General features: G+C 44.3%; 1 protein-coding gene across 1 annotated transcript; it reads left to right on the forward strand.

The window, feature by feature from the left end:
- The first annotated feature begins 19085 nt into the window (after positions 1-19085).
- On the forward strand, positions 19086-59084 carry LOC146190303 (guanylate cyclase soluble subunit beta-1-like). Its single transcript, XM_084599784.1, has 11 exons — positions 19086-19108; positions 19925-20028; positions 22411-22650; positions 24499-24664; positions 31273-31528; positions 36460-36864; positions 45778-45966; positions 51287-51433; positions 54383-54537; positions 56719-56938; positions 58014-59084. Exons 1-11 carry the CDS (start codon positions 19101-19103, stop codon positions 58719-58721), a joined length of 2598 nt encoding a protein of 865 aa, XP_084455910.1. The 5' UTR covers positions 19086-19100; the 3' UTR covers positions 58722-59084.
- The last annotated feature ends 13005 nt before the right edge of the window (positions 59085-72089 follow it).

Raw genomic sequence — 72089 nt, forward strand, 5'->3', positions numbered from 1 at the left:
AAGCCTCGAAGAGGGGTTTAGCCTGCACCCCAGCATTTTGTATGTGATGCTGACATGAAGTTCTCACTATGAATATGGCAGACGGTTTTTGTGTGTCGCATTGTAACAAAAAGGACGCAAATGGTCGCACACCGCATAAAGCATGCTATCTCCATTGTTAACTCTATGTGTGCTGTCTTCAGTTTCTTCTGAATCAGACGCATCTTGAAACGGTTGCAGCATCTTATCCGACTTTAGGCTCCGCACTCTTGCTAACCAATGCGTGATCAGGTATCATCCGGGCACTTAAATTGGCCATGCCGAAAAAATAAAAGATAGAAGTGAAATTTGTGTCATATTCATTGCATTCCATCAAACGCAGTACACATTTATACATGTTGGGTTTTCAGTACCTTAGTGAACCATCTGCTAAAAGAGACGATGGTGTTTTCCGTGCCGTATTCGATGTGAGTATACTACACTCGGCATCAATGGCGCCACTTGTTCTTCGTAGCTGGAGGCAAGTGGCGTTTGCCATGCTCCCTTCTAGAGATGGAGGTGAAGCCTTCGTAATCGCGCTTTATACGTTGCCGTGGAGATGGCAGGAACACTACACAAGTTGATCTAAGGTATATTTGTCACAAGCCCGGCGTGGCGTAGTCGGTTAACGCGCTCGGCTGGTGATCGGAGGGGTAGGAGTTCGATTGACGTTGGTGGATGATTTTTTATTGAAGGTTAGAAGAACCCTGCGGACTCCTGCGGACATATCCTGCGTACAGAACTCACCCACACGAGATATTCATCATGAGTGAAGTGAGGCTTTCTCCTTAAGATACTGCTTTGATATGAGCTAGCGGCACCGACAGTGAGACATTGTAAGCGGTTGGTTACAATGCCGCAAAGGTGGAGGTATTAACGTGTGTGTTCTTTTTTGTTCACTGAGCTGAGAGTAGCCTATTTCGTTAGGCTATATAAAGGCGCTTTAAAATCTCCCCTTTAACACCATATAGAAACGGGCTAACATAAATGAAGAGGTTGTTATCAGCTCAAGCACTTGAAGCCTAAAGCAATACTAAGGTAGGAAATGGTGCAGGCGCAGTAAGAGCAGAAATTCTGTCCAGTCGTATTATAGTAACTTTCCCGTGGTCGCTCAATGATAAAGGCGATCAACTGGTAAGCCGGTAGAGACCTGTGCTACCACAGCAGCCGCATTTCGAAGAAGGCGGAAGGACATGTGCCCGCGTGCTATGCGATGAGATTCTACCTTGAAGTACCCGATCTGATCGAAATTATCCGCACCGTTCCGCTAAGGCGTCGCTCAAAGCCTGAGTCGATTTGAAAAGTTCGACCTCATAACCCATTAGAACTGCTGATATCTGATAGACGTCGACATTGGAGTCGCAAATCTGGCGTTTTCACTTCTACGACTTTGACTAGTAAGATGTGCTAGTAATTAGCGATGGTGGTTCGTCCTCATAGATATATGTCATCGTTTTGGGTTTTATTTCCATAAAGTTTCGTTGTGGAGAAAGTCATATTTCAGAACTATGAAGCACGTTTGCCCATGCACTGCCTAGATCAAATAAAACATGCTTTATTGCATCACTCAAGCGGTTCGCATTAAAGCAATCAAGTCATAAACACTTTCCTTACTTCGGAACAATGTAAGGGAGCCAAGGCTCCAGATTTCTGTCGTTGAGAACACATACCGCCGGATAAACAAAATCTGTTAGCGTAAAGGAGCGAAAAAAAACAACAACAATACTTCAGTGTTATATCCACCAAATGATGACGAATACAAGAGCGTATTACCCCCGGTGGTATTATGTATACGGCTGTTTAAGCTATGCTGAGTACATGTGTAGTAATATCAAGATAATTTATACCAGAGAAAGTAATTGTGTGAGTGCTTCCTAATTCAAGATTGCACGCGCAGTGCTCTGATCTAACGCAGGAGTTTTATTTCCCACTTTTCAATAAAATCAATAGTTCAATAAACGAGCTTCACCTAGAGACCCTGCACAGTTGGCTAAGAAACTGCTTCAAAGTGAGCGCTAATTCATGCATCTTATTACGACACCCTGAGCAGCCGCACCACTTGATGCATGTTCATGCAATGAGGCAGGCCCTTATCTTGCTATAAAGCTTGATGGAGTCAGAAAGGTTGCATGCTCACCTCTGTCAATGAACTGCATTAAAATGGAGATGCAGGATGTTATACGACGTGCGCTTCATTCCTGCCTTCTCTACGCATAAATGCACTGCCGCTTAAATCGTTTCGAGGCTATAATGATATTGATAATGAAGCATTTAGGGATGTTGAGAGACCTCATCGGCTGCATTCATTTTATTCGCCTTAGATTGTCAATTTTGATCAACAGATATGCATCAGGTTATGTGAAAAGCGGGCTTTCCGACACTATTAGCAATCTCTTAATAGCTCACCTAAGGTTAGTCCGTCCCACAAGGCACAACAAGGTCACTAGGTCCCGGAATACTCGGCAAGTGGAAATCGTCAATACAGTGAAGCGCTCAAAATCACAAAGGACGAGGAGGGAACAGGACAATAGCGCACTTTCAACAAATGTTGAAAGTGCGCTATTGTCCTGTTCCCTCCTCGTCCTTTGTGATTTTGAGCGCTTCACTGAATTGACGATGAACCAACACGCCCAAACATTTTTCCTTCTGAAGTAGAAATCGACCGGAAGCTGAGGCTGATAAAACGTTATTCACTATAAGTGTGGAGGAATAAGGGGAAGTCAGCTAGCATGCCACAGGCCATGGAGACCTTTGGCGACGCTGGCCCATTCGACGGCCTTGAACTAAATGTCAGGGTCATCGCTGGACCTTAGCTACCGATCAGTGCGACAGAGGAAAAACTAAAGTTAAATGTCTTATGAAGTTATCTTGAGAGAACATATATGAGCCTAGAGTTTACGAAAGCGGCCGTTTCTCAATTTCCCGTGTGGTGTGCGATGTCAGTGCACGTTAAAGAATCCCAGGTGGTCGAAATTTCCGGAGTCCTTCACTACGGCGTCTCTCATAGCCTGAGTTGCTTTGGGACGTTAAACCCCACAAACCAAACCAAACCCTTTCTCAATTTCGTGATATAAATAACCTAGCTCTAAGGGATCACTTATTATGTGCACTCACTCTCGAAATGTGGTATAACCACATGCGAACAACGCAGTATAATACATTTCACTTCTTGATTCCAGTTTTTCGCGCAATACAAGAGACTCGAGACGGCGAGATAAAATCGGTGTTCCACCACTGCTTGGCAAGCCTCGGCGCCCATAATTTTCGCAGCAGCAAAAGATGCACAAAAAAGTGCGTAAGCAATATCTGAGGTACTAGCATTCAAGAGTAGAAATTAAACCAACACTGGGCAGTACATAACTCGATATGACCGAAATATAGAAATGAATGAAACAAATGTTGTTGATACCCTTTTTTGCGGTAAATAGAGAAAAAAAGATTGGAGAGTGCATTCTTGTAGTGTGATAAACAGCATTTAGAGCAGAGTGCTTTTCGTCAAAAACATTATTTGAACTAATAGTGCAGTTAGACATGCAGGTTGCGAATTGAAAACAGTGCGATAGGACTAAGTTCATTAGACAAAGAAGTGTTTTTATACCCAGGCAAGATAGACCTGCGCATATTGAGCCAATAGTTGGTCCTGGTTAGTGGGGTTGCATGCAAGTGACAGCTTGTAATGTCATAAGAACATTGGTGAGGTGTAATTGTAGGAATATTAGAAAAGTAGCTGTCATCTTTGTGCAGTGATGTTTATAAAAGCGTGCTAACTATTGCAAGACAAGTGTTTTACGGACACAATTTTATTTTGGCAGAGAATTCGCGTCATCGGTGGATTATATGAAGTCTTCTTGTGGCATCGTAGCAACAGCAACATCATTTAACTTTTTTCATATTATTGCTGGAATCTGAGACCAAGTAGGCCTCTCCTCCAGGGCCACAGAGCCAACAGTCACCAGTAGCAAGGGATAGCCTCCGCTTTCTCTTTGTTATTGTGTGACAAAGGCCGTCCGCGTAAAGGAGTGAAAAGTTCCTGCGAGCTTGTTTGTGTGGGCTTTTGTGAGCTGATTTGGATTCCCAAACAGACGAACTTGTATATTGTAGTAGAACATTGTAATTGTAGTATCACCACTTTATCTCACGTGAGCAGACGAAAGGACTTGAGCGCGAGCCGAAAAGGATGCTTGGCGTCTCGCTCGCACGGCCACCATCACCTCACGCTCCGGACTTGACACTCTGATTGCGGCTATGCTCGGGCTGACTCTACAGCGAATTTTCTCCTCTGATTTTCTCATATTTGTTCGCAACACTCTCAAATACTGTGTTACATTGCTTCCGTGTGAGTTAATGAGATGGCTACATGATATTCTTGACTTTGATTTGACTTGCAAAACACAAGCTTTCAGAGACCAAAGCGCATAACACGGATGTTTGCACGTATATAAATCAATATTTTGTAACGCCTATTCAAAGCAGGACGTATATATTTGCCTTTCTGAAGTAATACTTCGTTAAATACAACCATAATAGGAGAAAAAAGGAAGTAAATGCAAGACTTGTGAGGTACACTGCAATAGTGTCGTATTACGAGGAAAAACCAGCGGCTTCTTTTCGTAAGGCCCTTTAGAAGGTAAATAAAACCGGTACGGTGCAGTTAAAAGCAACGTTTTGATTGTAAACGACGCGTAGCAAGGATCGCTACAAAAGTTTTTCCAGCATCTTAGCACCGAACCATGATAGTGAAAAAATACCTCTTATATTTTCTTTTATGTAGACAGACAACCTTGTATTTATATGCTGTAGCACATTTATTATTATAACCACACCATCAACGGAGCTTCATGGGCGTAGGTGGTGCAATTCATAGATGCATTAATAAAGCTGCTTCCAAGGAAAAGAAAAGATTTCGAAAAACAAACTATCGAAGCGTGGCCGCTTCCCAGAAAACATATCGTCCTTTCCCACCGTCACTAACTCCTTTTTTGTCTGCACACTGTTCTAAGCTTCACTACGCAGTGTGTCTTAGATTGCAAGGTTCGAAATAAACCCCAGCGACCTAACTCAGCGCTCGCCCGCCCCCTCCTGCGTCCGGCTCAGCAGTAACCGTAATTCATCTGCAGCATCGATTTGCGAGCTCTTAACACCTCGGCGCGCGAGCTCTCTGGTTCAGATCACTGATCGTTCCCTTAGCACGCCTAATGACTTCTAACGCTGATGGCGGTGCTGTACTGCCACCGCTCTTTAACGGCTTCCCGTTCGTTAGTTGGCGAACCGTCGTTACAGGCTATAGCACCACGACATTCCCTCTCCGCGCCGCAGTCAACAATAATGAGGCCTGTTCACAGCAAAAGTAACAGTTGTACATTGTGATGGAATCATTTTCAAAAATCTCCACGGGACAAAATATGAATGTGCGTGCACTATACTTTTGCTATAATTATCACCAATGACAGTGACATTATGAAGGTGGAAATGAATCACGGCATCTACATTTTGCACCACGCTGGAGTTAATAACAAGATGTTTGCCGTCCTGTGTAGCACGAGCAGTAGGCAGCGGAGAACAATTTTGTGAAATGAAGTAGCCACGAAATTTTTTTCAAGGGAGGATTTTGGCTGCTTAAACCAGTTTTCACGTTAGCTTAATTTTTCAGGCTTGTGAAACCTTGAAAACCTGACAGAATGTAGTGTAGGTGGCATTCTCAGGCCGAAACTTCATTGTTTGATCACAGTTGGCTTGTGAAATGCTTCATTAGCCGTTCACGTTTGGCACCTTGTTACTGTGAGGACAGATGATATGGCGGCCATGTTTGTGCAGTATCCTTAGAACGTCCTAATATCAAGGCCTGATAGCTTGATATTAAAACTTTTCAACCTTTTTCCACTTTTTGGCACAATGTACAATTATTACTTCACTCATAAATCCCGTCGTTCTTCAATAGGGACCGTGTGACACCCTCTGCCGATGGATACTTCTGCGCCTTAAAACATGATTCTTTCATTACGTGAAACTCCACTCAAATGTGGGTTGAGAAAAACAAACGTGAGTGCAGATTAGCCACCGAGAAGCCGCGCAAACATACTAACAAAAGAATGGCTCAGATTCAAGGGAGTCACAGAGCACCCGGGCAGACAAGTTCCTTGCCGTACGATCAAACGGTTAACAATCTCTTATCGCGGTTTCCGCGCTGGAGGGCCAAATCAACCGGCCATCCATCTCCACCCATCAGAGAGGCTGTCGTCAAATGGCGCCGGCCTAAAACAGGATGAGACCCCTCTACGCTTCCCCATGCACTTACGGGTCACAAAGTCATCACCACGGCTTCAAAAACAGCCTCAGAGTGTGAGCTCAACCTCTTTGCCATCCTCTGTGTACATGTCGGCACATTTTATAGTTTTTTTTAGACTTTCGCTCCACTGCATGGCCTACAGTGTTTTGGCAACGTCTAGAGCGGCGCAAAGCTTTTCTTGCTAAGTTACTTGTCCTTGTAATGGTGACGTGAGCTTGCAACCTCGTATATCCGGGGACACTTGGGATCGGAAACGAAATAAGCGCTACCCGGCTGCCAACTTTGTCTTTGAGTGGAAGTATTCTCAGAAGAAAGCAAAGGAAATAAAAATGAATCACTACCATGAAGCCATTCGCAAGATTGCTTTCGTGATTGCGATATGCATCCTTCACCAGCGCCGCGACCGCTGTCACTTCCCACATTCGCCTCTCTTGGTCAATGGCACGTGCGGCTGTAGTAGTAGAAGAGATCGCCTGAGGAAACGGTAGGCCACATTTTTTTTGCTTTCAGTTTTTTTTATACACGAGCTCGGGAGTTCCTAGAAATCTATAAGAACCATCGTGTTAAAACGCTACTACAGATTAGTACTTTTCTGTGAAAGGTTTAAACTAAATATTTAAACGCTCAGCACGGAATGCACCAAGCTTTTCTTTGCGAACATTTTAGACATTATTCAGCCTTATATTCCATCCTGATTGCTTTAGAGCAATCTTCCTTAAAATGAGGTCACGCTGCTGACATTCTGAGGAGACGCTTCAGATATCACTCTTTATGGGCTTTTACTGCAAAGCAGTCATAAAAAAAAAACTGCATTGAGCGTAAATAGTTATAGGAGCCGCAACTATTAGTGGGTCATTTCATATCATACAAAATTTTGCCGTGTATTTCTTAAATGTATTTTCCGCACGAAAACAGAACTTCATTGAAACTGCTTGCGTTTATTGAATGCTATTGCTTGAAATTCATTTTAACACGTACAAGCCGTTTTGGATCTGGAATTCTCGATTTTTTTTTTCTGTATTCATCTCACATTTCTTCTAATTTTTTTTTAATTTTGAAGTTTAAAATGACGGAAGTGATTATTTCTCTTCAAGCCTAAGGTAAAACACACTTCTTTACATCCTGCCTATGTTGGAGTAAGGAATTGGAGAGTGGAAATATTTTTGAATATTGTTACGCCCGTAACGTAACCACGAAGACCTTCTGAAGAGTTTGTCAAGCGAGGTTCACACAGCCAGCAGACAGTGACCCAGGCACACCTCAAACTCGTCTTCTTCCTTCCTTTTTACGGCTTTTCTGTACACTTCTTCTTCTCCCTAACACTTCCTCCGTCGCAGACAAAGCCCCCGGGCGAGTCACTCGTCAGGACGACAACGGCATGATTTGAGTCTCGCGACGTCAGTGACCTCAGTGCGTGCCGAGCTGACGGCCACATTTGTTGAGGTGCGCAATCCGATAAGTACGGTCACTACTTTTATCCAAGATTACGTAGGGACCGGCATAGTGCGCGAGTATTTTCTGGCTTAAACCACGCTTCCGTGTTGGGCGTCAAAGCCAGACAAACTCGCCAGGGAGATAGGCAACGTGGCGACGATGACGGTCTTAGAGAGATTTCGAACGCTGTTGCGAGGCGAGCGTTCTCAGGCGGGCTATCCGGCGAGCTTCGTCAGCCCGGCAGAGTATCTCGGCAACCCCAGCATCGGCGTTTGTGAAGAATGGAAGGATGTTGTCGAGGGTGTGTCGAGGAGACCGGGAATGCAGAAGAAAAAAACGGACTGTAACGTGTTGTTACCTATTGCGTATATTGTATGCGTATGTTATGAATGGTATTACAGAGTCCGAATTAATGTGGGGGTCACGCGGCGATGTACTTTGAAAGCATGTTGATGATTGTCCGACTGGTTTTTTTCGGTCAGTCCATTTATTTGAGGATGATAAAGTTTAGAGAGAGAGGGCAAGAGAGAACCTTTATTTAAAAACAAAGATTTTATCCGGCGTTTAAATTTCGCTGACATGCTACTCTATGTAGGAAGGGGAATCGGGGAGGGAAACATTAAAAAAGAATGGTGCGGGATGAAATGAAATGAAGGGGGAGATAAAATGCGGCCATTAAATGCTTTGTAAGTTGCATCGTGGAGTAATGGTACAAAATGAAATTATGAAATGCATGGTTCGATAAATGGCTTATAGAGTTCAGAGCGCATAAAATGTCTGAGGGTAACATTCAAGGTAAACTTATTGTTTGTCTAAAAATCCAGTTTCTTAATATACGTAAATAAAAAGATAATTGCGAGTCTCCGTTGCCTAGGGCAGGTTAAGGGACCTAAAACAATGTTCATTGTTAAAGGCACTAGGGAGTGTGTCGAAAATGCGTTGTGCACAAGCGAAGGAGTTTTTCCACAGGAGGAGGTGGAAGGTGAGGAGGAAAGGCAGGGAGGTTAACCCGTAAAAGCAACCGGTATTCCATCTGCGGTGAACTGGGGACCTCGGTCACTGATCAACCCTCGTGGTGGCCAATGCCGAACTATAACGAAATGGAAAAGAAAGAGAGAGACCTGATGTTGTGTAGCCGACAGAACAGCTACCGTTTCACAATAACGCGTATGATAATCAGTTCAGATAACGATAGAGCGGTTACAGTTATGAGATTTGGGAAAGGCCCCCGTAGGTTTACACCGACCTGCTGAAAAGGAGATCTTGGCGGCTTCGCAGGGTGTAGGAGACCACGGAGAGTACCAGTAGGACGTCTGTGACTGGCATACCGATCACAGCTCGCTACATATTTCTCAGTGATTTCCCGCACCCGTGACCAATAGAAACTTTCTTAGATGCAATGGAGCGTCCTCGCGAATTCCAGATGTCCCGAAGTGGGATTATCATGCATGGCTCGCAAAACAGAGGATCGTAGGCTGCGAGGTACCACCAGGAGGTAGCGGACGCCGGTGCCACAATAGTCCTCCTTGTACAAAAGGCCACCCCGTAGAAAAAAAAAAAAAAAAAAGGACGGGAAGCGGTCGAGTCCTGTGCAGCGGTAACGAATGGCTTCTATTTCTCGTCTGCCTCTGCTCACTGCGGAACATGTGAGCGTCAGGGAACAAAGATAATACCGCGGCAATGTAGTCGTCAAAATTGTCGGCGTCACATTCTGTCGTCGCAACCGGCAAATGTGAGAGGCAGTTCGCGTCAGCGTGCCGGTGCCCGCTCTTGTATGACACCGTATAATCAAATTCTTGCAAACGGGTTGCCCACTGCGCACGGCGGCCAGACGGGTCGCGGAAGTTGATCAGCCAACCCAGGGAATGATGGTCAGTGACCACTGTGAATGGGCGTTCCTACAAATAGCACCGAAACCGGTGAACTGCGAAAACTAGGGCGAGACACTTGCTCAGTAATTGTGTAATTGCGCTCAAGTTTACTTAAGGAGCGACTGGCATAAGCTCCAACATGTCGCAAATAACGCTGGATCAGCACAGCACCGATTCGAACACCACTGGCGACAGAATGCACTTTCGTGGGAGCGGAAGTGTTAAAATGCCGAAGAAATGGATGTGATGTTAGTAGAAAATTTAGTTTGCGAAACGAGGAGGTACAATCGGGTGTTCACTCATAAGGGACGCCTTTGCGGATAAGGCACGTGAGCGGGTGAGCAATGTCAACAAAATGGGGAACGAAGAGGCGAAAATATGAGCAAAGTCTAAGAAAACTTCGAAGTTCTTTTACATTGTGAGGTGTTGGAAATGTCGCAACTGCCGCGGCCTTCTGTGGGTCAGGTCGCAAGCCCTCACGATCAACAAAGTGGCCAAGAACCAAAGTCTGCCCTTCACCGAAACGACACTTCTTCGCATTCAGTACGAGACCAGCGTTTTTCAGGCAGTCCAGTACAAGCTCAAGACGTTCATTATGCTCATAGAATGTCCGGCCAAAAATGACATCATCGAGGTAGCACATACACATATGCCATTTTAAGCCACGTTGGATGGCATCCATAAATCTCTCGAAAGTTGCAGGAGCATTGCACAGCCCGAACGGCATTACATTAAATTCAAACAGGCTGTCGAGCGTGATAAAAGTGGTCTTCTAATTGTCGTAAGGATGCGTAGGTATCTTCCAGTTATCCTACCACAGATCAACAGATGAAAAGTGTGACGCGGAGTATAGGCAATCTAGCGCTTCATCGATCCCGGGAAGAGGATAAACGACTTTCTTGGTCCCAGCAATCAGACGGCGATAGTCGACGCAAAATCGCCATGTACCATTTTTTTTTCTCTACCAGAATGACAGGAGCAGCCCAAGGACTGCATGACTCTTGAATAATAACTTTGTCCAGCATATCCCGAACCTGATCACTGATCACCTGGCGTTCTTTCGGCGACACTTTATACGGCTTTTGTCTAACTGGGTGTGAGTAACCTGTATCAAAGCGATGTCGGGTACGTGTCAGGAGAATGCAACGTGACCCACGTGGCTTCGAAAATCAAAGATGGACGAATACTTGAAAAGTAAAGTTTCCAGTGTATCACGCTGTTCCCTGGTCAGAGATTTGCTGATCATTCGGCACAGTTCTGACTCAAGCGCTGGAGCAGAAGTAACTCTTCGAGACGCGTCTTTTATCAAAACTACTGACGGAGCAGCATCATCGCTACATGTGGCAATCTTCATATTCACGAGCAAAACCACTGGTTGCAAAGAGAAATTGATGGCCCGAAGGGGTGAGCCACCCTTGTCCACCACGCAGCACGCAGTGAGGAAGAACAAAGAGTTTCTTGGCACAGTTGTAATGAAGCGCTCCGCCATAGCATCGAAGGTGTCGGAAGCACGACTGGGGCACAAAACTGGGATGCACACTATAAAAGGGCTGGGGAATTGGTATCCTCAGGCACATAAAACAGAACCTCCTGCTCAGGGGAGTCCTCTAACAGTCCAGACGGAAGGGAACTGTTAATGCAGAGCTCTCTGGAGCGACAGTCCACCGCAGCGCCACACATTCGCAAAAGATCAAAACCGAGAATCACGTCATGCGTACATCACCAAAGCACTGCAAACACCGCTGTGAATATCGCTCCGCCAATGCACACCGTAGCACTGCACATTCCTAATGGGTACAACGACTCACCACCTGCGCCGCCATGAAATTTGAAATTTCTGTCTCATATAAGTATAATTTTGCGGCCTAAGCACTTCTTAAACTGTAAAATAATAACAGAATAGATGCACCGGTATCCATAAAGACATTGTCGCCACGCCGTCGATAAGCACAAAAACAGTGTCCTTTAACATTATAACTGATGGAGAAATTTCTATAGGCAGAGCAGTCTCCAGCGGCCGCGCTGACTAGTTTTCCAGCACATGTGGTATAGACCGCCGTCTTCGCCGTGGTGACGAAAGCGGCGCGCAGAAGACGCAGGCGGTGTTGAGAAGCTGCGGTCGGAAACAGAAGAGTGACTGCATGGTCCATCCGTCTGCGGAAAGTCGTATGGAGGTGTAGGCCATTGTCAAGAACCGTAGAAACGGTTACGTGGCTGCGCTTGGTTGACGGGGCGATCGTAGCGGTTTAGTGGATGACTGCGGCAGTAACGAGCGATGCGCCCCTCAATGCCACAACGGTGGCAGACGGGGGCTGTGCGGCGAAAACCTTGTTCTCTGGAAGGCTCCAAGGAGGCAGGAGTCATTTGTTAATCGAACATATCCGCAGGTCTTCGGGTTGGACGCCGGGAATAGCGGGCAGGTGGTGGTGACGCACGGAACTCAAAACGCGGTTCGTAGTACTGGGAGTAGTGAGGCGTACGAGAGTCGTAGCGAGACGGATGATTATAGCTATGGACCCTAGCCGTTAGGCTCTAGACGTGACCGTGTGCCACAATGACGGAGTTCATCCCGGGCATCAATGGAGCCTCTGGAAGAGCGGTAAGATCAACCGGCACTAATGGTGTATGTACACCGTGTAGACGGCTCGAACCGCTTCAGTTCCTCACGAACTATTTGCGGGATTGTCGATGACAAGTCCGTGAAGCTATTTTCAATACTAGCCACAGTTGGAACTTTGGCTAGTCCCCCAAACCTTGGGGTTATGCAACGAGTCTTCAATGTCTCAAAAGTGCGGAAGTGACAAATGAGATTAGAAACGGCGTCCAGTTCATCTTTTGCTATCAAGAAATTGTAAACATCGTCAGCGATGCCTTTCAGCAAATCTCCTACATTATCTTCCTCAATAATTTGAACATTCGTTGCGTTACATAGCTTCGAGACTTCCTCTACATGCGTCATCCAGGTTTCTCCCGGTAGCTGAGCCCTGTGTGCGTGCAGCTGTACAGAGCATTTTTTCTTTTTTTTCACGTAAGGCAATAGCCAAAGCACAGACGCTTTTCGGTGACAGAATGCCCCCAGGTTGTCAGAGTCCTCATGGTTTTAGAACCAGACTAACACGGTATTTGTCAGGAAGAAAACCACGTTGGTTAGCTTAGCGGCGGCATCGCATCGGTTGTAGCGGCTCACCCGTTGGTAGTAGGTCAGCCACTCGCCATCGTCCTGGCTCGCCTCTCCTGCGAAAGTCCGAGACTCCCGATAGTGTGGCGCGGAACCAGCTCCAGCGCTGGTAGGCTGGTCTCCAACCCGGATTGTAGCGTCACCTTGAGTTGCTGGCGGATCATCGGCAGGTTGCATGGCGGTAGTCATTGGTTCAAGGTCCACAAGCTGGCGACTTCTACGATGCTTCAGTCCTAACTGTGTTGAATTTAGCGCCTGGATGATTAACCCACAGCTCCACCACAACGTCACGCCCGCAACGTAACCACGAAGACCTTCTGAAGAGTTTGTCAAGGGAGGTTCACACAACCAGCGGGCAGTGACGCAGGCAACACAAGCCAAGGTAGTTGTTGTTGTTGACTAAATAACATATGCTACATAGCCACAGAGGGGAATCGGCAAAGAATTGGATACCACAAATATTTTTGAAGTATACTTTCATGTAATAAAAAAAAAGATCCAACGGAGGGCGCACACCTCGAACTCGTCTTCTTCCTTTTTCTGGCGTTTCCGAACACTTCCCGTTTTCGTTGGGCCTTGTGCCTTCAGGAGTACAATTTTTCAGTAGTTATAAGTCTGGCCAGTTGCATCGAGACGCCGATTGCCTGTCCCGTCATCCAGTCGACCCGCCAAGCCAACCTGAATGTGACAATGACGCTTGCGTGCTCTCTATTTCAGATTTCTCCAACATTCGTCATGAGCAACGCCAGGACCCTCAGCTTCGCGAAATTATCAATCGCCTCACCGCCGATCGCCATGACCCTTCCCTTCGTTTGTTTGTGCTCCACGACGGCACCTTATACCGCCACAATATGCGACCTGATGGCCCCGACCTTCTACTAGTAGTCCCTCAGCACCTACGCTCAGCCGTCGTTCAACAGCTTCACGACGTTCCTAGAGCGGGTCATTTAGGCGTCTCTCGCACATACGACAGTGTGCGTCGTCAGTTCTTTTGGCCAGGTCTATAACGCGCAGTCCGCCGTTACGTAGCTGCATGGGACCGCTGTCAACGCCGGAAAAAGCCATCAGTTTTACCAGCTGGATTTCTGCAGCCAATCGACATCCCCATAGACCTATTTTCTCGAGTGGGTCTGGATCTTGTAGGGCCTTTTCCACTGTCCGCATCGGGGAACAAATGGATTGCGGTGGCCACTAATTACACCACACGCTACGCGGTCACACGAGCAATACCAACCAGTTGTGCAACTGATGTCGCTGCTTTCCTCTTTAACGACGTTATACTCGTCAATGGAGCTCCCCGCCAACTGCTCACCGACCGTGGTTGTTGCTTTCTGGCTCTTATAGTCGACGAGATCCTACGGCTGTGCAACGTTCGTCATTCTTTCACGACTGCCCACCATCCACAGACGAACGGGCTTACCGAGCGCCTTAACCGGACACTGACTGACATGTTGTCTATGTACGTTTCTGATGACCACCACGACTGGGACAAAACGCTGCCATTTGTGACATTCGCTTACAATTCGTCGCGTCACGACACTACCTACTACTCCCCCTTCTATCTTCTATACGGCCGTGAACCTCTGCTTCCTTTTGACAGCCCGCTCCTGCCCGCGCCACTGCCCGCTTCTTCTTCCTTGTCGTCCGTAACAATATTATCAATTCCAAGAATCAGGCTCAACTAACTCAATAGCTTGCGCATGCCAACAGAATTCTCTGTGAGCTAACTTCGATAGCCCTTTTTCCGCTGCAAAAATTAGTAATGCTTTATTGGCGACCTGAGGAAAACGTTCTGCCACCTACGTGTCTAACACGTATCTTGATCTAATGCGCGTTGGGATTGCAACGTAAACACTCAGGTCGCACGCGCACACTTCCTGGTGCTGTATGTTGCACCCTCTATTTCAACCTTTATCATTTTTTTAGCCCAAACGTTACAAAGCCAAGCACTGTGTCCTTGCCGCCCCACCAGAATGTCTCCCGTTATCGCAACCAATTTTAATTCTTTCTGCGCAAGTATACTCAATGAAGTTTATTGTGAACATATCGACTATTGCTATCAATTTTAGAGGTTTTTACAATGCCGTTCATATTGTTACGTGGTGGCATGATAAGCGATGAAACACAGCGACACAACAGAAACAGAACGACGTGATGACATTTCGATGAAATATGCTTTAATGGCCAGCGGGCCTGGCGCGAGCGCTCCGCCCCGCGCCACTGCCTGCTTCTTCATCTTCGTAGCACTATCCGGGGCCACCGAGCGATCGTCCCGATCGATTGCTAGAAATCAATTGCATGAAGTGATGATGAACACAGACTGTATTAGGACATGAAACGCTGGACATCACAGTGAATGTGAAGATGGGATGAGTGCTTGCCCCGTAGCATCAGGTCCAATCTTCACCGTTCGCCGAAGGCCAAGGCTCATGGACACGCCGAACGGCTTGGGCGGGGGTGCTGTCTTCGCTCGAGTGGTCGTGAGGTCGCTTCGTCGTAGGGTCGGTCGGGTCGGCTTTGAGCTCTTCCTGGTCGTCATGTGTTGTGGTCAGGGCTGGGGACGGGGCTGGGGAGAGCGGCTGGTCGGGTCTGAGCACGAAGGGCTGGGGTAAAGCTGGGCGGCGATCTCCACGGGCTCTCGGCCGATGGACCCGGCGTACGGTTGGCTTCAACAGGGAAGGCGAGGATGGGGATGAACCGCACCTCCAACCAAATGTTACGTGGTGGCATGATAAGCGATGGAACACGGCGACACAACAGAAACAGAACGACGTGATGACATGACGATGAAATAGCTTTAATGGCCAGCAGGCCTGGCGCGAGCACTCCGCCCCGCGCCACTGCCTGCTTCTTCATCTTCGTAGCAATATATTAAATGCTGATTTTCTAAAATGAGGTGAACTTTTCAAAACTGTGCTGTACTGTGAAAATAGTTTTTTTAAAAAAGCAGGTGCGTTGATAAGGTCCTTTTCATTAACTGCGTGAGCCGATGTGTCCTCGCTGGAGTGGTCACAAATACAGGGTTACTTGACATCAGGCAACTTTAGCAGAGTATATTTTTGCCCGTTCATTAGAAACCTTAGGATGACAGTAGAAGCCATGTGCACCTAAACAGATGCTTAGACTTGCACTTTGGTCAATATGCATAATAATCACATACTGCGTGTCAAGTGTGGTCTACGAAGGAGCGGAAGAAAACACACGAGGGGAGCACAAAAAAAAAGGACGGAAGACTTATAAAACCTTACAAATAGCATGATATTAACCAGCATAAACGTAACGCGAACTCGCGAAGGTATGCGATACTCAGTTTGATGGTGTTGTGCGAAAGAACGCAAAAAGAAACTACAGCACGCATCACCAGTTACAGGGACGAACTAGGGGTTGAAATGACCGACTGGGGCAAGGGGAGAGGATCATACAGCAATGCTTTTCAGGTTATAGTCGTGGTATGAAACTACTGATGCAATAGACATTCATTGCGCGTAATATTGTTGAAATGTATAGAAAATGTATGCCTAATTGTATAGATAAGCGTTTATTACTACAATATTGGGGAAGTCGGACTATTTTTATCAGGGAAAGCAAATAAATGAGAACGCTCAATTATATTCCTCCCCCCCCCCCTCATCAAAAATATTTTCAAGATGTGCGTAAGTCTCGTTAGGTACAGTAATGCGAAAGCAGGGGGCGGCAGAAAGTTAGGTGGGCGGATGAGGTTCAGAAATTTGCAGGGGTCAAGTAGATGCAGCTAGCATAGGGGCAATGTATTTAGATAAATATTTGGGAGAGGCCTTCGCCCTACAATGGGTATAGTCCGTCTGGTGATGAATGCGAAAACATTGCGAGATCTGTGATGCCGCATGGTGGACTCACCTGATTATACACGAGCGAATCACGGCCGCACTCGACCATATGAATTATGTGTATGGTGTATTCACCCAGGATAAACGAAGAAGCAGCGCAAGTAGAACTTCGTGAAAACGACGATTCTTGCTGCGCAGCACGAAATTTATTTGCAGTTTTACACGAGCCGTGATTGACTGCGGCAATAGAGCAAAAATGTGGCTTGATGGACCCCAGCATTCAAATTTGATGTGCACATTGCGCATACAATACTCTAATCATGCTCTTGCTCTCCGGGTCAGGTTTCTTTGTTTTGTGTCGATCTCGAAAAAGGAATCGACCGTGTTCGCCACTTGTTACTTTTTGATCTAATAGAGTGGTCGAACTTTGATTGTATTGCTCAAAATGGGAGCAGTATTGCTGCAGAAAGTGTTCGACCCGCTTTATTGTAAATCGGTGCCACTGACGCCCTGTAGAAATCCACTTTTCTCTGAAGCAAGGCTGTAAGATGTCTCCAGTGCTCTTTGCCCTTCACCTCGGACCACTTTCTTGAGTGTTCTACTTAACAGTAATATCCACGGCTTCTCTGTTCTTGGCAATCAAGTCAAAGTGCTTGCATATGGTGATGATCTTGCTTCCCAGCACCGAAAATGTTGTATCCGCTATATAACAATTTGGCATCGTCTCTGGCCTTCAAATGAATTGCTCCAGAAATTTTGGCCTTTTATTTATATTTGTGGAGATCAACGCCGCCCCTACATGCAGGATAGGAATGGCCAGGCGTGCCGCAAAAATATCTGGCCGTTCCATTGCATGCATTTAAGTAAAGTGCACTTTACTGGTGAAGGGAGGGTCTGGCTGTTCGGCGTTATACTGTTGTCCCCCATCGGCTTTCAATATTTGGTCAGGCCTTCGCCTTCAACGTGATTTTGTCGACAAAAGTTTATTATCTGCTTCAAGTTCTCCACTGCGAAATACATTATATCCAGCGCATTCACGAAATATCGGCAATCTTTATTTGGTTATTTGGTCCTCAAATCATGATCCGATCCGACGTGGTAACCTTTTCAGGCCTGTATGTGAGGCGAGTTCCCCATTTCTCCTTTCGCGATTTTTCCCGCCCCTTAATCACATTTTTAGAGCACTCATGCAAGTTTCTTTACTAGCATTTATGCAGGAAATTCATGCGTCGGTGCGGTTCTTCACTGTCCGGTTTTCGAATGAGTTTTAATAACGTGTTTCGCACTAGACTTTATAGAAAAAATTTATAACAATTTCCTTTCCACCCCCAACGTATCGTTCTCTGTACCTTGGCCTTAAGGGCCTTGATGTCGTGAATCGAGTGCTCATATCTCAATTTTTCGGTGCAGGAAAATGTTTTGCTTTAAATTCCACGCCGAAGCTCTCCCTGTGAACACATGGCTCCAGAGGAAAATCAAGTTTTGTATCCTTTATTAGTATGCCATCTGCGTGATTTGCCTGAAACAATTGAACACATTAATTGCAAAGAGGCAATTTTCGGGGGGAGGATAGGGGGGAGGGGGGGGGGGCGCTACAAAGAACACTCAAGAAAGATTTTGTTCTAAATTAGCACGATCTGCGATACCTTATATATACTCAACCTGAATATAAATCATATGACATCATCATCATCAGCAGCAGCAACAGCAGCAGCAGCAGCAGCAGCAGCAGCAGCAGCAGCAGCAGCAGCAGCCTGATTATACCCACTGCGGGCGAAGGCCTCTCCCATATTTCTCCACTTAACCCGGTTCTGTGCTAGCTGCATCCACTTGACATCTGCGCAATCATATGACATAATTCTCCTTATTGGCATCCGTATTTTGTAGGAGGCGCGTGTTTGATCGCAATGCTGAATCTGTTGCTCCTTAGCCAGGTTATGCTCCAACGTAAGGACAGTTATGAGAATAGTCAGTTTCAACCAGACTAGCTCCTGCTATTGAGATTAGATAATGCAGCTCACCAATAGCTGAGCGTTTTATGCACAGTCTGTATGTTTAAGTTTTTTGTACATAAACAAATATTATAAACACCGTGCATGAAAAGACACGGCGATAGTGCACTGCTCTTGCTCCTTGGCCAGAGAATATCTGCTCGTTCTGGCATGGGTCAAGACCCGGTGTCGGGAGTAATTTTCTCTTCATCGAAAGTTTCTGTGCGCACGCGCCGTGCACAATTCATACCCACAGATATTATCAGGAAATTCTGTCCTTGCCACTCAAGAACCAAGAAATGATGTCGCATTCAAGCGAAATTCTGGGTTTAATGTCCTACATTTGTCCGTAAATACAGTCATCTTAGTCATTTTTGTAGATTTCAAAAAGAAAACAAAAGCATTGACATAATCTGTAATACAAATACTATCTTTTCCGTTTCATTGCAGTACGGATTTATCCACTGTGCTCTGGAGGACCTCGTGACAAAAAAGTTCGGCGCGGACACATGGAAGATGCTTCTGTAAGCGTTTCTCACATAAATAGTATTGTATGTTCGCCTTTGCAGATCACTTATCCGTCTTATTTTCTTTCAATACAAGGAATATATATGAGTATTGATTTCTTCTATAATTAGTCACTGACAAGGCCAAAAGCTTAAGAGTTTCCTACATGTGCGGTCCAGCTGCAGTAAATTGGCTTGGCTTCTCGCTTTACTTTGTTCTCTAAAGACATTGCAATGACGAATTCTCGTTTCTTATTTTCGTATTTTGATTCCTTACTTTAACCTGAAAATGACATAACACTAACCCTAGGGTACTTTCTATTCCTTGAAACAGCATAAGTAAGGACAGTTCTTGTTTTGCGTGTGTGTGTGGGAGAAAAAGCTGCAGGATGATTTTTTACCACCAAAAGAGTAACTGGCATATGCGTCCTTCCTCCAACAGGGGGCGGTACGCAGGATATAAGCTTAAAAAAAAGAAAAGGTTTTTACAAAAATACCATTTTCATTTCTTTGAATGTGGTGAAAGGTACATTACGTTAAGCCCCTTTCAGAAGCAAATACCATTTTATTTTTATTTCTGGATGATTCAACTGGTACATATTTTTCTGAGACTCCGTAGTACACTTTTAGGCAGAACGGAAACAAATTAAATGGTACACTTGTCGTTGTTCTGATGCTTATTTTTGCAGCTTTCACTTCACTGTACACAAGCAGCTCGACGATGAAAACAAAGAACATGCGGATTTTCTTGTTGCCATGATTTATGCTGACAGCCATTAATATAGCCTCAACTTCACGTACATAAGGTGCCTCTCTACGTTCAATCGGCTGCAGGGAAAAGTCCGGCATCACGATGCACGGGGCCTCCTTTCTAATGCACAAGGTGTACACGGATGATATGACGCTGAAGCTGGTGGCCGCTGCCTGTGAAGTGCTCGGTGAGTAGCGGTTTTTTTACCTATATAAACGAAATCGCTCGTCAAAGTTCTTCTTTTGAAAAGGAAAGCTTTAACCAGAAATTATTACCAGAACAAATGAAGTGTCATTATAGGCAGGGCCACACCGCTGATAAAATTAGTAGCAGCGATTTCTAACGGTGTACTCCGGCAAATTATCGGAAAAAACGCAAAGAGAAGTGAAAGCCTTCTCGTGCTCATATATTTCGCGCTACCATGGAGGTGTCGAAGACAAAAAAAACATGAATAGTACGGTGAACCAGCCGATGTTAGAGATATGCTGACAGTACAGTAGCGAGTGAAAGACGGACAGAATAATATCTGTAACAGCTTGATAAAAGCAGCTCTTATCTCTGCGGTGTTTTCTCAACTAAACAACTCAGGACTCGAATTTAACATCGACGGCACACTGACGCCGTCAGAGTGCAGAAATGTCCAAAGATTTCGTCATGGAATGGTGTTTTCACTAAACTAAACAGAACGCCTTCCAAAGACTGCATTTTGTCGCATTTTGTCATCCGTATACATAGAGGTGTTCAACGACGTTCAAATGTTGGGTGGTTGAAGTACTACAAGAAATATTATCGGCCCACCGTCCGCCGACCGAACCACTTCATCTGGCACTGGTTTATAGCTTCGCTTCATTTTCGTTCTTCATGCACTGAATGACCACCCCTATGCATACATAGCATTCGAAATCTGACACTTACGGTCAAACAACTATTACAAAATCATCACAACTTATTAAAAGAGGCTGAGTGTAGTTGCGAGTAACTCAAATGAGTCTGTGGAGTACTCTAAGCTTATTACTCACCACAAATGTAATGCCTTCATTCACTCTAAATAGTTCTGTTGTGTAGTTTAAAGAACGAAGAGGTAAATTAAGCCTATTTGAGATCGCAACAAGCGAATATTATAAAGAGGGAGCGCGGTTGCTCTTTAAAATAATTGGACGACGGTCGATCGTACTTAAAGACGTCCGAGAGCCACTGTCGATGGCATCAAATGTAAACACAGCCGGAAATTTTGTCCACATTTAGGAACCGGTTTCTCGTGGTTTTTAACATTTTGTGTATTGCAACATAACAACCAACATACTCGCGATGGTCCATCGGTAGGCTTGTAGTTGCTAGCTGTTTTCAAAACCGAACCCTCTGATTTTCTGTAAGGCGAGTCGTTTTTTATAGTGCTCATTTTCAGCAGTTTTAGAAATAAAGTGCTCCGACGCTTCGAAAGCCTACACAAATCTAAGAAAATTATTTTACAATATACCACAGCAGTCTAACTTATTTTAAAATTTCAGTTCATTGGCCTATTCCGAGCTAGCGCAGGAAAAATATAAACGCATATTTTCGCTCGGCAAAGAAACTAATACCGCTGACATCAAGACTTGAATAACACAGTTTCAACCTATGCCTCATTGTAGAAGGTGTACCAGGAGGCCGGAATGAAAGCAGCCCTGGTTTCTTTCTTGTACGCTTTCGCCAAATATGTGCTTGCAGAATGTTTTTGCAAATCAGTATGGGTTTTCTTTGCAAGGTAAATTTAGAGTAAATTTGCTCCTGCTATAAATTTAAAGGCATACTTTTTACACACTGAGTGCTGTTTGCATTTTAAGGCAAACGAAAAATAACTAGTGGCCAATTCTATTTAAATACAAGAAGTCATGCTTTCATATTTTTGTCCTCATTGCAGTATCTCAGGAAGAATTAGTACTTAGTAGGTAGATGGTCATGTTGAATATTTTAGCGTCGTTTTCGCATATTCTATTGAATAATAGCCAACCACCTGTGAACAAACCAATGATAGGAAAGTAGCAGCGGAAACAAAACTCGGCACCGACATGTATGAAAACTGGAGCACTTATGTCAGCTCCGCTGTCGCTGCACCGAAGTGCCGACAGTACCCACTATTTGTCGCTGCGATGAGGGGGGCGTAGTAACGTTGCAGCTGGCGCGAGGACTTGCATTTCGTCTTCACTGCTATATTTTCATCATCAAGCACCTAGCATTGCCCAAGAAACAAGTTCGAACACTTTTGTCGAAACGTCTCGTTTCGACTGGCTCTTCGTCATCCCCATATCAGTAGGTATTACTTGTGTTCAAGTGCTTGGCAGCGGCAGTGCAGTTTTGATCGGTTAAAATGGTAGCGGCGAGAATTCACACCATGTAAGTTCTATCATACGTCCTTATTATTTTGACCATGCGCATATTGGTCTCGCAGATCTCTGAATCACGAGAAATTAAAATTCATTATTCACGTGAATGCACAATGCGTGAGGTCGTAACAAGCTTTAGTATAGAGCCACCAGATTACAACCGTTTTTACGGGGAATAAATTTGTTGTGGATTGCCCCATGCTCAGGTCTGGACCTCGACACGTGCCTGGAGGCTTTCGGCGAGCATTTCCTGTACTTCTGCCAGCAACATGGCTACGACCATATCCTGCGCGTGCTGGGCTCCAACATGGCCGACTTCCTGACCAACTTGGACAACCTACACGACCACCTGGCCTCCACCTACCCCGGAATGCGGGCACCCTCTTTCCGCGTGACTCCTGGACCGAGTGGGCAGATCATGCTGCACTACTACAGTGACAGGAAAGGTAACGCCCGCCTTTTAACGTTGTGGTGTGTTTCTATTTGAATCTAGGAGCGAATAACAGCGCAGCAATACACACGCTGTATTTAAAAAAACTGCATGATCTTGGTTGATACAAAATTCTGACTCACTAGCCACCTAAAGCTTGTTTAAACTGACCAAGAAATTTGTTTTGGCCATCGCCTTGAGAAAGCTTGCTGGGTGCTATTTTCGCACTGTGAGGACAACGCAGAGGGCTATGGAAAGGAAAATGGAAGGGGTAACATTAAGAGATAGGAAGCGTGCAGAGTGGGTCAGAGAAATAACTCAACTTACTGACATTCTAGTAGAAATAAAGAAGAAGAAATGGGCATGGACAGGACATGTAGTGCGAAGAGAGGATAACCGATGGTCAGATTACAAACTGGATTCCAAGTGAAAGAAAGCGTCTCAGGAGGCGGCACAAAATTAGGTGGGCGGATAAGGTTAAGAAGTTCGCAGAGGTCAAGTGGATGCAGCTAGTACAGAACTGGGTTAATTTGAGAAATATGGGAGAGGCCTTCGGCCTGCAATAGGTATACTCAGGCTGTTGATGATGCTCACATGCGGAAAGGCTGGTTCAGCACATTTTATTGTATTTGTTTCCTGGCAAGCTTAATGTTACCTGGAACGTAAGAAATATCAGCCGCATGTTAAAAAATCCGCTTCGTTATTAAACAAAATAGTATAGTTTTTATTAGTTCTTCGATGGTTCGTAGAAGACGTTTCACACAGTAAACGTTCTTACCGCGCATTCTATAGAAGATGTGCGGCTTGGATTTACACAGTAACATCTAACGGATATAGGGAAGGGCGGTTCAGTGCACCCAGAGGAAATTATCTTGTTGCCATATCTGGCAATATGTGACGAGATGACCAAGCCACTTTTTTCGAAGTGAAGTCGTGGGACCAGGAAGACTACGTTGTGCGAACAAATCTGAAGACACTTCCAACATTGGGATGACAAGCATTGAATAAACTAAGAAATATTCAGGTCTAGGTTTTCTCCCTTAACTAACTACGTTGCAGTCTAGACCTGCATTCTGAAGTCCTAACAGTTACGTTACCAAATAAGATTTCATTCGTCCAGTCAATAAATACCTGATTAGGACTACATATATAATTAAAGCCTTCTTGAATATTGCTTGGAATTTTGAGGTAAATTCGGAACATTAAACAATATAAAACAGTTTTCAAGGATATCGTGGGGAAGTGTTTACCTCCTCATTACGACTAAAAATAGTGCTTCTAAAGTTTAACTCTCGCATTATCTTGTTAAGACTGGAGTAAATACCCAGTGGTGGTACGTTTAGAGCATAATAACAGAAAACTACAAGCGTATTGAGAAGGACATGCAAATATGTAGATTTTTAATCCACGGTGAATAAAAACTCTAGAAATGAAGGGCATAAAAAATTGCATGGGGACAAAAATGCATTCTCTTCAATTTTCTGATTTGACTTCAGGGCTGTGTTTTGAAGCAGCTGATGGAGTTTCAATGAAACTGAATTGGTTGCGCTTAATTCATCAGGTCAAAATAACTTGAGAGCAGGTTCTGCTTCATTCGAGATATAATGTGCAAATGTAGTCCTAATATACGTACGTTGGACTGACAATGTTTGCTATGCGTCCGTCTCTCAAGGGAGTAAAGACTTTAAATTTCTGTTTGCAGCCGAACATTGTTTTGGCTCGAGGGGCACATGTGTTGCCGGGTTGACTTTTCAGTTTTTAGTAATTAGTTACAGGGACTTACGAAAGACACTAATGACCGGAGCGTCAATGTAGATTGAACGAACAATTTTTATATCCTGTTCTCCGCTTGCCATTTACGCAGGACTGCATCCAATCGTGTTAGGCATCGTCAAGGTGGTCGGCAAGGAGTTCTTCAACACTGAGGTCCGCGCTGACATTTCCGTTGTGTCAGAGTTTGGAGACAGGGCCCACGTTACCCTTGAGGTGACAGAGCATAACAAGGAAGGAAAAAGCTGCCTGCTGCCCAGGTAAGAAACGTATACATAAATAGGAGCGCACCTGCTTCCACGCATGTATTTTTGAAGTGGTGTATGATTGCAAAGGTTCAGATCACGCACACTAGCGGTAACTGGAATAGGCACTTTAGCACACAAGAATGAGGTTACCCAGAACGTATCAGCTACGTTCTTACTCATACCAATGATTCTGCCACACATTAGCTTCACGCGCGCTCATCAGCCAGACCTCTCTAATCTAGCTCACGTTTGGTTAATGCATTCTAGTCCCTGCAACGAGCTCAAGCAGATAGCACTTGGTACACCTTTCTTTCCCTTTTCAGACGGGTGGGTATTAAGCTAACGTTCCCTTCTCGATTAAAGTTGCGTTTGTTTTGCTTTTTAGGCTTAAACCTCAAAAAGGGATGTTAAATCGACCATTTACTTTGTTATGCTTTTCATGACTGAGGTGCTTGTGTATCTTTTCCTCTACTGATGCGATGACAGGTTTTGAAAGAGTACCGTCATGTGCCTGAATTGGCAACTACGACAATAGCGGAGCGCCTTATTTTGTTACCTATATCATACGCTCACATGTTCATTGCTCTTGATTTTGCGCATCTTTCTTAGTGGCCAGCACAGCCCAAAACGCGCGCGCGCACGCGAGCGCGTGTGTGCGTGTGTGCGTGTGTGTGCCTATGTGTGTGCGTGTGTACGTGTGTGTGCCTGTGTGTGTTCGTGCGTGAGTGCGTGTGCGTGTGTGAGTGTGAGTGTGTGTGTGCGTGTGTGTGTGCGTGTATGTGTGTGCGCGCGTGTGTGTGTGTGTGCGTGTGCGTGTGCGTGTGTTCGTGTGTGCGTGTGTGCGTGTGTGTGTGCGTGTGTGCGTGTGTGCGTGCGTGCGTGTGTGTGTGTGTGTGTGTGTGTGTGTGTGTGTGTGTGTGTGTGTGTGTGTGTGTGTGTGTGTGTGTGTGTGTGTGTGTGTGTGTGTGTGTGTGTGTGTGTGTGTGTGTGTGTGTGTGTGTGTGTGTGTGTGTGTGTGTGTGTGTGTGTGTGTGTGTGTGTGTGTGTGTGTGTGTGTGTGTGTGTGTGTGTGTGTGTGTGTGTGTGTGTGTGTGTGTGCGCGCGTGCTCCAGGTTCTTCGTTCTGTTGCTCTAAATTCGCTGCTACTATCATCAGCGGGCAATACAAATAATTTCAGCGCATGTCCTTGGCCTGAGCAACTACTTGCTTTGAATTCAGTCGGACTATATATAAGCATAAGAAAGCATTAACATGAGCACAAAAAAACGCACATTTAGCATCTGCCATCTCAATGTGTTGAAGAATGCTACCAATTTGTGGTATAAGCGGCAGAATTTAATATTGAGCATAAATTAACTTTGCCCTTTTTTATTGGGCGGTATCTCTACCTTGCTAGGGGTATTGCGGGTAGAATGCTACACTTTTTACTTCTTTAAACTAATTTTTCTAGTAAAGTTGGAGTCTTCTACGGAACGAGTGCACTTTGCGAAGGAGGCCAGCACATGTAGATATCCGATTAAATGAACCGGGGATAATTTTGAAATGGCCGCTGGTACGATACTTGCGCTAAATTTATATTGCAACTAATCAATAGGAGATGTCTTTGCGAAAATTCGAGCCAAATTTGAAAGTGTTGCAAGAGCCGATAATTGACAAATAATATTTAAAGGGTACTATTGGCAACCACCGCACGCAACCGATTTGGGCGACGCATCCCCTCGCAAACGTTCCGTAAGACGTCAGAGGGGCTTGATGCTTCCATCCGGTCTTTGGACACCCCCGTGCTATGCGGGCAGGATGAGGCGTGGCCGCGTGCTTCGGGAATTATTCTCTTTCGTTTTTCTTCAGGGCCGGCATGGGCTGCGTAGAGGGCGGAGGTAAAAAGCATTACATTTCATCACTCATATGTTCAATGCTAAAGAACCTAGCTTTAAATTTTTTGCCTTCCGGAAAGGATTGGAGGGAGACCTGGTGCTTGCACGCGTTCTCTAATTCCGGTGAATGGTTTTTGATGGACCATTTACGATCATATGAACGCGCAAGAAGTTTCCAGAACTCTTCAGCAGGTTACAGAGGCAGCCCATTGCTCCTTGACGTATTTTGTACACAATACACAAGCACCATGCCACGCGCAATTTGAATAAGAGCAGCACAAGAATTCTTGAAATTTCACCCATTCAAAAGGTTACAGACAGCGCTGATTTCAGGACGTCATTCTAAACGATGACCCGCGTAAATCTATTGTGTTGCTGTTGTTCACATAGCTCTCCTCCATAAAGGTCAAACGCCACGGAATATATGCTTCCAGAAGAATTCTACGCGCACAATTCACTTCATCGACTGGATTTCTCCATTTTGGGCCCTCGTTTTTCCGACCCGTTTTTCGGCGATGGATGAAGCTGAATCAGCGCTGCAGCTATTCGCCTAGCAATTTCTTTCCTTGATACTCGAAATCCACTAAAGCAACCGCGACAATTTCCTTGATTGAAATGTGGCGTGCTGCTATTACCCTGACTCTTATGCCCAAAAGCAAAAAATGCTCCTGTATGCAGCCATCGCAGATGAAACAAATAAAAGCTCTACCCTCCACAGGTCCGCAACGTTGTGAGCATACGTGCCCGTAGGCTTCGCTGCACCGGTGCGTAATTGCTAATTTTCATTTTTTTCTCACAAATTGCTGTTGAGTAAGCTCGCTCCACGTCTGACATTATGTTCCGTCCTAGGTAGCCAAGTATACATTAGGGCGCACGTAACGGAACCGCAGCATTTACACTAACCTTACCTCTTTAAATATTAATGAGCCCTCCCACCACATCCATGCTGGCTAATTTGGTTAATCTGCAGCAGCATCGTCTCGCACGTGCAAAAGAACTATTTGCTGCGGTCTATGTAGCACGTTCCCATATAGCTGGGAATGTTAGGTGAGCTGAAGAATATTCTTGGATAAAGTTGTGCTCTTTGATGCCTTTCATTCCCAGAACTAAGGTACTTTCGGCCTTTGCGAATATTCTTCGCAATTTATTTGCCTGTTAGCCAGTGTTTTGAAAAACCGATACACCACCTCATATCACGTCTTTAAAAGCAAGACAGATTTTTTTATATACGAACGAAAACCTGATTATGATGTCTGCGTCTTGAATTGTATGTAGGTTCTTTCCTTCGCGCTAAGTAAAGAGAATTCACAATTGCTCACTGATCTTGGCTACGGTACCATGAAATACATACAGATTAAATTCATTTCTTCAGTTCATTCTTTGCTGGCTAAATTTATTCTTTCAGGCAAACGTAATAGCAACACGCATGAGGCATGTCGCATTTCGAATGATAAAAAACATCGCCCAACTGCAATACCTCGCACCTACACTGTTGTTCAGACGGCTTGTCTTCACTCCGACGACCTCCGGCGCTATATGGTTATACACAAACACAATACGCACACAAGGAAATTAAACCAAGACGTTAACACAGATGATGCGCTCACACCAACTGCCTGTTTTTGTGGTATGAAGAAAACGAATACATCACAAAAAACGTTGGGTTACAATATGAAGAAGTAAATAGAAGATTGAGAAAAAATGCGAAGAAATTCAGAATGAAAAAATAAATGAAAATAAAGCGAAAATAATGACAAATTAGGTCCAACTTCTTGTCACATTGTCCAAACGTCTTGTCACATTGTCCAAACGGAGAAGTATCACCTCCTTGCTGTTGAGCACCAGCGACGGAACGCTCACGCATTCCCCTTCTTCCCCCGAAATCATCTTGAATGCTTCAATAATCTCTCTTTTAAAGCGGTCTTTTCCGCCTGCCAGCACCTTGGTTTCGGTGAACCTCGGTACGCAATGGGTGCCCCTCAAGTTCTGGTTTTTGTCATCCGTTTTACAACGAGAGCAACGGGTCGCCAGGTTTCCTGGAGCAGACATTGCGGCACACGAATTTCTGTGTTCCCTTAGCCTTTCATTGATGCATCGGCCTGTTTGCCCCACATAGGCCTTCCCACATGTCAGGGGGATGTAACCCCACGTTTTTTTGTGATGCATTATTTTTCTCCATACCACAAAAACCGGCAGTTGGTAGCGAGCGCATCATCTGTGTTAACGTCTTTGTTTAATTATGTTTGTGTATAACAATACAGCGCCGGAGGTCGTAGGAGTCGTATAGCCAACTATAGCTCGCTCGCAAGTACTGCTGTGCTTTTCTTCAGTATGCGGCAGCTAAACATTTTACAATGTTCCGAATGTTTCGCGTCCTCAACAAGAAATATAGCTGCATACATGGTCACATTTTATATGTTCTTTTTTTTCATGTTTTATCGTGAGAGGAATACTACGCTATGTAGAACTTTTTAAGCGTGGCCCGTGCTCCGTGCTCCTACGCGGCGCGCGCCGCCCAGCCACAGATATCGCGCCGTCGCCATGGCAACGCCGTTGCAGAAGTGGTTGCGTAGATTTTTTTACTCTCACACGCAGGCTCCTAGAGTGCTCATACTCTCGACACTAAGCGCCATCTGAAGGGTGTGCGCGGCCAATGACTGCGGGTCGCGTGGGCGCTCCACTTTGAATGCTTGTTGTGAGCGAACGTTCTTCAATTATGCCTTTAACGCCCTCTACCACCTACGCATGTAGGTGTGTGATGTGCATCGCTACATAGATGTTTCCCTGTTCCACGGAATGCTACAGCAATTTGAAGCGTGCTGTCTCCTCGGTCGCGTAATATACCAGGGTAGTCTGCCATGCAGGTTACGAACTGTAAATCGCCGTTAATGCTCTGCAGTGGCGTGCTTTTTTTTTTTTGCGCACGATGATGTAAACCTGACTCCATGGTGTCAGATTTAACTAGATCGACAAGCTTCGCGCTGAAGTTTGTGTATACGAAACGTGTGTTTTTGGCCAACAGTGGTTCGTCTTTGGCTTCCGTTTTTCCTTTCGGAGAATTTGACCAGGACTACCAATTATTGTTTCTTTATTTCACAGAGAGGTCGGTGTGCAAAACGGTTGAGCACGGTAGCTTTTCGCTGTTGGTATCTACCTCGGACTCAATCCGATTTTATTACGTGTTATGACCTGGCCCAAATGGCTAAGCAGCGGTTTAACACGCGCCGATAGCTTCTAAATAAATATACTCGTCTTGTTGCTGCAAACCTCGAGGGAGCTGGCTGTTCAAAGTTTAATCCAAATAACGAAACGGGGTTGTGCCCTCCAGCGATGGCTCCGTGGTTTGCGCTTTTGACTGCTGAGCCCGAAGACAGGTTCGATCACAAAATCGACGGCCGCGCTTCGATGAAGACGAAGTTGAAGCGTCTGTGTAGTGTGCGAGGTCAGCGCACGTTAAAGAACCCCAGGCAGTCGATAAATTTCCGGAGAATTCCACTACGGCGTATCTCATAGGCAATGCCACTTTTGAATGCTATAGCTCACATACTATAAGAAAACTGTTTTATAGCTCCAGCATGCATTTCTTTGCTGCTCTTTCTTTGGCATGTATGAAAATGTGTAGGTGAGGGCATAAGTAAACGGAGCACGCTTTTCCGTTCAAATTAAAATCACGATTTCTGCACTGGAGATAAGAAAACAATATTGTCCAAGTGAAAGGGCACTGGCGTCTGCTACCGGATGGCATATACTAAGACTGCCAGTTTTAGTTATGCAACGCGCGAAAAATGAGCGAAGAAAAAAAAACGTGCTTCGATTACTTTTGTCCGCACCGGTACGTGCAGGATATAAAAAGATATATTATTCTTGACATCTAGGTGCAACAGTTTGATAGGCGCTATAAATTTCCAGGGATAAAAGGAAATCATAATGCGGCGGTGTTCATAAATAAAGCACAACAAAATTTTCCTGCCGTTAGCTAGCTTGTCAAGTCAGATGAACACAAATCGATAATTTGTTGATGTGACTGGCGCACAGGATGGCGAAAAACAACACAGCCTAACTGCTGAGGTTCGAAATGTCTGGCAGGAAGGAAGATGAGCGCATTTGAAGGGGGAGGGGGAGGAATTCTATGCGAGTCATACGCAAGAGTAATGTTTTAAATTGTTCAAAAACGTTTTATTGTCAGTAAGGGATCAAAACCGTATTATTACCGCAGCAGTGTGGTGAGCACCGGCACATTTAACGTGAACGTAAAATAAATCCCGTAATAGCAAGTCAATCATAAATCTATGGCAATAAAAATAAACTTGCTCCGACACAACCGTCCGCTGAAAATGTTTTTGGCGATATTTTCTAGCGCCCGAAGGCTAGTTAAACGCGGCTGCCTTGCAGGCGCGGCGCGACGATATCGCGGCCTCGCAGTACCCAAGGAAGCCCCTGAGCGGCAGCGTGCCAGTCGGCAGAAATTGGCCGCGGCCGGGACCGACTAAATAATCTGGTCTATATGTAGCGATGCACTAGGTGAACGCTGCTCTGTCACACAATGGACCTTACCAATAATGAATCTATGCCAAGTGATTCTGAAGTTAGTTGCTGGAGTTCAAGTTTCATTTAAATAAATAAAATAACTACATAAGATACACCATGGCTCTGTCTACGTCGATGAACCAAGCTAAATTGAAAATTGCTTTCGATCTTTAGCCTAACTACAGATAACCACAGCCATTTTTTTCTTTTGATTTACAGCAATGCGTCCGAGACACTCAGCAACCGCCCTGAAGACCTTCCCATTGGTGTGCGGACCATGTGTGCAGCGTTTCCGTTCCACGTAGTGTTCGGCCGTGACTTCGGCATTGTGCAGGCGGGCAAAGGCCTGCTGCGTCTCACAGGGCACCGCTGGAAGGAGAATCTGGGACAGCGTCTAAAGTTCGACGACCTCTTCGAGATCACCCGACCTGTCATCGAGTGCACCTTCGAGTCTATTCGCAGCTATTGCAACCAGGTCTGTGTTTCTGACAAAACCCTTTAATCGCCTCTCCATACCTCCCCCAATTAGGGCTTTATTTAGAACTATCTAGTAACCCAATCTGTCCAGTATTTGGTGCAAGAGGGAACGTGCAACTTTCAATGTACCAGTTCTGTCATTTAGTGTTACCGTGCGCAAGTCATAAAACTAATTTGAAAGTATATCAGGGCTGCTATCATACAAAGTATTGTGCGGATACCTCTACGCAACGTGTCCTCACTGTTCCTTTAAAGAGCGAATTGTGTCACTGAAAACCCCACGGAAGGATGCGTATGCGTGGGAAATTCATTTTGCGAAGTATGGCGTAAACTGTATCATCATTATAATGGCCTTCCATTTTGGTTGGTGATAACGTCTATAAAGTAAGTACTTATTTATAATAATATATTGATTACACTGGGCTTATATTTCGCACTAAGTACATGTTGAATGACAAATAATTTAAAAGAAGCGCAAAGCGTCAAGGGAAGAGTGCAAGGAAAACAGCGTGGCCTATTTCTGCGATACTTTTGTTGTTGTTGTTTTTTTTCACAAACATCTTGGGCATACTCTCGACATTCTGTACTAAATTTCGAGTACACTCTGCCTCCAGTTTTTTATAATTTTGATATAATAGCTTTACTACAATCACCTTCAGTATTTAGTAGTGTATAGTACGTTATTTTGCACTTGCTGTCTTTGAAATTGTGAATTCGAGGATGAAGTTCACATTATTGCTTACGTTATCTGATGTTATTCTAGTGATAACTGAAGCGTATTACTGGTTTTCTATTAGCTTAAAGCGAGTACAGAGAGCATTCGCGTCACAATTTTCTTGGCCGTTGTGTACAACTGTTCATCTTCAAACCTGTGCGAATAAGGCAGGACAACATAGACACACGCAAAGCAGAGTGTCTCTGTTATCTTGTCTTATTCGCACAGGCTCGAAGGTGAATGAATTTTACTAACTAGCCTGCCAGAAGACTCTGCTAAATGTACAACTGATCACAAATGTCTTAGTTTGCACTTCATAAGAAATTATACAAAAGGAAAACGCCAGCAGTTAGTGCATATACCACTAATGCGCATAGTATCATACAACAAGATGCAAAAATATCGGAAAAGAGCGTGATCACAAATCTAGGAATATTTGGCACAATAGTTTCAAGGAAAGCCCGCAGTATGGCAAAGCACACGCACATGAAATGCGCATGCTAGCAACGGCAGGACATACGCTGCGTCTCTTGGGATGGAACCACTGCATGCAAAATGGTCTTCTCGCTTCCCTATAGCGCCTTCAGTACCCATTCCCCACATCAGGCCTAAACTAGCGCAGCCGCCGTACATTTTCTGGTATTTTTTTTGTTGCTAACACCATTGTGAGCTTAAGGGCGCCAACCTGAGCCGGACTAGACCCCTCGGAAGGAATCAATACTTCCTCCGAGAACTTTTTTGCTAGCTTCCTTCTTTGCCCTTTTTTTTCTTTGTTATCCTATTTTCTTTCGCCATCACCCCCGACTAATTGCCTTCTGCAGTGGGCTATCTTACACTGCGTGCCCCATTCAGTCATGCATTTCATGGGAAACACATCGTCCTCAAATACTTTTGTCCGCATCTCTATTTCTGCCAGTTAGTGGCGTGAATGAGTGTTTATAGTCCAGCTAAATTAACACAAATGGCGACTAGGCGGCATGGTCTTCGCACAACTGCGGAAGCTGCTTTCTTGCTGTACTATTCCGGATCGCCGGGGTTACTGTAGGGATACAATTCTGGAACCTAGGTTATCACCCAGCAGTTTATGTATGGAAAGCTTACTGCTTTGCACTTAATATTCAAGAAAATCTTCTTAGCTCTGTAACGAACCAAGGACAATGACATGTTTCTAAGAAAAGTTATACATTCCTTCTGCGTTCTTAATACAGCCCCATTCCATTCTCGGGCTTTTTGTTGAGACATTCTTCCTGCGTTGAATTTGAGTGCTAAGTCACTTTGATGGCACGCAAGCAAATACGAAGCCCCAAGAGCTGAAGACAAAGATGTGCTCGTACGTAGCGCTCCAATAGCCCACCGACTACAAACATCATTTCCCCTCTACTATTTTTGTATTTATAACGAACCTTGAAGTATGTTTTTCTGCTCTGCGCTATAAATAAATATCAGTGCTTATGAAATTCAACAAAGAAGGAAGAATGCCACTTTCGTAGACAATGTGTACCTTATAAAGTCCGGGAAAAAAAATCGCAAGAAATTTTAGTCCTTCTTAGAGTGAGAGCTGAAAGAAGGTGTAATATGAGTGTAATTTTATTTTGTTTAGTGAGCACATCTTGATGGTAGAAAGCAAGAATAAAGCGCCAAAAGGAATACGTCACAATAAATCTTAAATATTAACTGCAGAAGGAATTGTACACAGCAGTGTGACGACAAAACAAAAAAGGGCCAGACAGATGCTTAATATAGCTCTCCAAGGCAGTGAATGTCAACCTGGATCCTCTGCTTTGTCCGGCTCATATGGCAACAGTTATACATAAATCACACATCGGGACGAATGCGATTCAGAACAGAGCCAGTATTCTGCCCAAACATTTTGAGTACTGTTTTCATTTTTAGAATGGTGCACCTTAACATAACGAAGCACATGACCTATATATATAGCACCGCTTAAACGCAACCCTAAGAATATGCCTTTGTTGCCTACTTGTCGCCACTCTTACTCGATACCCAAGTGTTACGAGTTAAAGTTTCGGAACAATATCTTATATTTTGCAGTTTAAGCCATAAAAGTAATACATTAACATGTGGCAATGACATTTTAGGTACGTTGCGTCCATCAAAATACTTGTTTTCCGTGCTTCATTGACGTTTATAATTCAACTTTGTGCGTGCGACGTTAACTCCTTTCCAGCCCGAACGTCTCACTCCACACTCCAACAACAACCCCGACAACGCCATTTTTTCCGCAATATTACTGTTGTCGCGTTAACATGGCGGGTTGAACTCGAAGAACTCTTTGATCATGTATTATCGCAGCCAGGAGACACAATCCAGAGACTTGTTGTATGATATTGCAAAATGTCTTGAAGTTTTGTGCAATCTTCTCAAATTAGAAATTTTTGTTTGCATTTTGTGAACCAAACTAGTTCGGACAAATATAAAATTTTTATGCCAATAAGAAGCAGCGATAAACTGAACTAATGATGTCTTAATTAAAGAACCTTTTATCCAACAGGCTATTACTATATCCTAAAAACATTAAAGTGTCCGGTGAACGCAACACTCTTTTAATAGTATGTCTCTGAATTGTGAAATAACAGCCCTCTATGTATGCCTTCGAAATGTGCAAATTTACACAAGCAAACAAAAATAGTGTCAATATTTCTCAGAGAAGTGAAATCGAAAAGGATTCAAGCATCATTTGATTTGTTTGAGAGGCACATGTATTGGGCAGCGGATAGAAAACAGAGCGCAACTCGCACGACCAAGCGACATGCCATCCGTATGCCACTTAAAGAACGCTACCGTCTGAAAATACGAGGAAGCGTAGCGCTTCCTTGCATATTGAAAACCATTGCTTCTTAAAACCTAGAAAAATAATAGCTGCAGCTCACCTCTAAAGTTTTCACGAACGTCCCATATAGAAATTCAACACAACTGTAAAACGCCTCACTTATTACGCATATATTAGATCAAAACTTGAATATCAAGATATTAATAAGCTTGAAAGAGTTCGATGAAATTCTGCCCGGCTTATTTACACAAAAGTAAAATTTCAGGCTCGTTTATGGAACTCATGGCGACCAACAATATTCAAGCACTTGAAGTACGAATAAGGAAATGCTTCCTTGAATTCCCTGTATTCCCTATTTACCTGTAAGCCTGCTTTTGACCATTCCCTATTTTTTTTACTCCGCTCACCACCAGACTTGCCCGACATGATAACAAGCCTTGAATGACACCGTATTTTGCGAAAGGTCACTGTTACATGTTTCCTTTGCTTTCGCGCACTTTATCAGATTGGAGCAACCTTACGGGGTTTTTTCAGGGCCTGAGTAAAACATTTTTTTTTTACTGTTTTGTGGCACCGGTGCATATATACATTTTTGTATTGTTGCTTTTAATATTGATTCAGCTTTGCCGATCCATCTTGCACCCTAACGAGGTCTGTGTTATGCGCTAGATAGGTAAATTTAACAGTGAACGTGGAGGGATTTTTAGTTTGAACTATATTGGTTGATTTATTTCCGAAGTACATGATCGGTTATCGTTGAGGCACTAGTGACGCTATGCATGCTAGTATAAAGGGGTCTTAATACACGGGCTCTTTACTTTAGAGCTAAATCGCTGTTTAACAACTGGTATGGTTTATGAGAATTTACGTGATAGATTTACTGAAGGTATGAAGGAAGCAGTATTGGAGGGCTGTGCGTAAATTACACCGTGCATCTTGTGTGGTTTATATGCACTGACAATGCACTGTACACTGACGTGTCGTGCTTCGCCTGTATAAATCTGGCCTCTGCTGCAGACATCGAGTCGTGAGTCTCCCACCTCAGTAGTCGAGCACCCTAACAATCAGTCAGCGCAGCAGGACCTATCGAAGACAGCAACCTCTTCTCACTGCAGCTTGAGCGGTTTAATAAAAAAATATTGGAGGGGTCCAACGCTGCTGAACCGGATGTGGAGCGAAAGCGTTCGGTGCGGGAAACTCGCTGTTGCAGTTCGTCTCTACTAAGGTGGCAAATAGCAAATTTTTGTTATCAACGGCGGTTTCTTCTTATTCTTCTTGTTCTTCTCTTAGCTGCCTCTTCACGGCGTAGCTGCGGCTACCCAAGGTCTCGCTTTGGCTGTCGTAGTGTTGCTTTTGCCATAAAAATACTTTAGTGTCAGCCGGCGACTATAGGAACGGTCAACATAACCAAACTACCGTGCAGGTTTTCGTAGTGCAGACAAAGGAAGGCGTGCTAAAGTCCAGAGCAGAAGCAGCTCCCATCCTTGAGAGTGCTGAAGAGGACAACAATCCTGCAGCTTCTTCTCCGCCGATTCTACGTCTCAAAGGCCAAATGGTGTCCGTTGAGGAGACGAACAGCATCCTGTTCCTATGTTCGCCTCGCGTCAAAGATATCGACAACATGCAGCGCATGGGGCTGTTCTTCAGCGATCTCGCCATCCACGACCCGGCGAGGGAGCTCATTCTGCGTTCTCACCACCACCGTGGCGAGCGAGAACTCATTGAGAAACTGGATGAGGCCACTAATCGATTGCGCATGCTCCAGTCCAAGTTGGATGAAGACAAGAAGCGCACAGAGGAGCTTCTGCACGCCATCCTTCCCGCTAAGGTGAGCTGATGCAATTTTCGTTTTATTGAGCTCGCGCTTTTCTACCGAGAAAGACTTCGATTCCTTCAAATCTTTACCCGTAAAAGAGGGTAGCAGCTCGCCTGACCTATATTCAGTTACTAAAGGTCGAGTGGAAGGAAATCTTCTTGTCAGTGTACCTAAGTCACAAAGAACTGTAAGCTAAATTGTGCTTTATTACATTGCGTATTACTACTACCTGTCATTTTGAATGTGTGCACACAAACTGCTTTCATGGGAGAGTAATTTCGCTCTACATTTGCCCTAGTATGGCTAGGCATATCGCGAAAATGTAAGCTGAACCGTTACCATTATGTATACGCAGTCTAGGCACACCAAAGTTTGCTTTTTAGCTTTATATTTATAGGCTGCGCCACAGTCAGAGCTCAAACTGATTTTGTCTCTTTCTAGTAAAATGTAAAAAACGACTACCCCTTAGCTCGGCTAAGCCCAGTTATGCAAGCGAAGAGTTTTTTTGCTCGATTATTCTGTATTGGTAACCGAGGTTAGACTCACATAGGCCGGCACCAAGTTTATAAAGTGGAAGCTCCTTTAAGCATGGTCCGACACGGTTTGCTATAGATTAAAACTTCCATGGCTGTCTGGGAACGTAAAGATCATACAGACGAAACACGACTTTTTCAGACACCTCAAGGGCACCACAGGTTGGTCTAGATGAAACAAAGGTGTCGAGAGCATTTTCAAGGGGTGGGTCCCACGAGGCGAGCGAGATAGGCATTGGTGGCGGTGGAGGGAAACGGTAGTCAGGCGACTCGATTGCTGCGTGGCATTGTGTGAGGCAATGCTGCATATTTCCGGAAAAATGTACAGGTAGGAATGAAGTTTGTCAGCTGTGTGAAGAGAAAGAAGCAGCAGGTGTGCGAAGTAGAATTGAGCGCCGCCGGCCACGCACGCCACACGTCAGAAGGAGTAGCAGGCGATACCGGCTCCTCGCGCCTCACCTGAGATTACGTTGCCGGAGCGAGGACCTTGGCTTGGGAAGGTTACTAAAGCTTCAGATTTGGGGAGGAGGAGGAAAGAACTTTTATTGTCCAACAGTAATGGCACGTTCCTTTCCCCCCTCTCTCTTGGGTACTACGCCGGAGAGGTAAGAGGCACCGCTTTAGATACTGGCCACTTTTTGCACTGAACGAGGAGGAGCTGGAGCGCAGGGTCCGAACTACACAGCGGGGTCTCCCAAGATTCTGTAGAAATTTTATTTAGCTCCCTACTAAGAGAATTGGAGCATTCCCAAATTGTATGCTCAAAGAATTCTCTTAAACCGCCGTGCATACACTTATTATGGTATTCTGCACCGAGCAGACAGAAATGCCAATACCCATGCTCTACATCTTTCATTTAGCAGCCGGTGAACAGCCTAGGGAAAAGGCCTCGAATTTGATGGGTGTTAGAGCCAAAACTGCAAAAAATAGAACAGTTGCATCAGTTTTGCTTTTGATTTCTATTCCACACTTACATTTGATTGTATGCCCAGGAAAGGTCATACGATAAAATATACTGTCAACGAAAAAATCATGCAATGCAAACCAAAAGTGATGTGCATTCGAACTCATGTCACTGTTGAAAATCCAAAAGGAAAATAAAATCAGTTGTCGCAAAGATTGTCGTCAAGAGAATGGAAATAGCAGGCTGTCCGTTATATATATATATATATATATATAAGATGAGGTAGGGGCCCACAAACGAAAACAAAGGTCCGGCCGAAACGTCGGAAATAAACCTTTGTTTTCGTTCGTGCGCCCCTACCTCATCTTATACATATTTCTGGATCCTGGAAGACTTTTATGAAACATATATATATATATATATATATATATATATATACGCGATATCCGGAGGTCGTGGGTTCGACTCCCACCATCGGCGCGATAGTTTTCCTTCTGCTTTTCATTTTAATATTCTTTAACCCGATAATCACCATAAGACTAATTCTTATCAAATAGCAACAACCAAACTTGGAGGAAAAAAATCCCCAACATTTGCGTTAGACTTGTAGACTGTCAGCTCCTTTAAAAACTCTGTAATAACAAGCCCCTCATTTCCGTTTCAATTATCTGCATATGTATAATTTGTAGGGTACCTGTCGCCACTACAAGGCTATTTTTAAAATCTTCCTGAATCATAGATCTGCTGAACTAGCATATAGAACGGTGTTAGACACGCGAAAAAAAAAAAATTGGTAAATTTCGTTCATAAACAGGGTGACACAAACTTCACACGAAGAACATACGAAATGAAAGAAATCAGAGTGCCGGCTTTGATAAAGCTTTAGAGCCCAAGCAGTCTGCTTTTAAGACAATAACATTCGTAGACGTGCTGTTCTTCGCAGTAGGAAGGACCAAAAATCCTATAACTTCCTGAACGTTCGGAACGCTGCCGCGCTAGGTACTAGCCAAGGAGCATGGTTGTGAAGCAAACTCCCTTGCCTCAAAATGTTTTACACAAGCTATACCTTTCGGACACAACGCATTTTTTCCGGCCTGCTTGATTATCTCGAGTTAGGTGGGATTAAGCTGTTAATACCGTTCTTGAAAGTACATATTTGACGCATTGTACTTAAAAATAGGAAATTTCCTCATGGTTTCGTCGTTTTTGGTGCGCAGTGTAAATCCGTGCTACATTTTTTGAGCACAAAAAAAAAGCAAAAAAAATAACACGACTTTATATGCTAAATAGAAAGTGACAAGAAACGCCCTCCTCAAAGTTCCTGTAGTCATTTTTTCAATGTGAAAACGGCGCACATACAAACGATGATGACACCCTAGAGAAAACGACGCGGACAGGTGCGCCAGCTCCTGTCCCTGTAGCTCTCTTCTGTGTGTTTTCGTTTTTATGTGCGCCATTTTAACATAGATCATTACCAACTGGCCTAACGTTTTATTTTTCAGTCGATTTTTTTTACTTCCAGATTAATGGTACACAGTGAGTAAAGAAGGACGTTTTTGAATTCTAACTAATAATAGTTTTTTGGGAACTGGTAAAGTTCATGGTTATGGTAGGAGACCTTACGTAGATGATTGGTTAGTTATCGTTCTCTATTTTGAGAGAGACGGGAAACGCGGAGAGATGTAATCGGTGAAGAGGACGAAAAAACGGTGGGCAGGAAAAGACGAGCGGACGGATTTAACACTTGCTGTTGGCGAACCTGGATGGGTGGAAATTGTACCTTATGCCCGCTTCTCTCTAGATCATGTTGTAGGAACTCTGAGGGCATCAGCACACATCGAACGAATGCGTGAGAGCGACCTTTCAACGGTATGAAGGTTTTTGCACAGAAACGTCGCCTAAGGGAAACACGGTTTAATTTTCGATGTCCACAAGCTATCCTTCTGATGCGTCTCTAGCGTCAGTTTGAGTAAACACATATGTGACATACAAAACATAGCGAATAGAATCAAGAAAAACTTGAAACTTGGAGCTGCAACTTAATTTACTGTTTAATAAATAATTACGTTGTAGTCTTACTGCGCGCTTCGGCTGAAGAAAGATATACTTCTCGATATCTTGGAAGTTAATTGCTCGAAGTGTTGCAATGAATTACAGCGCGACGTAACTACGTCTGTCGCGTACAATGTCAGTAATCAACTGTAATATGCGCACTCAGTTAAAGACATATATAACTGCATGGCAATTCTTCGTATGCAGCAATGCTGAACTCTGTCAACTTTGTGACTATAATTCAACAAATTGTTAATAAAGTGATTAAAACCATTCTCTCAAGCTACATGCTTTTTCACAAATAAAACTGTTTCAGACAGCCCTTAGCAGACGTTTGCGTAGGTAATTGCAATTTAAAAACGGTTTCTTTTCCAGGCTGAATAATGTGTAAAATCAGCCTAAAAAAATATAAGTGGAATGAACGAAGAAACAAGTTATTAGTATTGTTGCATCAAAAGAGAAATGCAGTAGAGGAGAAAGAGATGAGTACGTTGTCTAATTTTAGGAGTAGAAATAATTTTGAACTGTCGCTTGTCTGCCCATCGCACCTCGCTGGCAATATGTGGGACTGATCAGCTCACTAATAAAGCATCTAAGAGGGATGCCATTATACGTTCCCCTGAAACTGCTAATGCACCTTCACTGCGTGCGTTTTGTATTCGCCGTGAAAACGCACTGCCAGAAATCGGTAACTGGCTACTGCTGAAATTTCTCCACTGACCACGAACCATGTCAGAAAGCTTGCTGACTCTGAGTCAGCGACTGCTTATCAAATTAGCAGTGCTGTAACGAGTTTTATATTACTTATACGAAACGTAGGGGCAACACCATCTCTTGGAATACAAGAAGCGTCATGTACTAAGTAGACTATTCTCTAAATTGGGCTATCAACTTTGTTTATTTCCCAATCGAATGGTGTATTTTTACCTTCGCCACATCTAGTATACTGCTACTTTATATGCGAAATGAAAGCTGCGAGCCAAAATTAGATGATAATGTGTACAGCGCAATGCGTCGAATCTTTTGAGACCCTCCGGAAAGTATTGCAGCAGTGGTCTGACCTCAACTTCTGTTTGAAGGTCAACGGAGTACATGGGTTGTGACAGCAACGGCAGTCGGTGCGAATTGCTCACTCAACTATAGGAGTGTTGTGGTGCATGATCCGCTGATTCATCTGACACCACCCGGAACCTTCTGCGCCAAACGGGCGACCAAAGAATTTTATACATATGGTGGCACTAGGCGATTTACTTTCGCTGCCCGTTTGGCTAGGCTATATATACGGAAACTAAATAGGTCTGAATAGTGCCTCTGGATCACTATACCGCTAAGCATCCGTTCTGTGCGACTGTCGTGTAGTCATGTTATACGATACCACATTTTTCGCGTGGTATATATACGTTGCTGCTCTGCGCTGGCCACGCTGGATAACCATTTTGAAACTACAGCTCACATGAACCTGTATTGCATAAACATGACCTTGACAAAAGTAGCTATTAGAGCTAACGCTCTGAAACTTCTCGACATGAAACCTTAAATTCCCGAACTTTGTCTGCTAATTTGTTTAATGAGGCCATTGGTTCTATGGGAAATGATCCCATGGGACCTAAGCAGAGCTATTCCCCACATAGCGGCATGCCTCACTATTCGGTGATATATGTGACATTAGCGTTATAATAGAACGATATTGCGTCGACCGCTAAATTAAAGCATGGCGCCGTGAACACGCATCAGGTAGCTTATAAGTACTCCTGAAAGTGCAATAATGATAAACCGACACCGTAGCTAAACTGACGCATCCAGCACTGCATTAGACAAGCTATTTTCATCGGCGAGATAAGGTTGCTTTTCATCTGATAAATAAAAGAATGTTATATTTTTACACAGAAGAAAACTGTAAATAGAGTTAAAAATCTTATGTGAGGCGTAATTAAGTTTGAGCATGACATTTAAAATTTTATGGATCCGATTTCCCTTTGTTAAAACGACTCTGCAAGTGTTAGAGTATGTGTGCTTTATACACAATCCTGAGCCTGTACGCCGACTACTGTGTGCGACAGATACTTCATCATGAGTTTTCTTACCCTTCCAGAAAAAAGGTATCTCCCTTCTTTTCATTGAACTGCGAAACAATTTATCAGAAAAACTTTACAGGTGCTTTTTATTTTTTCATTTTTATTCGAGTGGCAGCACACACAAAAACATTGCTCGCGACTTGTTGGGCTTTTGACCTTCCTGTATATATTCTACTTTGGTATGAACATCATTCATGCCTGATCTTTAAAAGAGCGCTGAGGAATGCGCGAGCCTTCACGCAACAGACGGTTGAAGCAGTCGATTACAGCATCAATAATAGCGTTATTCAAGAATATGTAAAGTAAACGTTCTCTTGCAATTGTAATTTTCGGGCTATAGAGATGTTTGTTTATTACTAAGTTATTCAAAAAATGGCGCCAATGCCTGCGTTGTCAAAGCTAATGCGAGCCCAACGGCGCCTTTGCATACTGTCGCGTCTCACGGTTACTGCCACCACATTTGCTTGAAGCAGAATGCAACACGCAGGCCCCAGTGAAATAAAAATAGTACATTCCTTGAGGTACGAGCATGCCAAACTGCTTACAGTACTCGAACTGAATGAGCGGTTTCGGAGAGCGTAGTTTCGAGCTCTACGCTTTCTTCACGTTATGTAGGTTTGGCCGAGCCATGCTTCGGAACGTGTAATGATGTTGTCAGCCTCTGGAGTGAGTAATTTTTCAGTACTCTCACGCAAAGGTGCGTGCTTTTATGTGTGCTTTCCGCACGAGCGCAACGAGATTTAATGCTGCCGTCGTACCTTCTGGATGAAACTTCCTCTCTAGTATGAGACAAGGCAGGTCTACTTCAAATCCTCGCTCCAGCCAGCTTGCTAAGCGAAAAGAGATAAATAAATAGAAAGAAAGGAAGGCGAACATGGCATGGAGACATTGCGGCTCCACGAGTCTAACGACTCCAGGGTACGCTGATGGAGCCCCGTCATTGTTGCATTTTGCAAAAGAAGCTCGTGAAGGACACCGCGCCGCGTACCAGACGCGGTGTCGCATGCTAGGGGGCGTTTGCGTCGGTGTAGCCGCCTAAAGCATGTCATTTGCTAGGGCGTGTTTCCTCTCTCTGTTCTTGCTTCTCGTTTAAAGAGAACGACGCGGCTGCTTCAGCCACCGCGCCCCGTTTGAGGCGCACCCATAAACAAACGCCACATGCTGCCCTACCGTCATCTATCCTGGATGGATCTCACCCGTCGCAATGCATATGTGATGCACGCCCGTTTGTTTTTCCGCCGGTTGAATGTGTAAACGAGTGGAGTGGAAAATGCGAACGGGAGCTCGGCTCAAGCTGCACGGCATTTTGGATGCAAAAAGGGCCATTTTTGAGGTAAACTTTCGCGCTACGAAACAGATGCCGGCGGTTCCCGGCCATGAAAGCTTGCATGGTGTTCGCAAAGATAAGCACCGTTTGAGTCGCACACACACACATTCATTCTATCGCTCTCGAAGTACTGAAATCGTAGTTTGAAAGTAAAAATGTTATTTTTGTAACGTCAGGCGTTGTTTATGCTTGTATACAGTAGCTATCACCTAGGTTAAGCATGCAAATGTACATAAAATAATAAGGATAACATGAAATTTAAGTCCTGAAGACTAAAGCATTACACAGCTAGAACAGTGTGCAGTCACCCTTTCATTAAAAAAAAATATGCCGACAATTACGTTGCTTTCTAATGCAAAATCTGAGCGCAGCTCATCAGCTGTTTCACCTTTTTCGATAGACTTAGGTCAAGATTTCGAGAAAGATATGTATGAACACTTACAGACAATTATTTTATTTTTCACACATATTCTTTCAAGAAACACTCCACTAACAGTTCTTAACTGTCATGAAGGAAGCTTTGGGGTCGGAGAACTGTAGAGAGTAATTAAGTTATCCGGAGGTTGCGGGAGGCAGCGCGTTGGCCAATAGGAACGTTGCGCGACGAAGGGACTAATGCCATAAGCTGCAGACGAGAAGAAACAGCTTTCGCAAATATCCTAAACTGACTTGAAAATGCTGTAGCTAAAGTTAGCAAGCTTCTCATCAAATTTCTAGCAGTATGTTTTAAAGGAAAATGAGAGCGGGCTAGATCCGCGCCAGGCCATCCTAGAAAGCGAAGGGACGACCGGCTAGAGATCCGGACTAGGAAACAAACTGTATATGCGCAAACTACATCAAATATAATGCTTTTCTCTATGAGTGTGTGAATTCTCGGTCACTGCGCACGTTACCCTTCAGTTCGGTATGGTCACTAGAATTATTCATGAGTTATTATTTTTCAGTGTGTACCATGTGTGGTCATGTCTTCCACTTGAGCTCTGAAGCGTGCCTTTCATAATTGGTTCACAGGAATGGAAAGGCGCAGTATCTGGCACACTTGTTTCTGTGGGCACCTGGATCGCGCCGTAAGGGAAGGAAAGAAGGTGGGAGTGAAAGTGTAGCTCGTTACGAAGGACAATGCCGATGGCGACGCCGACGACGCGGAACCCAGGAACGGGCGCCAAAAAGCTGCGCTCTAAAATACTGTTTTCTCCTCATTTCAGGGTTCATGCATATCATTGCCTGTTCGCGCTTTTATATTACATAACCTAGCAGCGGCTGGCTAAATGCGGTTTTAATAGGAGATGTATAAGTTCGGAGCTCTTCTTGCAGCGCACGTGAGCAACAATCATGATCACTGCACACTTTTTGATGACGTCTTACTAAATGCTAAACAGGAAGATAATGATTCACCAGGGGGTACCCGCGTGTTGTGTAGATTTTTTTCTAAATTTGACTTCACCCCTTACTACGGTAGGGCCAAATCTTTTGAGCCAAAGACAATAGTGCGTTTCATAGGCACGTTTTAATGGCTTCCTGGGAGAAAATAATAAAGCTGGCTGTCGAAAACACAAAATAAAAGGCGCAAACAAATGTTAGCGAAAAACAAATATTGTGTTTTTCACCGCAGTGAGAATAGTTCGTGTTTGATGATTGATCCTGAGCCAGTTCATCATTCAAATATATCAAAGCTTTAACAACTAATGCTGTTAAAAGTTTCTGGTCAAATATAATTTAAAATTACTCCTTACTCCTCCTGATCAACATCTATACTGTTAACATATATCAAAATTAGTGGACATGTTTAATTTTTTCTCTTTGTTCAATCTTTGTCTAAGTTTGGATTCTATACTTACTAAGGTAGACTACTGCTTTTTGTGTATGTATATTTTAGTTTGTATTTCGTATGAAATAGCAACAATTGTTATTGCAGTGTATTGGGTGGTGGTTATAACGTGACACATGCCGACCATGATATGTTTCGATAAGGCTTCAAATCCAGACGTCATATGAGAGAATTATTTTTCTATATGACACTCCTCGTCCAAACAGGTGGCCAAGCTCCTATGCCAGAACCTTCCCGTTGAGGCTGAAAAGTTCGAGACAGTATCCTGCCTGTTTTCTGACATCGTGGGCTTCACTAATATGTGCGGCAGCTGCGCGCCTATGGACATCGTGCGCCTGCTCAACAAACTCTACATCCAGTTCGACAACCTCTCTAATATTCACGGCGTCTACAAGGTAAGAAATCCGAGCCTAGTACAAGCACCTTCCAGCTGCCCTACGACGAGCTCTTGAGCGTGATACAGCTAGAAACAACTAACACAAATAATGAATTGTAGATACACTTGACCTCTGTCTTGCTCATTTTGCCACGCACGTTAACATTAGGCTGAGCTGGCTTCACCTATTGTGAGACTTCGTGAGCTTTATTCGGTTACTACCTGGGTCGGGCCTTTTGTAGGTTACATGAAATTCATAACAGGCGCCTTGCTTAGGAGGCTTTGAATATTAGGACTATGGGAGAAAACGTTGCTGTCGGGAGAGGCTGAAGTAAGATGTGAAATTTATGCAGGAACGTTTGTATGCACCTAAGGCCCTGAGAGAGCACATATTATATCGAACAACCTAAACAAGAGTGGAAAACGACTGAAACATAGAGCGAGGATTTAACCAGTCTAAGCGTAAACTAAAACTAAAATGAAAACAACAATTAGATGCTCTCTTGAATTGTGAATGGTGTTATATAGTGCACTAGATATATCTGAAGAAGAACAGCGCGACTTGGACTTACGGAAGGAAGACATACACGGACGGGCGCTCACTTGCAACTAATGTTTATTGCTCGGAACGTGGTAATATGTATATCAGGCTCCAAACAACAAACGAAAAAAAAAGAAGCGATACACATTTGATTATGCACTAGAAAACACATTTGATGCCACCACGTCACTTCCCTGTAGCTATATATCTTAGTTCCTTGGCTGACAACGCCAAGGACGGGCTGCTGACACAGGCGTCACTAGACCAAGCAATTTGTGCGGCTTCAATAATTTCACTGGTTAACTTGTCCCGATGGCTATTTATCACTTTTGTGCGTTGGAAATAAGGCTGGCAGTCTATACTTTTACAATCTCTGCAATGAATGCTGAAGCGCCCTTTACCGGAGTGTAAAAACATTGTTATTGTGTTCAATAGGCACTCTTTAAGGCATCTGCCCGTCTGGTCGACATACCGTTTGCCACAAGGTAATAGAATGAGGTAGATAATACCATCTTTGCATGCAACAAATTGATTTTTTGTTTTATAGTGCACTTTTCTGGCATAGATTCAGCGGTAAAACGATTGCACTATTTCCTAAGCTTTTCGGCAGCCGAGAAAATAACTCTGACATTAGCTCGATGGCCTATCTTTTTTAGGCTTTCGGAAAATTTGTGAATATAGGGAACAACTGTTGTCTCTTGTTTTTCCTTGCCGGATTCCTTCAGTTCCTTCTTTTTGGTTTTGCTTAAACAAGCTAGCATCAATTCTGAAACAGACGCGAGCAATTGCTTGGGACATCCTGCCTTCGAAAGGCGATTCGTTTCGTGGTTGAAACTTCCTTTTATGGAGTGAAAGCATGATTTCTTGGCATGTGTGAAAGCATCTGTGATTGGCGTAAACGGTTCGTCTCCCAGACGGGCAGATTCCTTAACGAGCGCCTATGAAAACACAATGCCAATGTTTTTAACTCATAAAAAGGGCATCTGGGAATCCATTGCAGAGATTGTAAAAGTAAAGACTTCCAGCCATATTTCCAACAAACAAAAGTGTTAAATAGACATCGCGACAAGTTAACCCGTGAAAAGTATTGAAGCCGCACAAATTGCTTGGTCAAATGACGCCTGTGTTAGCAGCCCGTCCTTGGCGTTATCAGCCAAGGAACTAAGATATCTAGCTGCAGGGAAGTGGCGTGGTGGCATCAAATATGTTTTTCAGTGCATAATCAAAATTGTATCGCTTCTGTGTTTTCTTTTGTTGTTTGGAGCCTGATATACATATTACCACGTTTCGAGCAATAAACACCAGTTGCAAGTCAGCGCCTGTCCGTGTATGTCTTCCTTCCGTCCTAGTCCAAGTCGCGCTGTTCATCTTCAAAATTTCATACCGACTCGCCCAACCATCAGTTCTATCGAATATATATAGTTCATCTAGACAGGAAAATTTCAGGCTTCCCCAGAAACTGTGAATAAGTAGGATGTGAATAAACTTAATTGTATTATTGCGAAAGCCTTACAGGCCTCAAGCGCCAGAAAAAGGCAGCGTCGTCGTCCCGAAAAAGCGAAACAAAAGAAAGCTGAAATTGGTGAAGAAGTACTGTGATACAATAACTTTAGGAACAAATGACGAACAGCTGCCAACTTCCAGCGGGCCCCATGGGCGACCAGACGAACTTGGTTATTCTACAGTACTACTCGACTGCAGGAAGGCTTACCTGCTCTCTGCGAGTTGTTATGATCGATTTGAATGCAGGAACGAACACCACGTTTTATGAAAAGCAGAGAGGGTGAATGTAAGCCTTTGTGACCATGTACGAAGGAGAGTTGTGGTGAGATGATTTTCCAAAGAGTAAACTAAAGACGCGACCCGAAATGAGGTGAAGCGCAGACATACATTAATTCTCCAAATTCGTTCAGAGGAATCCCCCGAGGTAGATTAGATTTGGTAATTATAGAGTAATTACTCATTAGCATTCACCAAAAGCCAGCATGACTGGGTCGGGTTAAAGCTAATGTATAATTACTTTCTTATGCACTGATATTGAAGGCTTATATTATATTAAAAACTCCGGCGAATGCCTCGATAAGAAACTTCGTTTAGAAGCGGGCAAAAAAGTGTAGCGCACTATGTCACCGCGTATGTGCTAGAGCTGAACACCATCGCCACCTCCTAGTGCTTATAGCTTAGCTGAACCTCATAGGGCGATCATAGTATTGTTGTACGATTGGCGTCACTTGCAGTATATTCCGTGCGTGGTCGCAATCAATGAGTCAAGGACTGTAGTGTTCAGTTTTCGTTTGCGTAGCTAAAGAATTTGCTTCCACCTCTTAGTGAAACTGAGTAACTTTTGTAGTCGACGACCACGCAAGGATCGTAGTATATTGGAGTGTGAATACACGTTACTTTGTCGGAGCGTGAGTGGGCGTGCGCTCTTGTCAGTGCATGTTAATGTGAAAGAGTTGGCAGAAAAGAAAATAAGTAATAGATAGCCGCTGTGCTCAGTTAAGCTATAAATATTGAATCGAGACAAAAAGACGAGACTGTTAAAGCGCTTTCTCATTTTAGGTATGAAACACGACAGGGGAAAAAAGCAGTAACTACAAATGATAAAGTATGCCTTGGGAGTGATTTCAGAATGAGTTCTGTGACTGAGGCAAGAAAGTTGCAAAGTGTACACATTCAATGACTTGAATAAATAAAATCGGTAGAACACATCTGAGCCAGTTTCTGGCTGAAAACAGCGGAAATGGCCTGGTCTCTAGGTAGCTTTTCCTACATCAGAAGAACGACATCGACGGGGAAATGGCGGTTATGCGGCTCTCCTCCATTGTACTGGAAGATCGAACGTGCTGGTTAGAAATCACCGAAACGTTTGGACAAACTAGACGTAAATAATGAAAGTGTGATCTCGATTTTAGTCCAATATTGTCTATTTGAGCGAGCCTGCAAATAGAGTTAAAGACAGCGTCCCTGTACCCGCTCCAACCTTATGGGCTATATGAGCTGTAGCCGCAGTTGAAACGTTGCAAGTGTCTTCATAGGTTTGATGCAGAAGCAGTGGGCGCTTGTGATGGCGACGTTACTTGTGAAGCCGTAGGTACGGGAAATACGTTAAGGCATTCGATGTTAGTATGCCTCGTCCTCTCGTTTGCATCTGGAAACATTAAATATTTTATCCTGCCGTTTAGAATGATCTCATTCGCTGCACCTTACTGCTTGCTTTTCATAAGATCCCATTTCCAACTAAGTTGTCCTACTTGGTTTCCTCGGTGATGTCTAGCTAATCTGTAGTTCTCTACTACTAAGTTTTCAACAGCTATGCTCTGAAGCTTGTATGTTCACTGCGGATATTCCCTTGCGCAATGTATTTTCTACGGTGGGTTGCGTTCTTATGTGAACTTTGTTCTACAACATTCATATCTATCATAGCGTGATTTTCCACTGTATGCTACTCACAGTCTACTCTTATGCTGTCAGTAAATGCGCTCAGTTGACGATGAAAAATAATTTTCGTGGCAAACTGTCGTTCCTCAAAAGAAGACCGTAACACATCACTCAAAATTTTCATTTTCTAATTGCCCTATTGAATCCCGAAGTCAGTCCCTTCGGTTCACTCGGACAAATCTCAGAGTTGTCGGGGTCCCCATGAGACGGGTATTTCGGCATTACGGAATCCTAGCACAGGTCAGATCATTCTAGCGTAGCGATTTCTATTGTCTGGGCCACTGTGACAAAATTATCAAAAGTTATCAGGATAATTAACAGGCAAAACAACATTTCGGGCAAGTTCATGACGATGGTTCATAATCAAAGCGCAAACAATAGGAACGAGAGCATAGGAGCAAAATAGCGCTATACTGCACACATTCTTTCTTGTCTTGTCTGTCGCACTGCGGAGATGCATCATTTGGAAGATACTTAAGTTGTGCCTTTTTGTTTTGGATACAACGTGACAGCTTTATTGCCTCCTGTTGGGCAACCCTCTCGCAAATGCTCTCGTTCTCGTCAACGCATATTGCTGCTCGCTTAGGTGGTATTATGCCACATATACAAATTAGCATACAGTTTTAAGATAGCACACATTATAACAAATACAACCCGGCAGAAAATAAAAAAAGCATGTCTAACGAAGCTGTACGAATGTGGCGGCGTTTCTAAAATCTTACTGGGTGTAAAAGGGCCCTTGAAGGTTATGTATTTGGGATTATGTGTCATATTCGCCTTGTCATGTGCCCTCCTGACAACACACGACCCGCCGACCAGTCAAAGCATGGCCATACATCCTAACAGGTATCACCTGTCAGAGCCTTCCTCATTACGCCCTGCACGTGCTCACAATAAAAATGATGCCGCCGACGCCTCTAACGTCGGCTTTTGTGCTAAACAATTCCTTAGCTCTATCCCGGCAAAATCCAGATCATCATGCAAACGGCGGCAGGTTTTGAAGCCTTTCTACCATTGCACTGGGGCATTTACTTCTTCGCCATCTTGATTCCCGACAATCGTAATATATTGTGCAGACCCTTGATATCCCTGCGATTTATTCGTGGCTTTTGCTGCCTGTTATTGAATTTTATACACACCAGTCGTATTTGCGAACATTTACAGCTTCATTGTACCGTCACGCAACACCATATTTTTGCTTCATATCGGCCTGAGAATGCCGGGCCTTCACACTCAATATCCAGTGTATGTTCTCCAAGATTACTTTTAGTACCATGGAAGCCAAAGTTCCACACAGTACTTCATGCTGTAGGCGGGAGGTACAAGAATCGCTGAGTTGATTTTACCGTCTTTACAGGTGGAAACCATTGGTGATGCTTACGTTGTGGTAGCCGGTGTGCCGGATTTTGTCGAAGACCACGCTGACCGGCTGGTTGCTATGGGACTTGACATGATCACTGCTACAAAGACCGTTGTGAACCCTGTCAGCGGAGAAGTCATCCAGGCAAGTTTCACTCCCAATATCATGCAGCTTAGTAAACATTATAAGCGTAATTTTGGAGCACTAAATTGCGATGAGGCGAAAACATTTCTTTGAAATGCCGCTGATTCTTGCTTTACGGCGTCTGGCTCTGTATGCTATGTGTTGCGGCGTTCAAGGAAGCGCAAATTGAAATGCGCAGCACGGACGCCTGTATCGGATGCCCGGCGGGGTCTCTTTGTATATGCGTGAATCGCCTGATGAAGTCATCAGTCATGACCAAATCAGACGTCATTATAACGTAACAACCAATCGTGACGTCAATCTACTCATGGTCGATTATGCCACCTGATAATGACGTTGCAATCTCGTGGAATCCCGTGGAATCTCGCGAAGAAGTGTCACACCTCTCGCGGTCGCACGCACGCACGAAGGGAGGGATGGACACTCCGGAACCTATAAAGGCCTTTGCCTTAAAATAATTGCCATAGCTGCAAAACTTCCTTGGACACACCTGGTGTTTGCCCGTGGGCAGGGTGGAGGTAACAAAATGAGAGGCCGGTGAGTACTATAGATTAGTGAAAACACTTTGATATTTATTGTTCTACGCTAAACTCCCTAAACCCAAACCAACTAAAACCAAACAAGACATTTCACTGTGGGATGTTTTTCTGATTGAAATTAAAATCAAAATGAAGAGGTAAAAAAATAGTATTAGGAGTATGAGCTAGTAATACGACAGGTCTTGAAGGCAAAGGCTCCTGCTTAATTTTACACACAACATGTGTAATGGTGGGAAGGGGTAGGGTTTTCCCGGCAGCGTTGACATACTTGATGATGCGGTCAGATGTCAGGACATATGTGGCGCCGATTTTTACGGCTTTAAGTTTATATTTATGATTAAAAGCTATCGCATGCATATACATTAAAAATTCCTTTAGAGGTGCGGTGCTTAAGTGCCTGAGATTTTTTTTACCATTTATGACCCAGATCATTCATTGTTGCAATAATGTTCTCATCGGAATTAATGTTTGCTGTATATATAAATAACAAGACCTGTTGTTGATACAAGCTTGTGGATACCCTCTGGGTTTATAGCCCATGCCATGGTTAACGACATGTGTAAGACCTTTATATAAACAGCGATAAGATTAAAGCTAAAGTGAATAGAATAATATAGAGAGAAATTGCAGCAGCAGCAACTCACCACTCGTCACTTATGAAGCAGAAATATTTAGTCTAAATAAAAGGGTTGAGCCAAAATGTAGGACAACGTACAAAGCTTTACAACAGCAAATGAGAGGCTTGACGATGGGATACAGAAGGCATGAATAGTGGGTCAGAGAACAAAAGCGAGTTTAAAGTTAAGACAAGCACAGCTGAGCCCAGCACAATGTTAGGTAGGAAGATGAGATTAGGAACTTTGCGGAATCAAGAGTTGGCAGATGGTATAGGACCGGGTTAATTGAGGAGGTATTTCAGAGTCCATTGCTCTGCTGTAGGTTGTAGCAATATGATCATAATTTTGATGGTAGCTCATTTAATACCTCTGTTAAAGCTTTGTAGGAGCGTTTGTGCAGGAAAAAGCGAATAAACTGCTGGGTCGACAAACGTACTCTGCTTAAAATTGATTAACGTAGCACTGCACAAGCTACTATGCTTGTGAGGACACACTGAGGTTATTTTCAATATAGTTCGTTTGGCGGCACCTCGTGAAAGCAGTTGTGCTTTTAGCTATTTCAGTTATTTGTTCGAGGAATACACATCTCTGTCTGATTAGTCTGAGAGGAGAACCTTAAGACATACCTTGAAATACAGCTGGTTTATCGTTTGACGAGTTGGGAAACTTGAAGACGAGCTATTTATAGATTTTTTTGCTAGCGCGGTACCACAAGGAGAAAGAAGTATGGTGAGGGGTCCTTGGATCCCCTTAGCATTTCTGTCTTTTTTTCTTTCTTTCATTGCCACATTAAACTTTTCTCTCATCCTCTGTTAAATTCTTCAAGCCCTCCATTGTAGCATGTCTTAAAAACATGCAAATAAGAAAAATTGAATGTACAATTAAAGTTCTGGCATCTGTACTGATGAGAGATTTGGAGGTAATGATTACGATGGGACCCAATTTCATATTTAGTGAAGTGTCTTCAATTGCAAAGCCGTTTTGTTTTTTATTTTTGTCGGTGTTTGCTCAAAACGCTATCCACCAAGGGCGAACTTTGAACACTCTCTTGAAAAATGTGTATTCTTCAGATTTCATCCAGCAGACCTCTAATTCCCACAGTAATCAGCACTCGCTTTCTACTTGTTTGCTTTCAAATGCTTTGCAGACATGCGATTTTGGAGGCGTGCGATGGGAGTCGATTTTGAGGCATTTTTGTTTTTGAGAGGAACCTAACTTTTTCTCATAATGGTGAGCGCTATAGCTATGTCAGATTGGTATTGATCAAAACTACCTACAGAATTACTCCACTATAAGCACTCAAGGCGCACAGAAAAGCAAGTGCTGTTAGAATAAATAGTAGTGTGCGCTCATAAAATAATTTGAGAAATAAAATTGGATGCAGAGATAATTTGCAATTACAGGCACATTCACACATGTTGTAGGGTCTGGCCGACAAACACATTGCAAATTCCACACATTCTGTCAAGTTACAAAATGGCGTATTGAAGTATTTTGAATCACATAGTTCAATACGTATAATTAAATATTTTTCGGCTCTACAGTAAAGGCGAAAACGCGTTTTCGCTTTTATATACTACGCTTTGATGTCGGGTACTAATATTATGTTGCTTTTAGCTGTAATTCTTTAGAATACAGACTAACGCCTGTAATGCAACATTCCGTTTATGGCTAATATGTAGTAATGCATACATCTAAGATGAGTCGGTTCTTCATACGGCACGGCAGAAATCACGCGAAGTACTTTTTTTTCTTCATAAAAATGTGCACCCTTTATGCTCCTCCCATTGCAGATGCGCATTGGTGTGCACACGGGTTACGCCACAGCCGGTGTGGTGGGGTTGACCATGCCCCGGTACTGCCTCTTCGGTAACACTGTCACCCTCGCCAATAAGACTGAGAGCCTGTCCAAACCATCTAGAGTGAACGTCACTGAGGTGGCCAGAAGGTGAGGAGAAACTATGCGCTTTTCATTTTTTGATCGCTTTGTAATCGAGGAGTTCACACTGATGAGCAGTACAGCCGCCACCTATTCTCGTTTTGCAGAGTCGAAAATGTGAATAAAAGACGTTACACAAGACAGACTGCAATCTTAATGTTAATAGCTTGAGAACTCATTTTTGTGGGTTTTTTATAGACTTTATGTGAGAATTCTGAACAGCTAGCCTGCAACTCGTTTCAAGAATGTTCGCGCTACGATATACACAGATACACAAGAAAGCGAAACCACGTACACAAGACAAGCGCGCAATGACAACTAAGGTTTATTGATAACAGAGTTACATTTAAAACAGTCCACACGCACGCGCACTGACAACTAAGGTTTATTGATAACAGGGTTACATTAAAACAGTACACATGCACTCTTTGATACAAGAAATCTCGCAATATTTGCGAAATGTCTTGTATCAGAGTATGCTTGTGGACTGTTTTAAATGTAACCCTGTTATCATTAAACCTTAGTTGTCAGTGCGCGCGTGTCCTGTGTACGTGGTTCCCGTTTCTTGTGTATCTGTGTATATCGTAGCGTGAAAATTCTTGAAATGGTAAACCAACTGGCCCCCATTGCTGCTTTGCTGCAACTCGTGTCTGCTCTTATTGTTTATGGGCCTAAAAAAAAACTAAGCGCTGAAATGGAATAAACTGGCTTATGGACCTTATAGAAGTGTTGACAAGACATTTTTTTTTTACATTCACATCATCTATGGAGCAATATGTTATTTTACACATTGCTAGATTGAGGCCTCTGGGACGTTATTTGGCCACGTTGTGTAGGCATAGTAGAAAAGACGCCTTGCTCATAACGGAAAGTATGACTACGTACACATGAGCATTCACGCATGCGCTCACAAACAACCGTATCCACAGAGGCATATACACGGCTCCGCACTTCTGCAGATACACGTCTTCTGGAATTGTAAGTAGCGAAGCTGTTCACACGTACGCAAGACTAGGTCAGCCGCAGTTCCGACAAATCTTGTTGCTAAAATATGTTCGACACTTTGAGAGGAGGCCTAGTGTCCAGCCAGCCACTCAGTCTTATCGGGCAACACGCATGAGGCAGTTGTGGCTTTCCTAACACGGAGATCAAGTCACTCAATGTAGCTGTCCTGTACTGCACTCATCCATACATAGTACAGCGCACCCTTCCACATCCGCTGGCAGTGACAACATGCGCTGGCTGCCACTCGCTCCGAGCATCTGCGTCCGTGCATTTCAGGCAGAGAGCAAACACTGCCTCCCAATGCGGAAAATAAAGGCCATGGAGTTGTCTGTCATCTTTCAGTGCTTTGTGTTGAACCTCTCCGTCGCATTGTTCCGCTTGTCCAGTTTTCTGAGGAAACAGCCGCAGCCCGCAACGCATTCTCTTTGCAAAACTAAAAATCAGTTGGAGCGCTGTACTTTCACAATTCACCCAAAACAAATCAGCAGGTTGACAGCAAAAAAAATAACAATAAAGGAAACAGCAGGAATGTTTAGATAAACATGGAAACGCGCAGTACTTCCTTGGAAATAATGTTCTCAGGGAGGCGGAAATAAGATCTGCGTCTCATGTGGATATGTAGCCTTTGATCTCAAGGGCAATTTCATGGCGTGGTAAAACTGGAAATAAATTTTGATACCATAAATCTTAGAATACTTACATGCAGTGAGTAGCATACACGACAAATTACGAAATGGGCATTCAACCGCCTATGTTTTCAATACGAGGACAGAGGTTATTGTGACAAACAATGAGAATAACAAGCAGCTAAGACGGATTATGATATCATGTTTGCGCAATCCATTGTTTAATTAGCACTCGGCCGATATATTTATCTTGTTCCTACAGGCTGCTTGAAGTGTCTCAGTGCGAGTTGATCAACTCCAGTATATTCTTCTTAGCATAGCTCTCAGCCCGTCTCTTCAGCATAGTTGGTTTTGTTCGCACGCTACACGATGGTTAATCCTAACTTTCACGGCGAGCAGCCATACACACTATTAAACACTTCCCGCTGTTATAAATTAGGCGCGCAAACTGGCATTATGCGGTATCTGAGCAGAGACTTTTGATTTGCTGCATTTTAATTTTCTCTGAAAGCTATTCTTAACGAATCTGAAACCTTCTCTCGGCCTTTATACCGTGCAGACACCTGACAAAGCAGGGCTATGTATTTGAAGACAACCTGGACGTGGGCGACTTCCCGCTTCGATGCTACCTGACCGACATCGCGTCCAGGAACAGCGACGAAGAGCAACCAGCAGCCGCAAGCCAGCAGCCGGCCGACGATAGCATGCTTCTGTCTCCTTCATCCTCTCCCGTGCGCCGTGCATCGGCCGTTCCGTCGCCTTCCTTTGAAACAGACGAGGTATGTGAGCTACGAAATCATCCAGGCGTGGCGGCAGTGAGAAGACACTAGCAGTTCAGACAGGCATTCAGTGGCAAATATAGGTCGCTGGAACTGCTTTATTTTCATGACTTCTCAGAAAGGAACGATTTAACCAAAGGGCATCAGTTAGGTGAAATAGAACGGAAAGAACAGTAAAACGTCATCACGTTAAGGCAACAATTATTCTCAGCAGTTTCGTAAAAGCTTCTCAAGGCTTTCCTTCGGACTCTTATTAAAGGTCACGAAGAGGGTGACCTTTGAGAGTATAAAAGTTTTGGTCGTCATGCAGCTATACAAGCGCTACCAAATTAGTGCACATTGCTTCAGTTCTTGTATTTCAAAAATAGCAGGCTGGCAGCCTTGAAAAATTATTGGATAACGAAACTCCGAAAACACCATCATTTCGTAGTATATCTTTGGCTTCTACTTACGAACAACTGAACTTACTGTGCTCATGGCAGACACTGATCTGGCAAGCTGCTAAGATATTTGATCTTGCTACATGAATGGATAAAATGCAGATTAGTTTAGCAGGTAAAGACATTTTTATGCATTTGAATATAAAAAAGACCATTTCCTACAGTGGCAGCGTACTGGGCAATGATAGATGGGTCATTCACAGCTGTATATCTTAGGTAGCTAGCTTTCGCTGGTAGTTGATTCTTTCGTCGCCAGCATAACAGTTTGACGGCAATTTTAATGAATCTCACCTTTTGCGTAATGCATCGCGAGGATGAGATACGTCTTCATCTGTCAATAATTCTCGAAAGAAGACCATGTGTCAAAGCGTACGACAAAAGCCGCTACATGAAGTTCACTCAGTGGCAAGCGTGAGATGTGTACACAAAAAATGATTCGCTCTAAAGAGACAGTGAGTATTGATTGTTAGACTGGGATATGCAGTTCTGTTCAGCATGGTAAGATTACTTTAATTCTGGACTCTGGAGCAAGACGAGGAGAGAAAGAAAATTTTATCATAACTACGTCCAGGCTGTATCTATTTTAGTAACTGCTCTGATTCTAGCATCAGTTGCTATTCTTTGTTTCTTCGCAGATCGGCATGTTCATAAACAGCAGACTTCCAAGCAAAAGCGTGGAGGGCGTTGCAAGAACACCTGAGGACAAGACGCCAAAGATTGCAGACCCTTTATTCAAAGTCCGTAACAATGTCATATCCTGCCCACTCGGTCCAGTCACCGCAGACAAGACACCTGCCGTGATCGCACATGGCTCGGCGGCAGCCCCACCTCTATCAATTATTGGCAGGGCAGGTGCTAGAGAGGAAACGTCGTCAGCTACTTTAGCTAGCAGTACTGGCGAAAATGTGCTGTCTACCTTTAAAGGCGAACAAGACGTAACCAAATCAGCGTCTGGAGGGAAGACATCATTCCTTGGTCTAAGATGGAAGCTGTCGCAGCCGCACAAAGTTAAGAAACACAAGAATGATCCAGTTCAGCCTTCACCCCAACAAGATGACAATGATAACTGCAGTGCTGAAAGCGCTGGAGTAGTACGTTTCTTAGAAAGCCCCGAGCCGAAGGCAGGACGTCTGCAATGCCCATTTTTCCGGTTTAAAGGTAAGAACGTCGGAATCGACGATAGTTTTTCTCCAGCCAACAGCGGTAAGGCTGTTCCAGTAGCTCTGACACCAACTGGATCAGGGGCAGGGATTGGTGCCGGACAACAGGACTCCACCCCAGCTCGGAAAGCAGACGCACGCAAGAAAGAAAAGTTCTGGTCCCGAGTCATTTTTCCTTCCTGAAGACCTGCAGACCCGCGCAACGTCTCGAGTCCACTGTCCTTCAGAGAAAAAAATACAGCAAGACCACACGGAGTCCTTTGCGCTCGTGAAACCCTAGCCTCAGCCAGCCCCATCGAGCACCGGCCTCTGCAAGATACACACAGACACACGAAAAGGAAACGCACTATTTTGGGTTTTCTATTGTCCACATTGTAGCAGGACGACATCCGGGGCCCCGGTTCTTAGAGATAAGGGCCCACCACGCATGAGCACCGACGGTTTCAAAAGAAGACGCGGCAGGCGACGAAAGTATCACCGCCGCCTCCTTCATTCCTCGACTTCTTTTTATTTTTATGGTTCTGCTCTGAAGCCACTTTGCCACATCAAAGCCTGCCAGAGAATGTGGCTCCCACAGTCTTTGCCATTATTGTTTTCCTCAGCTTGCGCTGTAATAAATCCAAACACATTGTGAAAGTCCGCTGGTATGCCCTCTTTGATGGTTATGTTATAAAAGGTGGCTTTTAGCATTGCGGAGCCCTCATACAAGTATTTTGAGGAGGCAAATCCTTACGACTTAAACATGACACTTTCACCCGCCACGCCTACACGTGAGAACGTGCAGTTTAAACGGTTTATAATGAGCGCAGGGAGAACTTGCAGCTTTCTGAGCTCGGTAATTTGCTGCAATCAGCCTCATATCTGAGATAATTCTAGCAGTCTACGTGTTGTCACTACAACAGTGAAAACAACAGTATGTCTTTCGGAGAAGTTTTGTTGAGATATTTTTTACCCTCATGGCAAGATACTATACCGAGTTTCCAGCATCGCCAAATTTACGCAGTTCCTCATTCGCATGAGAGAATGTCACGCTCTATTGGACGCACACAAGATAGCGCAAAATGGTCGACGCACATAGTAACTAAAGTGGGTCGTTTTTCGTTTACGAGGTTCTTTGTGACCAGGGTGTCGAACCGGAACTTTTTCGAGTTTCATTCGGATTCACGCCTTTCGGGTTCGGGGTCGGTTTTGGCTAAGGAGACACATTACGTTCCGGTTCGAACCGGTTCGACCTTGTCCGAACAGGTTCAAACGGGTTCATAAAAAACTTCAGGTGTATGTTTTTTATTTCCTGTTTTATTTTTATTTCATAGTTTCATTTCCTATTCCAGTAATAACAAAAAGTGGATATTAATTTAGTAATCCGTCTGATGTTTTTGTTGTCAGATATGACTCGTTACAATTGGTTTACAGCCCTAAAAATGTTTAGAATGAGTGATTGATGATTAGAGAAGGATGGGGAGGAAATAATGGTTATTTTCAATGCACATAGCCAAGTAAAGCTGTCACGCTCCCAAATATCGAAGAAATTATTGTTTCCTGCTGCGCGTTACAGGTACAAAAAACTTCACATAAATTTTAGTTTAGAGCGAAGCCTCTACTCACATGTACAACAATATTTTGTCCGGGTGCCATTAAAGGACTTTGAAATTAGATCAAGGCCGAACCAAGCACTCACACAAAAGCTGATGAAGCTCTGACTTCTACTTCCGTGACAATATATTGTCACGTAGTGGTGACAAGGTCGTTGACACAAATGAAGAGTCGTTGATTGCACTGAAAAAACTTTTTATTGGGCTGACTTGAGCCCGCAAAAAAAACTAAGCAACTCGATGGCGGCGATAGCAACAAACGTGCTCGTCGATCGTCGAACGAAGAATGCCAGTCGCACTCGTCAACGCTCAATTTAAAGGCTGCTCAGAACAATCTAGATAACATTGCAAACAGCTACCAGCACAGGCAGGAACACTGTAGAAAGACACCCGAGTGGCCGGAACCTTCGAGACAGATCTCGGTGCATCTTGCGCTACAACGAAACTGATAAAGGTGTGATTCGCGACATCGAGCATTACAAACAAAGAATACGGAACTTATACGCGATCCATAATCAGAGTGGTAAGGCCGTATGCCGGCGGCTGGTAAAAACAACAAATAAAATTTTCAAGGTTTCGCGGCATTACTCCCCCTTTTAAAAAACATCGCCTCGTTGTTCAAAAACAAAGCAACTTAAACATAAACACTGCACAGTTTAACCATCACAGATTTTTTTAACGCGCGTAATATGGCTTCATTCGTACAAAATGTACAATTTCTGGGCGCGCGCATCGCCGTTGTGACGCTGACGTTCCGTCGGGAATGACTTCATAGTCCAGTGGTCCGACGCGGCGAATAATTTTGTACGGCCTAAAGTATCGACGCAACAACCTTTGACTTAGTCCGCGACGGCGAATTGGTGTCCAAACCCACACTTGGTCTCCAGAATTGTACTTTGCGTGGCGTCGTCGTAAGTTGTACTGTCGCCTGTGGGTGCGCTGTTGCTCTCTAATACGCAGCCGTGCGAGTCGTCGGGCTTCCCCTGCACGCTGCAGGTAGGCGGCGACGTCAAATTTGTCCTAGTTGGTTACGTGCGGCAGTATTGCGTCGAGCGTCGTCGTGGGCTCCCTGCCATACACAAGCTTAAACGAGGTCGCTCTGGTCGTCTCCTGGACTGCCGTGTTATACGCCAAGATCGCGTACGGCAAGATGGCGTCCCAGGTCTTGAGTTCAGCGTCGATGTACATGGCGATCATGTCCGCGATCGTTTTATTCAGGCGCTCCGTAAGGCCATTCGTCTTAGAATGGTACGCAGTTGTTCGTCTATGGCTTGTATGACTGTATTCCAGGATGGCTTGCGTCAACTCTGTCATAAACGCCGTTCCCCTGTCCGTGATGAGCACTTCTGGGGCGCCATGTCGCAAGAGACTTGTTCGACAAAAAATTTGGCAACTTCTGCTGCGGTACCATTTGGTAGTGCTCTTGCTTCGGCGTAACGGGTAAGGTAGTCAGTGACCTCGATGATCCACTTGTTAACCATAGACGAAGATGGAAAGGGGCAGAGGAGATCCATCCCAATTTGTAAAAAGGGCAGGATTGGGGGCGGAATCGGGTTTAATAGTCCTGCTGGTCTGATCGGCGGCGTCTTGCGTCGTTAGCACTCACGACACGTCTTCACGTAGTGGGCAACTTCGGCAGGCAGTCGCGGCCAGTAGTACCTCTCCTGAATTCGACGCAATGTGCGCGCAAATTGGAGATGGCCTGCTGTGGGCTCATCATGCAATGCTTGCAAAATTTCCTGGCGGAGGTTTTTTAGGCACTACAAGAAGCTACGCGGTCCTGTTGGGTGCGAAGTTCTTCTTCACAAGGAGGCCATTGCTCAACGCGAACGATGATAAATGTCGCCTGAACACATCAGGAGGGGAAGCGGTCTTTCCTTCTTAGTAATAGGATAGCGCTTTCAGCTCAGGGTCTGATCGCTGTTGTTCTTCGAAACTGTTGGCGCTTACCGGTCCCAAAAAGGCATCATCGTCATCGTCCTTCGGGGGAGCGTCGACGGGAGTGCGGGATAAGCAGTCTGCGTCGGAATGCTTCCGGCCCGACTTATAGACTACAGTCAAGTCAAATTCTTGAAGTCGTAGGCTCCATCTGGCAAGGCGGCGGCCAGCCAGCAGTGCGCGTGATGGTCGCTTACCACATTGAATGGTCAACCGTATAGGTATAGACGAAACTTAGAAGTGGCCCAGATGATCGCAAGGTACTCCTTCTCGGTCGTCGAGTAATTGACTTCGGTTTTTTTGAGGGGTACGTGCTAGCGTACGCGATTGCTTTCTCCTGTCCGGCACTCTACTGGATGAGAACGGCTCCTAGGCCCACACTGCTCGCGTCAGTGTGAATTTCGGTCTCGGCGTTTTCGTCAAAGTGGCCAAGTACAGACGTATTTGCGGTTGCCCCAGGCTTAGTGGTTACAAGAAGGAAATTTATACAAAACATATTGTTAGTGTGACCATGTCATAAGGGCCAGGAACAATGCTATTTTGATGCTTAAGCTTTCTCAAAATGTGTTTCCCTCGCCGAAAAGCACTGGAGTGTAGCGGCCATTAGGCAGTGCTCCAACTAGTTCGAATTTCCGATGTTTAAAAAAAAACATCTGGGAAAAAGTCATGTTCAAAATTTATAAAATCCAGGGCCGAATAAGCCACTGGCCTTATCACCACGACAACAGGGCAAAGTGGCACAAAAATAGGGTGATGCTCTGAAAAGAGGCGCATATTTTATAAGAAGCGTCGTGCTCATTTCTGCCTCAAGAATTCCCTGAATTGTTTTAAAGACATCCATACTGTCAAATAAGATGCAGGTTCTCATTTTCCAGACCGTTCTGAATTTCTGAATACAGGAAAAAAAAGAGCTATTTTTTATTTCACAACCACAGAGCCCTGATGTCCATTTTCTGTTTGGGACCTCTGAGGTCATATTTATTAGGAAAACAATTCAAAAACATTTCTCCCACTGAAATAAAAATTCCAGAGCTGAAAGGGTTGAGCGCGTGAAATATTTAAATCCCCATTTGTCTCAAACACCCCCTCCCAATCCCCCATACATCCCCATAAACTTGTGAACATCATGTAGAACCACCTCATGGGCCTCATATCTACATGCATAGCCAGAATCCTCAGATCGTATATCACCGCATCATCTAAGGAAGTAATAATGAATCACTTTCTCTGAACCAGCATGCACCTGCCGCGGTCAAAACACTCGCTGCAGACAGCGGAGGCGTCATCTAGCCACTACGAATCGTCATCGACGACACTCCATCAAAGTTAGTGCAGAGCAAATATACGTCTTCTACAACATCAACGCCTCGGCAGGCGCATATATTTACTTTCTCACAAAAGACTCGTGCGTGAATGCACGGCCATCCAGTAACAGATAGAAGGCAGTATTTACGTCTGTAACAAATTCGCTCTCTACGGATGACCTTGCGAATAACCAGCGTTGTATACTGTAAACATTTCAAAACAGAAGATAAATGCACTATTTAGAGCTTCCTGTGCAAAATACATCACACATTTCCACTAATAAATACCCACATTGTAATGAATATATTTTTCTATACAACGTTCCCTAGGTCCCTATATATCCCAGTCCGGCAGTCCCCTTTAACCTAACCTCAACCCAGCCTACTGACAAGTTCTGCTGTCCAGCTAGGATTGGAATAGAAGCGCACTCTGGTAGGCTGAGATTAGGTGAAAGGAACTGCTGCAGGAGCCCTCGACTACGGATCTTTGGCCAAACAAATAGTATTAATTGTCATCGTCATCGATGTTAATCAGTTTTTATTTCATCAACATGACTGCTTGCAAGCGAACCGTTACGAATCTATGGGAATGCTACTGATGCACTGGTGACGCTTGAAGCGCTGTTCGGGTGTGTTCAAGGACCTATGCCACCTGACGACCCCTGGTGAAAGCTTACAAACTCTTATTCTTTTGTGATAGGTATGGCAAATAACCCTGCATGCACCAACTACAGGTGCGATGAGACTATAGGTCACATTCTTTGTGAGTGCCATGCGCTGGAGCGTCTAGATGGACGCCCACTAACTGAAATTAAGATCCCAGTTCCCTGGCCACGGCGATCGTCTGCGGTGAAGGTCTCCCAGGCACTGTTCCGCTTTATGAAAAGCACAGGACTGATCGAAAGGCTATGATTTTTTACGTTACGTGGTATGACTGTGACGTGATGTGATGTGACATGTTTGTGATGTAACTGTACTGTCATCACCCATCCCTCCCTCACCCACAACGTTTATACCCACCTACCCATCTCCCCCAGTGCAGGGTAACGAACCAGCTCCTTTACCGGTTAACCTCCCTGCCTTTCCTCCTCATCTTCCTCCCCCTCCTGGTGAACGCGTTATATTGCAGTGCTCAACACGTCGATTTCTTTTAGACACAAAATACATAATACAGCATAATAGCTTCCCCACACTCGGCAGCGATAAACTTTTGAAGAAAATGTTCTTTCTTCAGAAAGAACATGAAATGCGCAGAAAAGGATTCAGACGGCCCCATCGTGCCGCTATAGAAATGTGGGACTGCCCGAATTCCGGATGGAAAAGTTTTCCTTTATTTTGTTTGCCTATCTCATGTAAACATACACTGTTTTTGTAGGACGTGTTTCAGTATTATAGCCTCTGTTCAGTACTGCTTTGCTTCAGTAGCTTTTTATTTTTTTGGAATGCTAGGCACGCGTTCTAAGGAATGATATTGTTACGAAGAAGAAGATTGGCAGTGGCGCGACAGGAGCCCTCGCGCTAGGCCAACCAATAAATCATCCTTCACCCTATCGCCATGTTGTGCTGTCCTCTTCGCTTGTCACCAAGTAACATTTTGGTAGAGGTGCTGGGTACGTCATCCCCATCCTCGCCTTGAAGCATCGACGCCATCTGTAAGCCGGGACCATCGACTGAGGGCCCAGAGATATCGCCGAGCAGCTTCGCCCCATCCCTTCCAGCCCAGACCCGACCAACTACCACCGCCCAGCCCCCAACCCGAACCTGAAGACAAGGAGAACAGACAGACCAACCAGAACCGAGACGAAGGACCCGAAAGACTCGAAGGAACCGATGAACATGAACACGCAACCCCCACCCGTTACGTGATGACAAGCGAAGAGGACAGCACAACATGGCGAGAGGGTGAAGGATGATTTAATGGTTGGCCTAGCGCGAAGGCTCCTCTCGCGCGACTGCCGATCTTCTTCGTAACAATATCTAATATCTTTTTGTTTGCTTACACCTCTAAAGTGTTTGGTTTGCTTTGCGAACCATTTCCTCCAACACATCTAATGGCTAGCGACCACCGAAAGCTTGGCCTCAAACGATCAATGTTTTTTGTCGCTGGTAGTTGCATTCCGGCTAAGCTGAACGTAAACAACTGAGGTTATCTTTCGAGAGACCAGACGAGCAACCTGATAAGCTATAAAGGTGTGGGAGACCGGACGCCACCAGTGCTCACGCTTGCGTCAGTAATAAAAGATCATCAAAAATAAAGACTTAACACAGCCAGCTGATCAACCAATTTCCTATAATCGAAAAACTGTCCGACAGAAACAAAATTGCCATCGGATATTTGGCAGTTTATGTAAAGGAGAACTGGCATAAACGCAGTGTTACATACTCTACAGTGGAATAGCGGATCCGTTCTGTTATGCTTGGTGCCACCACTATGTGCTGTTATCACCTGTTTCGGCTTGCCGCGCCACGTCAGCAGCCACTGGCAGCTGCGACTGCGATAGTGGATCTGCGGCGCAAGTGTATAAAGCGGAGTGCGATAATAAATGGGGGGTCATTTTCGTCGCTTGGGAGCACGGTGTCTGGACGGCTTTCTCGGACAGCGCTCCGGCGCGTATGCGGCTACGCCCCCCTGCCTGGGCTAACACGACACACTCATCCCAGCGTGTCACCGGTAACACATATGGAAAGCCTACGTGCACTAGTAAAATAACCGAACATGCAATAAATGTTAGAGAATTGTGTATACCCAGTTAAGAATAATAAAGTGCTAGATTTTTTACCATTACTGGGTAGTCAGAAAAAAATACGAATTCTTGACAAGGGGAAGTAGTTTCAAAAATGGTATCTGAGTACGATGGGCAGAATCTGCTGCCACCAATGATTTTTGCGGCATTTTAGTTCCACTGTAACCCCCTGTTATCAATGCTATAGGAGCATTTGATGTACATTCTAAACGAAGAGGGGAGTTTTATCATCAGGAGTTTTAAAATAACACCGCTACACACGAAGTGAAATTTCACTCTTAATGAATGCTTGTTACAGTGTTATCCTTTTCAGCGCCCATTGACCTCTGTAGGAAACTATATCTCTCCTGCATCTCTCCTTACCTAGCAATATTTCAAGTAACGTCTACTGAAGCCCGCCTCTGGCCACCCAATTCTTGCGCCGACGCTGTGTAATTCGTAAATATGTAGCAATGTCAGTCTTATGCGGAGCCCTCTAGTTGTCATTGCAGTCCCCGACAGTGACTTCGTGAAAGTTGCCGCTACACAAAGACAGCTGGACACTATACCCGTGAAGGCATTTCTTCTGGCTCCGAGCAGCCGTCAGTGCTTTCTACAGATTCATGGTTTCTTTCACATACACACACTTCAGCGGAAAGTAACCGGACGCAATTCTTGACAGGCCTGACAACCATATCGCAACCGACAGCATACATATTGACAGCTCTGTCAGCGACCACCAAAGCGCAAAAAAAAAGAAAAGAAGTGCCAGAGCTGGCGTCTTTGTGTCCTACATCATCTTCGGAGTTGGCCCATACAGTCGACTGCTAAAATGTGGCAGACGGTTTTCTTCTCTGTGAATTCTTTTTTTCTTTCATGTGTCTCCAATCTCTTTTCTAAGCGCTGTATTTACTCTAACCCAATTTTATTTTAATGAATACTTTAGAATTTAGTGCACGGCGTTATATTCTGACTGCTGGTGTGTTGCTCAGAGTCAATTTCTTACTTGCTCTTCTGTACAGTTCTGGCTGGCTCTGATCACGCAATCTAAGTAGCTCCGGAATCGAAAATAAGTTATTTTTAGACATAATTCAATAGCCCCTCGTTTGTGTGCTTGGACACCATAATCTTGAATGTACAGAACACTCGGACCATTTCAGCTGCAGTGCTAATATACGCGAAGACGTTTACCAGAGCGCGGACTCTCTGCAAAAATTCAATTCATCGAAGTCAAAGTGGAGAACCTCAAATTGCAGTCATGAGGGAGCTTCTCATGGGCGAACGAATGATGGCACGCCGCTTCACAGCATGGTGTGTCTCTACATGGCACAAAATAATTGAGCATTCAGCATCAGTGCCGAATAAGTTGAAGGGGTTAGCGGTTAGTACTATAGTAATAATATTTTAATATTGGATTCTACGAATTGAACTGAATTCAAATCAGGAGGAATGTCAGATAAGCATTGCCAGATTCCTTCAGGCATTGAAAATTAATCCAGTATTTTAACTCACAATCTCTGACAACCTCATTCATTTAGGCCTTCGTTCACATAGAAAGGGTTCAAATTGAACGGAGTGGTGTTTATTCGCAACTGATAAGGTAGATTTAATTATTATCAACAGCATAGCTTTTGTGGCACGAAAAGAGGCGGGAATATTCTTTTTTCAGCAGTTCTATGCATCTGTTTTTTTTTTTTTTCAGGATCATAAATGATCCACATGGTCTGCCCTATGCCTCATTTTTTACGGTGCTCCATGGTCGACCTCTATAATAGGGCTGTATTCCAGACAGGTGACTGCTTTTCAATGAAGGCGAAACGCAAAGAACTTAAACTGTGGGATGTCGGTGTCAGTGCACTTTAAATAACCCCGTGTATTCAATAATGGAGCCCTTGACAACGACTTTCTTATAATTTGAGCATCTTTCGGAAATAAAACACTATAAACCTTACCAAGCCAAACTGCGCCACATTCCATAATCTTTAATAGCCCCGTCTTCCACGTCCCCGTTAAAGATACAAGCTGGGCGCCAAGATGGTCCCGCTATTTGGAATTACTAAATTATCTTTTTTATGAAAGAGCACTGAACAAGCGTTGAGAGGGCGTCTCAGTTCGCAAGCCAAGCCAACGTTCCGATAATGGGACTTGTCAACGTCTGGGCCCAAATGAAGACAAGTCCCATTATCGGAACGTTGATTCGTCTGAGGCAGCCCCTTAACACTTGTTCAGTGTCCTTTCATACTGTGTAGTCATCCTCTCTTTCTCGTTCTACCCTAAATCATATTTTGACATCTGGCGATGCACTGGTGCAATCAGCCTCATGAAGGTCATATGAAACTATGTATATAAATGCTTTTCTAGCATCAGGGGCAAAAGCCTTGGTGTGCAAACAATATCAATAAGCTCAAGCACCCGAGCCCACATGAATGCCCTTATACCCTTACGCACGCATGGATGCCTGAGTGGCCTTTTTGCAGATCCATGCCACCTTTCTGAGCCCAGTCGGGCGATTTGGTTGCCAAAATGAATGCGCTCGCCTTGGCCGGGTTTGGGCATATTGTGGAACGCCGAAAATTCGGTGCAAGGAACGCAGATTTAGGTATTTTAGATGGGCCATATGGATCTGCAATATTTGTGTTTATTGCACCTTATTATAACATATCGATCAGTAACGTACCCTGCACGTTCTTCACCTCCTAATCTGTAACGGACAAACATAAAACATGAAGCCCTGAGCCACGAAGCGCAAATTCCTTTTTTTTTTATTCTTTTAGTGGGCTTTTTTTTTGCACACTCGCAGCCTCGTTAGAAATCGCATGACATCACTCATGGGACTAAAACACCTCTCTTACGTCACTCCTCTGAACTCAGCACTTTGCAGAGATAAGGAATCCTTCTTGGATTACGAAATCGAATGCTTTTCAAAGCTGCTGTTTCTTTTGCAGCCTAGCGTGTATCACCGCACAGAAGGCGATCCTTTGTTAGCCTGCCTTACAACATATGCCTTTACCTGATCGCTGCAATGTGGCATGACGAGTCGTAGGAGACACCATTTCGAAACTTCGAGCAAGACAAACGTTAACGGTGATAATTGAGAACTGAGGTTTTTCTCTGAGTGAGCCAAATCCTGCTTGGCTCTTGCCCAATGCTGAATGCCTTAGAGCTTAGGTGTCAAAGTAAAATTGCAGCTTCAAAAGCTAATAATCATTTCGGAAGACGGAAGACTGTTACAGTAAGCTTCGAATCTAAGGTTTTCCTGCGTAAATATGTTTAAAGCAATATCAAACGCAGTTCTCTTCTAGGTCTAGCTGTTTTTGTGCCGTATCACTCTAGTCGGTTATCTGGAAGTCGGGGCTGCGGGTCCTGACGTATCTCTTGGATGAACTTTGTATCAGTAAAATTGATTTGTTCGAAAATTTAAGAAGGTTTTAATTTTTTAAGAGGGAAAAAGAAGTGCCAATAATTTCGTTCAGAAAACGTGCAATGTGTCACTTGTAAAAAGCGAGAACGTTTCCTTCGAATGACCATGCTGCTCATAAAAGGGTTTCTCACAAAGACCTTTATGCCTACCGGGAGCTTAAACATAGCTCCGTAGAACGGCGAGAGCCAAAACTCTTCACATTAAGAGCTATTTCTCACATAAAACATTTGTGATTTTAGAGCTTCTAAGTGAAGCTTTCAGGAAATGTTAGCTAGAAAATGGCACTCCTTTCGCAATTTTTTTCTGCTTACGATGTCTGTTTTCATGGCACATGCATCTGCAATATGGGCATGCTGGCAATGGCTCGTACGGTGAGGTAGAAGAGACATGATGTTCTTTTTTAATCTTTACGGTTTAGCGCGTCCAATAGACTCTGGTTCCGAGAAAGCTATGCAGGAGGCAAGTAATGTTCCGTGCAGTGTACGGAATTGTTCTATCAGTTGGCCACCCGCAATGAGGAGCAAAAGGAGAAGGATGAGAAGCGCCTTCCCCGCTGGCGGATGTAACTAAAGCGCTCCAAACCACAGCATAGCGACCACCTTTCAAAACTCAATGACGACCTTTCACAAGGAATGTGTGTATCGGTGTCGTTGCAATCGGACTTTCAAAATCAGTTTATGCGCGAAGCATGTTCGAACGCTGCGTTGTCGAATGTACGCTCATAAATCATGCCGTCCTGTTTTTCCTCTTGCTCCCCTACACGCTACGTTCGTGACCATGAGAACGTCCTAACTTCCCCGTCCCCTTCCTGCTTACCCTGGCTGCGATTCCTCTCCATCGATACCACCGTTTGGACTCTCCTAGGTGTTTTCCTGCTCGTCCGCCGCTTCAAATTTCGTGATGAATTCTTTTTTGCACTGTTCGCTCCGTCACATCTGAATGTCGGTTTGAGTTTCCTCCTCGCCGCGGTACTCTTCCTACTAACAATATTCTTCTATTTGCCCCTCAACTCATTTCTCCTCTCCACACCTTTTTACAACCCTTTAATGCCAAAGCGTTATAACAAATTGAAATGGGAATTTTTATGCGTATTTGCTAGAAATAACAAACAATCCTTGACGCAAGAGTAATGTATGACAAAAACCGACCAAGGATGTTTACTTTTCATTGCTAAAGCTGACCATGCACCATAAAAGGAATTCTTTCCACCATTATAAAAGGAATTGTGTGCTCTCGGCGGTGAAGTCGAATAGTATATCGAGCGTGCTGGGTCACTTGGTGCCTACCTTAGGCCTCATTCACGACGCACACCCATTACAGCACAAGGTAATGAGATGAGAAATGCCTCATGGGGTGCTCCGCAGAGGACGAACTAAGGTGTAGCCATCCCAATTCAGGGAGCAAGCTGAGGGAACCTATTGGATCTAGGGCGCACTAGATCCTGCGCACTAGATCCTGCGCACTAGATCCTGCGCATTGCTAGCTTGCACGGTCGGCAGTGCTGCCGGCTTCACTGAGTTAAGAAGTGACCTTGCGAAAGCAACTTCCTTGCAATTCATTATTGTTCAATAGGGAACTTTAAACAAAACGGTTACGCACCTTTCTCAGCCTCAATATTTGTCGCTTCAAACAACTGAGCACAGAACATGAAGTGGGAATGTTATGCAATTTCTCCACACATTGAATTACGCAAATATTTCTATTAACCACGGAAACATTTTAATTGTTTTAAAAAAGTACTTTGCGTTTCACCCGCCTAAATACAGGTTACGCAATCAATCAACTCCACCTATTTCGTCTGAGAAGTCGATTGACATATAGGGGCTAGCTGGGGCAATATTTTAAAAATGACATGATCGCCCTATTCTACAGCTAGAAACGAGTATTGGAGAAATATACAGTGAGATCGTAAAGATCTTAGAAATAAAAAAAGTGTGCAAGCATTCAAAGCCACAAAAAGTGTGAATGATTAGGACCCCTAACTGCACATGAGTATTCCAGCTTGAGCCTAATTAGTTTTAGGCCAGAAAAAGTAAAGAAGGTGGCGCACGTCTTAAGTTAGAAAATAAAACCCAAAATCCGCATTTGACGTTTTTCGTATTGTGGACAGCGTAGGGTGGCAAATTCAGAGAATTCAAAATCGGGTCTGCAAGATATTTACACGCTAAGGAATACTCGAACGAATTTCTCAACGACAGATAAAATATCTCGGTGAAGAAAACATTTTTTTAGCGCTGAAAGGTGCGTAGTGTAGTTGTTATTGTCAAGTGGATCTAAATAGACCTTTCCACACCCTTCAACATACTGTGCTAACTCATTAAATCTCTAGATTTTGGGAAATCGGCTGTCTACGGGAAAATAATAAATTGCTACATGAATCAGAGCCCTTACAGTCACAATCCAAAATTGGCAAATCCTCTCCGCCGACTATTTCAAACTGGCGTCCTCCTTCAGATTAGCGCGCCTGCGTATATCGATCAAGGAATGGCCCCTGCTCCCATTCTTCTCGACACGGAACTATCGAAACCGTAGCCAGTAAGCCGCCGCGCTCCGGCATAAAGTTCTCCTCCAGG

Source organism: Amblyomma maculatum, chromosome 4, assembly GCF_055883805.1.
Source record: "Amblyomma maculatum isolate TAMU_Amacu chromosome 4, ASM5588380v1, whole genome shotgun sequence".
In the NCBI taxonomy this organism is placed as follows: domain Eukaryota; kingdom Metazoa; phylum Arthropoda; class Arachnida; order Ixodida; family Ixodidae; genus Amblyomma; species Amblyomma maculatum.

Bases quoted from the DNA above. Each gene is read 5' to 3' on its own strand.
- LOC146190303 (XM_084599784.1), top strand. The intron at 20,029-22,410 runs GTGAGTAGCGGT...CCCCATGCTCAG, and splicing joins CGCTGCCTGTGAAGTGCTCG to GTCTGGACCTCGACACGTGC. The intron at 45,967-51,286 runs GTAAGAAATCCG...CCGTCTTTACAG, and splicing joins ATATTCACGGCGTCTACAAG to GTGGAAACCATTGGTGATGC.